The 72,089-nt window shown below is 34.6% G+C and overlaps 3 protein-coding genes and 1 long non-coding RNA gene across 8 annotated transcripts; 2 read left to right on the forward strand and 2 right to left on the reverse strand.

The window, feature by feature from the left end:
* Positions 1–13,875: 13,875 nt before the first annotated feature.
* Positions 13,876–19,401, reverse strand: LOC132067780 (protein root UVB sensitive 2, chloroplastic). 2 transcript variants are annotated; one of them, XM_059461103.1, is made up of 10 exons: positions 19,299–19,401; positions 19,090–19,201; positions 17,099–17,187; positions 16,918–17,002; positions 16,647–16,706; positions 16,443–16,536; positions 16,194–16,291; positions 15,362–15,541; positions 14,657–14,779; positions 13,876–14,579 (listed from the first exon to the last, which is right to left on the reverse strand). In XM_059461103.1, the coding sequence occupies exons 2-10, from the start codon at positions 19,168–19,170 to the stop codon at positions 14,154–14,156; spliced, it is 1,236 nt and encodes a 411-aa protein (XP_059317086.1). In that variant the 5' UTR covers positions 19,171–19,201; positions 19,299–19,401; the 3' UTR covers positions 13,876–14,153. The 2 variants fall into 2 exon arrangements, with proteins under 2 accessions (XP_059317086.1, XP_059317085.1); XM_059461102.1 differs by having other exon boundaries at positions 19,079–19,201.
* A 4,186-nt stretch (positions 19,402–23,587) lies between these two features.
* On the forward strand, positions 23,588–24,073 carry LOC132066211 (secreted RxLR effector protein 78-like). Its single transcript, XM_059459566.1, has one exon. The coding sequence runs from the start codon at positions 23,588–23,590 to the stop codon at positions 24,071–24,073; it is 486 nt and encodes a 161-aa protein (XP_059315549.1).
* A 5,803-nt stretch (positions 24,074–29,876) lies between these two features.
* LOC132067781 (transcription initiation factor TFIID subunit 11-like) lies at positions 29,877–36,299 on the reverse strand. 4 transcript variants are annotated; one of them, XR_009417230.1, is made up of 7 exons: positions 36,142–36,299; positions 34,066–34,369; positions 33,188–33,275; positions 32,032–32,131; positions 31,154–31,314; positions 30,481–30,801; positions 29,877–30,368 (listed from the first exon to the last, which is right to left on the reverse strand). XR_009417230.1 is itself a non-coding variant. In XM_059461104.1 (6 exons), the coding sequence occupies exons 2-5, from the start codon at positions 34,359–34,361 to the stop codon at positions 31,187–31,189; spliced, it is 612 nt and encodes a 203-aa protein (XP_059317087.1). In that variant the 5' UTR covers positions 34,362–34,369; positions 36,142–36,299; the 3' UTR covers positions 29,877–30,368; positions 31,154–31,186. The 4 variants fall into 4 exon arrangements, 2 of the variants coding, with proteins under 2 accessions (XP_059317087.1, XP_059317088.1); XR_009417229.1 differs by lacking the exon at positions 30,481–30,801 and adding an exon at positions 30,865–31,069; XM_059461104.1 differs by lacking the exon at positions 30,481–30,801.
* A 2,211-nt stretch (positions 36,300–38,510) lies between these two features.
* On the forward strand, positions 38,511–39,388 carry LOC132066778 (uncharacterized). Its single transcript, XR_009416937.1, has 2 exons — positions 38,511–38,661; positions 39,134–39,388. It is a non-coding gene; the product is annotated as an uncharacterized LOC132066778 (long non-coding RNA).
* The last annotated feature ends 32,701 nt before the right edge of the window (positions 39,389–72,089 follow it).

Genomic DNA, 72,089 nt, shown 5'->3' on the forward strand with positions numbered 1-72,089 from the left:
GAAAATTTTATTATCATTTGTTTCAACATGTTGCATCGACCACAGCTGTATATATCCACACCATAGATATGAAACCATGGTTAATAAAGGCGTTAAAAAGGGACAAAATAAACCTAAAATCACTTGGAACAAATTTTTCTCGAAAGACTCAAAAATTTTGAGGATCCATGTAGACTTAACAAAATATATATAGACTACAGTAGAAGTCTATATAGCAATACAAATTAGTTGAGATTCTGTTTTGGATGTTAACATTCTATTTATAGGTCATATAAGAGTGGTTTAGCCTTTCAGTGAATCGTACGATTCGAAAATGTATATAACCTTTAATACTTTCTATTTGTATTTGCATTGCTCGAGAATTGATATAGCTAATTTCAATTTGTTTGGGATAACTGAGACGTAATTATAGTTGTTAATGTTTCAAAATGATCAAGTAAACATCATTTAACATTGAGATACTCATTAGAACATACTCTTCAATTCAATTAGCCAATTACAAGGCATTGAATTTACATAAACAAACTCCAAATAGCTTTAACTAATTAGAAGACTCTTGCAAGGTCAATACTTTGCGACCAGGGTCAACACTTTCTTGACCAGCATCACATGTTAATGAAAAACAACATTTACAAACACCATTAACACATTCTCGAACTCCAATTTTGCAGGTATAAGCACTGCAAGATGGGTCGTCAACACAAGACAATCCATTCGCCATATCTGAGGATTAAAAAATTATTAGCACATTACTAAATAGCACATTTTAATAATCTGCAAAAATTTTAATAATTTGTCGCTAATTCGTTACTAACTGAATTTTTAATAAGCGAGGAATATATCACAGGTTAATTCATGAGAAATAAAAAGTTGTTGTACGATTGAGACAGATCTAGATTCAATTTGTTCAAATTAAAGACAGTGCGATTAATAATTTATACATTCTTAAAAAATCTCATTTTATGGTCCAGTTGAAAATAGTGGGTGCGACCACGTACACGCCTCCTATTAGATCCACTATGTTTTACTCCTATAAGTTATACACTACAAAATCACAACTTAATAAAATAGATCTTTTTATGGTTAAACATTCAAACCTTTCTATAACGACGTTATTTGTTAGAAACTTCGAATATTTTTTTATTTTTATAGCGAAATGTTGTTGTAAAGAACATATGATAAAACATGAAAACTTGATCAAAGTAAAAGTTGTTGTTATAATAAAAAGTTATTATTAATTATGATTGTTATGGAAAGATCTTACTGTATTAACTTATGTTACAAATATTGTGTTTGTTTTTGTGAGTGACAAAGTAAGAGAGTAGAGGGACAAAGAAATACTAACCACATGAAAAGATGAAAGAGGAGACCAGGAAAAACAAAATCATCGAAGACTTATCCATGTTTTATTGAGGGAAGTACAGTATTTTTTGACCTTAAGTGTTTGTTATTGTGACAATATATAGTACCTAGTTCATTAAGATCTTACCAATCTTGCAATTATACAGATAAGATTTGATGCATCTTTTACAGATAAGATTTGATGCATCTTTTTTTCTGAATCTCCTTAAATGTAATTTACTTTTTTACTTTCAAAAGAATATCCACTTTTAAATTATTTTCCTCTTTTTTATTTATAATTTTGGAATTATGACAATTTGGCATGTTAGCAATTTAATAGGGCATTTTGGTTGAATATAGCATGAGGTAATAATGATTTGTCATGACTGTATGCAAAGGTGTTTATGGTTTGGTTTGGGTTGATTTTTCTCTAAAAGGAAATCAAACTAATTAAGTCAATTTTTCAAATGTTGGTTACCAAACAAAACCAATTATTTTTAAATAGGTACTTGTATAGCCGGTTTGACTCGATTTTTTCGATTATTTTTTGCTTAAACTAGAATCAAATCAAGTTTGTCGGTTTCCAAACTTAATAATCAAAATCAAATTAAACAAAAAAATATCGATTTGTTTCTTCGATTTGATTCAATTTTCAGTTTTGTTCGGCTTATTGGTTTTCTGTAAACACCCCTAACTGTATGCCAAAATTTTGAAATGTACGATCCTTTCTCTTGTTTGTTTGTAACTTTGAAATTATGATTGATCCGACATAATTTGGGAGTAATCCAACTGGATGACTAGGTTAAATACAATATGAAGTCATATCAATTTATCATGACTTGCATGCCAAAGTAATGAATGCATTTTTTCCTTTCACACGCGGTACTTCATAAAATGTATTTTATAAATATATTTATTTCAGTCATGATACATGAGAAAATGATTCTTTCTAGTAAACTCATGGTACCTCATAAAATGATTCTTTAAATTTCACTATTTCATTCATGGTACTGAGAAATAGTTCTTTAAAATTAATTTATTTCATTCATCCTACCTGAAAATAATTCTTTATTACTTATTGCACTTTAATATTACAGATTATATAACCTTCCGATTGCGTTTTTCCTCTTTTTATTTAATACCTTAAAATCATAATGATCGTGTATCAAATATTGACCCATATTTTATCTTCTTACCTAGTTTAACCCATTTTGTATATAATTCGAATTTTTGTTTTCATTTCTTTCTGTAGCACCAACATTAAATTTTATCTTCTTACCTAGTTTAACACATTTTGTATATAATTTGAATTTTTGTTTTCATCTCGTAGCCCAACATTAAAGATCTACTTCTAATTTTTTTTTTTTCTCCCCCGTATAACTGTTCTAATTTTCAAAATACATTTCATCCGACCTATCATCATACTTAATTCTACTAACCAAGTATAAGAGAATTGAAGCATAGTCTCCGTCTTTATTAGTACCCCACGGGACATCAAAAATTGATTGTAATATTCTTATTCAAACTACCACCGAGCTGCCCTTTGGTGTTGTTGGATGTGGTCTTGTGATTCTTTTTTCATTTATTTCCATAAACATAGACAAGCATCAATCTTGAAAGAATTATTACATTTGATTATCGTATCATGCTGATTCGTTTGACATGAAAACACTTTGTCAATATTATCTTTAGTGTGGTTGAGTGAAACTTGAAAATAGAAGTCCACCATTGAAGACCGTTCAAAGCTTCGATTCAGAAGTTGGATTTTTCGAATTTATTAGTTGTCCGGATTGGGTGTTGATCCAATTGATTGGAAACATCAAGAAGAGTTGAAAACATAAATTTAAAGTGATTTGGAGTAAATTTGAACTAAATTATAGAAGAGACACAAAGAAGAAGACTAGGTTAGCTTTTGTATAATAGTGTATAATATTATATAATAGTGTATATGGGTGTATAAACACTTCTTATACACCTATAAATATATAATGTATATGTCTTTGTGTATAAGTGTATAACATTGTATAAAAACATATATGTATGATAAGAATCGATTTGGGGGAAAGACCAAATCAATATCTAAAATGCGAAGTTAAAGGATAACATGAAATTAGGGGATGAGAATTGAAGAAAATAGGGATAAAAGCTAGATCCTAATAATAATGAATCTATGGACAAACCTAGACTCTTCCAATTGGATTCAATCAAGAGAACCTATACTGCTTGAAATCAAGGCAAGAGGAATTCAATTGAATCCACAAATGAACAACTCTTCATGAAATCAACGGAAATGAGGTTCATAAGCCAACAATAGAATCCACCATTGTCTATCACTAAAACTATAGCTACCTAGCTAAAAAAACTATTATTCAACAAGAGTATTCATCTTCTCATAATGCATAAGCTAAGGAAGAAATGAAAAACTAAGTGTCTTATTTATACTAAAAGCTCTTACAACAAAGGCCCTAAAGTGGCTCTTTGAGAAAATAGCTCAATATGAGATCTTCATCTTCCAAACACCAATTGACTTGCAATTGTAGCCCAAATTACATCCCTAGCCTTGAATTTGGGATCTTGGCCATGATTTGCATCTTATAGCAACAATTTGCACTTTTAACCCTTTGCGCTTTTAGCCACTTGGTGTAGAAGCCTCTACAATCTCTTCCCATGCTATCATCCAAACATCCCACGTCCTTCTAAGAATCCTTATGCCATTTGTGACATTTAGGATCATATCATCCTCCCCTTCTTCAAAAGAATTCGTCCTCGAATCGGAACCTAGTAAAATCCAAGGGAAGACATACGAAGACATATTCCTCAACGCATGAGGGTTAGCACAAAAGGCAATGATCATAATCTCACTCCAAGGGAGGAAAAACTTGTGGTGCAACCATACATCAACCACTATCAAAAACAAAAGTTCCATATATGAGGCATTAAGAAGTTGATTCCTCCAAGGTAGTGTCAAGACTAAATCACACAAGGTATCACTGGGATCAAAAGGGAAGAGTATACAAGGTAGTGTCAAGACTAAATCACACAAGGTATCACTGCAATCAAAAGGGAAGAGTATACACAAATCTCAGTTAAGAGCAAAATCATCTAACCCATAAAGACCCCTTTGAACATAAGATGCACCTCTATCACACATAAGAGCGTCATCATATGCAAATAAGTAATAAAGAAAGGTGTCACGCAAGACAACTTCTTCACCTATGTCATCCTCCAATGTAGCCTCACTAGGTTCAAGAACAATATCATGCATTGGGCTAATAAGATTTTGAACACGCAATGAAGAATTAGCAATTTATAGGAAAGCATCACCTTCTTTTTCGATACTTCCCTTCTTTAAAGGGCGCTCATCACTTTCGGAGGTCTTTCCCAAATTCGACGTGGGTCCATTAAGTAGGTAACAAACCCTCAAGAAGGACTTTTCATCAACGAGGATGGTGTCAACAACTTCGTCCACCCCATGCTTTTCATCATGACCAAGCTCATCATCATCCCATAGTGACTCACAAAACACACTATAATCCCCAAAGGTGGCTACAAGCTCATCATGACAATACAATCCACTATGTACATCATCCCCACTAGTCATGTTCTCATTGAATAAGATATGGATTAAGAGAGAAGATTCTATGAACAACGGCGAATCAAAACATACAATCTCACTTTCAAAAAGACAAATGTCACCTTTCAAAGCATTTTCATTTTCATGACTATCCAAATGATCAATTATATCGACAACATCACTAAATTGAGGCTCATTAAGCACATCACAAAATTTCTCAATTAGTGGACTATCATAGCAATCAAATTGACACAAGTATCCACACTAGTTGAACGCAAATTAATCTTGCAAGAAGAATCAACTAGGTCATCGTTAGGATCAACTAGTGGGTGAACTAATAAATCATATGACGATGTATTAACCTGCAAATCATAAGGATCAACACTAGATGGACACAAATTGATCTCATAAGATGAATCAAGATGGTCATCAGCAGGATCAACTAGTGTTGGAACACCCATACCAACTACATTGTCAACAATCAATGAAGACTCACTAAGATCATCACAAGGTAAAGGCTCATTAAGCTCAAGTAAGGATAAGCTATCATTCACACTCATTTTAGCATCATGGTTACTTATATCATTTGGAGTATTAAGATTAGCTATTTTACCTTAAAGTTCGCATAGAACATTCTCTTTACTTCGATTTTCAACTTTGGAATCCATTTGCTCCTTCGGGAAGCTTTCAACTACCTCATGAACTTTCAAAGTTTGAGGTTCATCATTTGGTTTGCTTCCAAGAATACCTGCACCATCATTAAGACAACTAGAGAAGAAAACAAAGTTACATGAGTTAGAATAGGGTTGTGACAACTCCCTCACATCATTCCTCACAACCTCTCCTTTTTCCATTCTAGAGTTGTCACTTTTTACTTCCTTTACTCCTTTCAATCTTTTCTCTCTCAATGGGACCATAGAGCTCATGGGAGTTGGGACAAGTGCCAAGTACTTTTTGCAAGGGTTAACGGAACCCTCCACTTTAATCTTTTTGCTTTACAAGGCTTAGACTTCTTCATTTCATTTATGTTCAAGAACACTAAGTATGCGTTCCATCATTAGGTGAATCTCTTCTAAATTCTTTTTCTCCTATTGTGGGATTTCGGGACCACTCTCCATAGGATAGGGTTCACTTGCAATTGTTTTATCTTTTGGAAGTACGTTGGAAAGAGAGGTCTCCATTATTTGTCCACTACATACTTGTACCATTCTTGCCCATATGAAACCTTATGTTCTTGGAACCAAGGTTTCCCAAAACACAAGTAACAATTGTCTAGTGGAAGTACATCATACCAAACCTCTTCTTGGTATATGCCATGGGTAAAGAACACCCTTGCGCTCCTATTAATCAAGTACCTTCTTTGATCATAGTAAGGGTCCCATTTCATCACACACTCTATACCCAATGTCTCAACCACTGGTTAGAGGAAAGGTATTTAATATGCCGTAAAACATGGTACAATCATCCAACACAAGGACATACCCCACACTACCGGCCAGTACATGCACTTGCCGGGGGTATAAGATAGTTGTGCACAATGGATCCGTTCGGTGTAAAATTAAGGTATCGTCTTCGGGTCATTTCTCACGGTGGCCTAGACCTTGCATTTCTTTTGTGCAACTCCCGACATGAACATAATGTTTCAAGAAGCCCTCCTCCTTCCTTCGACATCTTGTAATGCGTGAGTATAACTTGTAAACATGGTTTCATGAAATAGCTTGTAAATATGGTTTCATGGAAATAAATTGTATTTTGATGTATGTATCTTGTATCATAGCATGATAAATGTATATAATACTTTACTTTTATGTAGGATATTAAGATTTAATCGTCTTATTTAAAAACGGTCGAAACTCCCGCACATTCATGGATTACGGACGGATTCTCAATAATCATAAAGAAATATTAAGAATACAAATTATAACAATGTACGTGAATGGACCATTAGAAGATGAGTATAGAAACAAGTTTTAGTAGAGAATCGTAATTTATGGGTTATGAGGCAGAAACAATGATGTTCCCACACGTAGATAGTATCTGTATACACAGTAATGCCTCGAAACTTGAATTAAAGACTTTATATTCATCTTGAACAACTGGGTTTACTCTAATTCATGCAGATTAGGGACTTGAATTCAACCAAAATCATGATAAAACTTACCTTGTAGGGTTATTGGGACTTGTTCTTAAGTTAGGTTAATTTTTCGTGAATGGGGTCTTCGAATATACCCCCGAACCTAAGTATAACTTAAAACCTCCATGTCGCGATGGTTCCGCGATGCGGGGCTCTTCATAGCTCTTGTTCTCTCACCATAGACTCTTCATTAAGCGACGGGTGTCGGTTTGCACTCTTTCGGTAAAATGAGCATAACTTCTCGTATAAGGCCCAAGACCTATAATATACCACTTATTTCAAAGGGATATTTCGTCAAGGAGGTTCTCGGAATTCCCCCTCATATCGACCATTGTCATAAGTCACATCATCTCCCCATAGCAGAATTGCCTTTTCACTATCATAGATGATCATGTCTCCTTCACCTTCCACTATATCGTTAGAAAGGTATTTCTACGTACTCCTTTCATTGAGGGTACTTTTCCCAAATTCATCATTATCCTATTGCCCGTGGGCTATGGATGAAAAACGCTCGAACGCCGTTTATCTACTCTCCTTATGAGTCTAACCTTAGTTCTAAGATACGGGGTGTTACAATATCTACCAAACGAATGATGGGTCAAACAAAATTAGTAGTAAAATTCCTGATTACATGAAAACATGGTCATGGATCATCGTATTACATTTAGACATGTACATGGGAACATGAACTTACCATGAAACATTTGTCCTCGATTTATCTAAAGCTTCTTCCAAAAAATTTATGGTCGTGATTCCATTTTTCTTTATCCAAAAAGTCAATTCACAAGGTTGCTAATCTTTGTGGAAGAGCTAACATAAATGCGGAACACGCGGTCTTGTTAATTGAAAGACGGATGACTCGATTAAACTAAAATAGGACTTGAGCTAAAGAAAAATTTGACGAGGTTAAAATGAGAAAAGCTTGAAAAAGAATTAGCACAAAAAGATATCGCGATGGGATACTCAAGAAACCATGATCAACAACTGAAATACTAAGGTCAATTACTAGTGACTTAATTAGCTTGGAAGATCGAGATAAAGGAAGGATGAACAAATACCTAATGAAGCTTTGAACTAAAAATATAAACATAGTGAAATCTCTAGCGTAGGCATGAAAGAACAAAAATCGAGTAGAATACTTTTGAGATAAGTACCGTATGGTATTTAGGGTAATGCCACGCATATCTTAGGTCTTTATGGCTTTCAAGATTATGAATACGGTTGCTAATGGCGTAATATGACTATTCACATGAGATACTTTGCTTTAGAGCCCACAAGTGGAATGGTGCATTGTAAATGCATTTGGAACGTCGTACTTTACGGTCGTATTTGTGACCATAAATAGCATGGGACCGTAAACAAGTTTTTGGGTCAATTTCATGAGTATTGATTTGACATAAGCGTGATTTGCGTCTTTGATGTGGACTCGTAAGTACAAATGGGGATGGATAAGAATCGAAGAAAGCATAAACTGCATTTGAAGGGACATGGTTCAACATTTTAAGGTTTGTATTTTGTGACACGTAAAACTCGTAATAGTGATCACTCAAATTTTGGAACCAATTAAGTGCCTCATTTGGTCCATAAATTACGGAAAAGAAAATCCTTTAGTGATGACATATTGTATTTCGTACCTCGATCTTTGGGCTGAATATTCCTTGTATTTGAGGTATCTTGTGCCACTTCACGCCCCCGAGAACCGGAAAGAGCGTGCACGACACCCGATGCTGCCGGAACAAATACGGAAACGAATGCGGGTCGACGGACGGGGAATTTAGTGAAGTGACTACTTTTGTGCCAATGCCACCATCCAATTAATTAACATCAATATTAGTGAGTAAGCCGAACGAATAATATCTAATCAACATGCTCGTTAACCAAGTCCTAAAATAAAAATATTATTTGTGAGTCCATACGGGTACCCATAATCCAAAAATAATACAAGTATATCTATGGAGCCTCTATGAAATTACGAACGAAATAATGATGTTGCGAGACTAGCTCGTGTTATACCTAAAATGAAAATACAACTATGTGAATTCCACGACCTCAAATATGGGCTCACTAAAAGTATGAAGTCACGGGAATCCCAGCAAACGCTACGACGACCACTCGGCTGACTTGCACCGCTGTTGTCATAATACCTAACACCGAAGCGTTTAAACAAATGATGCGCGAGTATTGAAATACTCAGATATGCGTCATAGCCACAACCCATGATCGAGCAATAGTTATACAGATATGTAAAAAAATATCAAGTGCATGAGAGATGGATCATATACACAGTTTAATTTATCAAAGCATATAATGTGGACAAAATTTATAAATACATGAGTGGTAAACCAAGTACAAAATTTAATTTATCAAAACAAGGAAGAAGCACCAGTTACTTAGAAAATGCCTAGGATCTTCCTGAAACTTCTCAGTTGTCATATTATTCCCTGATTTCAATGTTGATATCTCAAGTATCGTATTCACGTATATGACTATACATGCCAAATGAAGGAAAAGTAAGCTTTACATCCTTACGGACGTCTTATGCTCTCCCCGCCGTATAGGTCTATGGTACACCATGCCTTTAGGGTTATTCGAGATCGTCTATAAGAATTTGGCGGCACATCTCCCTTATAAATCCGATGAGCAATGGTACAGGTGTAGAACCCGCTGGATTAAATAGTCTTTCTTTCTGACAAATCATATCAAAGTTTTGTGAAAATCTTGTTCAATTCATTTTCTCAAGTCATGGCCTTCAGCCAAATCCATTTCACTAAATCAAGTTTACATTTTCACTTATATAATACAAATCAAGAGAGTGATTTCAACAATTTCATCACAAAGTATGATGTGAACTCGTAACAACAAGTCACAAGAAATCAAGTACATAATATAATGTGCATTTTCTCCTCAATAAAACCACGAGAATCATGTAAGCGCGTTAAGTAATTTTATAACTCTAATCAAACTTAGTCGTTATAACGCAAAAGAATAAATATTACCTGCTAATCCCAATTAAAGGATAAATACCATGTCAGAGCTTGTCCAAGAAGAACAAGATTTTTGGATTGAGATCTCATTAACATTATCATTCAAGCTCAAAAATAAATGTGAAAGCACACCGGTAATTAAAAAAGCTCGGCATACCTCAATGTAGCCAACATTACCAACCGTTAGCTCCAACATCCAATTGACAACCAAACATCTCCAACACAACCAAACTACATAACACGATATATATTCATTAATAACAACCAATAAGTTCATCAACCGAACCATTATAGTGTTAATTCGCAAATATTTGTTTAGGGTGAATTCTTTATTAATCACATTCGATCTACATTCCAGAATTCCTTTCCATCAATACCCACCTATAGCAACTTCAATTACGTCATTCTTGTATTCCATTTTCACTTAAACTCATATTCCTCCAACAATCCAAAATATCCAATTTGGGTGGATCCTTAGTTGTTCACCTCTAAATTAGCTAACAAACAACTTAATAGGTTATTAGGATCATAATTATGTTTCAATATTTAAATACCAAGAGCACTATTCATCGTCTTCCCCGATTTCTCGAAACACTATTCATGCCATATCCTAGGATTTATGAAATCGACTGACGATCCATCACAACTTGAAATACGTGCTACAAATACTTTCAACTACTCGTAATAAAGGAGTTTGAGTGATTTGAATTACCTCTAAGAGACCAATCTTGAAAATCGCCATTTTAGGAATTCTCAAGTTTCTTGAAATAAAAGTTAATGGTGATGATTTACAATCTTGTGGCTGTTATCATATCAAACCAACGAACCCTTTGTAGCTTTAGCTAGAAACTAGCACATATTAACTCACCAATGATCTACATAGACTTTGCTGCCATCGTCGAGAAGTTGAAACAATATTCCTTTGATGTTCTATGAAATAATATTCCTTTGATGTTCTATGAAAGACAAGGCATTGAGTTATTCTTTTATCTCCAAAATATTCCTTGTTGGGGCTGATTTATCAAACAAGAATACCAACTATGTTCCTCACGTTGCAAAATGGAGGAGAGGAAGCAGTTGAATTTTGGGTCCAATTCATGAGAAACCAAAACTAAACTTAGATAAGCAATTATCTACACGTCATGGCTTGACTTTTCAACTTATTTGTCCAATGAAAACGTGGCTGCCATCTTAGACATAGATGATAAGTTTCACCTTTTTTTTTTTTTTTTTTTTTTTCATGCTTCAGTTTAAACATCATTCGATATTCGTACTCTGTTCATGTATTCCGAATCATATTATATAAGTATTAACACGTCCAAAAATATTTTTCTTAATCTGTTGTCGTTGCTGGTATAATAGCAAATATTTTCTATATTCGTTTGCGCGCTTAAAGTTTAGACTTAAATCAAAATTTTCGTGAGCCCATTACATACTATATCATATGTTTTCCTGTCATGGTCACATTTGGCCCAATAACACACAAGGCCCACAGGTTTTAGATGCACTAATTAAAATAAAGAGTTGACTAAACCTGAAATTTTGAATCAAATGGTTTTTTGGGTTAGGTATAGATACACGTCGTGAAATGCGAGGGCCCGTAAGAATTTGTGCCATTGAATGTCTTTCCTAAAGCAAAAAAATAACACCCAAAATTCAATGTATTCCGTGAATTTTATATAATATAAAGCATGAGTAAAACATGGTAGGTGGGGATTTCTAACGAGCTATAATATCACCACGTGAGAACAACGCCCATTCCAAAAGATGGAATGGATCCGTTCGGTTAAACCTCCAATTAACCAACCCCTACGGTTGTGTTCTTCAAAGTTTGAAGGTCCTCCAATGGTGATTTCTAAGAAGCCCGTGATTTTTCGTGAAAACTTGTACTTGTCAAAATTTCGCGAAATAACTTGTAAACATGGTTTCAAATTCAAAATCTAAATAAATTATGCTAGATTTGATATCAAAACTAATTATATAATCGAACCTTGTTATGTAGGATATTCCACACAAAACAAACCACAACAACAATTTTTTTTACGGGATTTTTGAATTTTGAATTCAATGATTTATTTTTAAATAAGACATGAACCTAGGATTATCGACGTAGGTAGAAACCACAGAGTAGAGAATCATAATTTTTTATGAGGCAAGAAACAATGATGTTCTCGATATCTAACATGATAAGAATCGATTTGGGGAAAGACCAAATCAATACCTAAAATACGGAATTAAAGAATAACAAGAAATTAGGGGATGAGAATTGAAGAAAAGGGGATGAGAAAAGAAGGATAAAATTTAGACCCTAATAATAATGAATCTATGGACAAACCTAGATATATCAATCCTAGACCCTTCCAATTGAATTCAATCAAGAGAACCTATACTACTTGAAATCAAGGCAAGAGAAATTCAATTGAATCCGCAAATAAACAACTCTTCATGAAATCAATGAGAATGAGGTTCATAAGCCAACAATGGAATCCACCATTGTCTATCACTAAAACTATAGCAACCTAGCTAAACAAATTATTACTCAACAAGAGTATTCATCTTCTCACAATGCATAAGCTAAGGAAGAAATGAGAGACTAAGTGTCTTATTTATACTAAAAGCTCTTACAACAAAGGCCCTAAATTGGCTCTTTGCGAAAACAACCCAACATGAGATCTTCATCTTCCAAACACCAACTGTCTTGCAATTGTAGCCCAAATTACATCCCTAGCCTTATATTTGGGATCTTGGCCATGATTTGCATCTTATAGCCACAATTTACACTTTTATCGCTTTGCGCTTTTAGCCACTTGGTGTAGAAGCCTCCACAATCTCTTCTCATGCTATCATCCAAACGTCTCACGTCCTTCTAAGCATCCTTGTTTCATTTGTGCCATTTAGGATCATATCAATGTATCTGTAGCTTGTCCAAGGTCAATCCAAATCTCCATTAAATGATTTCAAATTTTGTAAACAACCTCCTTTTATATATTTCTAACAAGTCTAAATAACATCCACTCCAAATTTCTCACAAAATCATATTCGAAATTTAAATCCACTTGTTTAAGTTTATTCAACATTAATGATGGATTATCTTAAAATCTAATCTTCACCAGTCTAATGGATTTGATTTGTTGAAATGAAATTGAATATGATATGTCTTTTGTTCTTCTTAATTTTTTTCCTGCTTGCTAGTAGTCAACTCCCCCCGTTTTCTCTTTCTACTATTTCGATTTTATATTGTTTTCTTTTTCAACTCCTTTTGAATTTGAGAGTGATATTTAATGGAGGTTCGAAATTTGTGAGAAGAAGATCAACACCATGTTCTACAGCTTTAAGCCTATTATTTTTTACCAAAGCTTTGCAATGTAAATTATGGGCAATATTTTTACAATATAAGTGAGTGAATTCTATTTTCCTGAAATTTCCCCCCTTTTTTGGGCAAAGTTGAAGGAACATTTATACTAGTATAGAAATGCCCAACAATAAGCTTTTACCTATGATTTGTTTAAGTTTTCTATACCGCCGGTGTAAACAATTTTTTACACTATCAAATTATCCAAAAACTATCGACATAGAAACCTCCTTTTGTGGAAACACGACCAAAAGAGTGTTCAGTAAGAAATGCAAAAGTATATTACGAATCCATTTGCTATTACAGTTGGCAATGAATTTCTTTCATAGGAAAAAACCCTTTGGCGGATCGAGAGAATAACTCTTCAACGTTCAATGGCAAATAAGGCACAATGCTACTAGAGGGAGTCTTATCACCAAATACAAAGAAATTAAAGTGTATTAAATCTCTTGAAACAAACGCAATGGAAGAGCTTGTATAACTTCATAGATCAAACAGAATGCAATGAACATGAAATATCTTCAATAAAAACCATCGAAACATCTTTCAGGATCTTAAACCAATTATGTGACATCTCATTAACAAAGTGAGGGAGACACCTTGCCCATCTTCAATCAACCTCCTCCTAGTTTTGTATAGGGTGGAATTGCTATTCTCAAAAAGTACCTGTTGAGGATGAAAGGTTTTTGTCCTACTCCTACATGTATCCTGTGTAATCTACTGAAGGGGAAGGATAACAAAGTACAAAGAATTCGATATCTTAAAGAACTAAAATGCAAAACGATTTCCAGTACCATCAAGAAACCGATCTGTATGCCACCCTTTGGCCTGCAACTCAGCTAAAAACGGGGAGAATGAACCATTCATCTTGTCATAAGCCTCTAGCAAGATATTCGCACTTGGTTCATGAACCAATCGTTCCATATCTGAAGCATAAGCAGCAACCAGCCAACCCCTCAATGCATCTTCACCGGTTGCATTGTGTTCCAGTATCATATCAGTCCATCTACTTCCATGGTTTAAAATGAACTTCTCCTCTGGAAATGTTTCTTTAAATTGTTGCAGCTTTGAAGGCCTGACTACTTCATGCAGAGACCTTCCCACCTTTACCTTTCCAGCATCCTCTATCAGCCTTCCGGGAAATAAGAGATCTTCTCGATATCTTAGGTCAGCAGGACTTGAGATTTTTCCAGTCTAAATATGATAACACAGAACTTAGTTAAATGAGTTGTGAATAGATCTGTCTCACGTTTGCAACTTTAGATATGCACCTTCACAAAGTCAGCCACGATCATTGCAGTTCTCTGCGGATTTAATGTGTTGACGGGAGCAGCTCGCATTTCTTCAACGACACTGTAAACGTGTATAACAGACAGCAGCGGGGCAACAACCAACTGCAGGCATTCAATAGTGTCAGAATCACCAAGGACCCTATAATCTGCTACAAGCAACGTCCTTGCATTCTCTACAAGTGCTTGGGCTAAATAGTCCACATGGTCTTATTATCTTGCTTTTATAAAAAGTGATCTCAACAAGGGAGTAGAATTGAGTACCCATGGAACAAAAGTTCCTCTTATTTCATTTTACCATCTTTTAAGGCGTGGAAAACAGATATACCAAGAATGCCTAGTGACTTCTTCCAAGTGGAAATGATCTTGGACATCTTACAATACATGATCTCCTTGTACTTTTACCAGTTTAAGGTTTTATAAGCACAACAAACGAAAACAAATAGCGACAGAGAGAAACATACATCAACATACCATAGGGCATACATTACGCTGATGTAAGACCGACATCTCTGCATAGTGGATTTTATTTTATTTTACTTTTCAATCAGGTTCGGCACAGTGGATTTTATAGTAGCATAAAAATTTAATTCTCCTAGTTTATACATGATTCAGCAGCCCTACGAATGGATCGAATGAGAATAGAACGAATTCAATAATATACCTTGAATGGTAATAAAATAATACCTTTCCCTGCATTGATGAACAAATAGTGGATGCTAAGTGAATTCCTGTTCCAAGCCCTAGAACATTAAAAACAGTGGAAATAGCCTCGCCTTTAGCAAACAGATCACTAAGATTGCCTTCTTTGGCAAATGAAGAATATATTGGCAATCTTGTTGCTCTAGCTGCAACAACCGCCATTCCCTGATAACTCCAAACAAAAATAACGTCGTTAACACTGCTGCCTACAAATTTCTCACAAATCACATCACTGAAGATTAGATTATACACAATTTTAAAATGTACCAAAATTTTTTACTCAATTAGACTAATAAAATATATCTTCCACAGATAGAACAATTGAGTGTCCACTAGTGCTCCAAAAGGAGAAACCACAAATCACTCTCTCGAGGGAGAATATCATAAAAGAAACTGAAACCTTAAAGCGACTGGTTAACCATTCCCTCTTTCAGTAGTTTAAAAACTGTACGCAGCTTTCTGGAAAATCCAGTTCCCTTTTTACTAATGTTTCAATTCCATTATACTTCAAGATAAAAGTGATTAAAAAAGGGGAGTGGTCCAAAGTGCAGATAAATTTAACTCCTCGACATATATGAATTTCTCGTATTTTCTCCTGCGGTATGAAAAGAAATACAAAAGCTGCAAGAAGAATCCTATATATTAAATCAGAAAAACGGGGAGAATTTGGGAATCAAAAAATGGTATATCATGTCCGCCAGAGGAATAGAGGGAGAAACAAGAAATACATAATTCGAACTACATTGAATCAGAGTCATTCATAAGTCTCCCAAAATACTCAGTGAGCCTCTATAATCAGTAAGCAGAGAAAACTTACCTTTGCGAAATTGCCAAGGCCAGCTACTTCAAGAAACAAATGCGGGCATAAAGGAGACAAAACTTCTAAACCAGTCCCCATGTCATACAGAACATCAGCTGCAGCATAAAAAGTATATATAATTTAAAACTACTCTACAATTTAACAAAGCAATGCAATTAATAGAATTAAATTACGCAGAAACAACTCTGATAAAGAAATAAAGAAGAATCACAGCATAGACCAATGCTCCAGGGACATTGCACAAACCTAAAATTCTCCAACGTTTAGGCTCAGAATCCATCCTTGCACCTAAGTTGCTACATATGAGCTTTCCGACATGTTGCATACCATCTCTCAATATCTGTAAATAAACAGAACAATCATGAAATAACTCCCTTAAGAAGGAAAGGGAACTGGACGTAATACTTGAGGAGTTCATCTGTTTAATCTGTCCGCTAGACAAAGGCTTACCCAACTCACTGCAGTTGCCTGAGCAGGGGTAGGACGCAAGCCTGCAGCAAATAGCAGTGACTGCAAAGGAGTAATATTCAGAAGTATAACAATTTTAATGTATCATGTATTTAGGTCTTAAGAACAAAAGCCAATGTCAACCATGAATATATACATACATGTAGTGTGTGTCCGTGTGTGTGCGTGCTCTTGTTTGAAAATAGTATACTCTAAAAAGTTTTAGTGTCGAATAAAGTTTAGCAGGCAGTGAGATGCTTCATAGTTAGAAGACCTGAGTCGACAAAACCGACAATGCTGCACTCGTGAAGTGTTGGAGTGCTCGAAATTGTGTGTATCTCAGATACCCCTCATTCACACTGCAGAAGCAATCAAGAGCAGATATTTACATTACATATTCATGAAGCTTGCGACCAACTAGAACTGTTGAGAAATGATTTCTAAGAATTTCACACCTATATGGATAGCCAGATGGGAAAAATTTATTCAGAAAGGGTTCAACTATTCTCTGTGCAGCTGGTCTAGAGTCATCAACCATCTTGACCTGTAAAGAGAGACAGATGTAAGTCTCTATTTGGAAACAAGTAGTTTTGATATATTAACATGACACGGAAAATGTAGTACAGAGTGGCAAGATATACTACATGTAGTGACATATTTAGGCATCGAGAAAAAATAACAGTAGTATAGAATATCAATCACTGGGATGTAATATATACTATTAATATGCTCAAGATGTTTATAACCTCTCAAAAATATTACTTCCGCCTACAGAAATGGCAAGGGGAAAGCTAAACAACAGAGGAGAAGTTAATGCCAATATACGAAATTATTGTGCACATTCAAACATATATGAAGTTATTACCTACATTATTGAACTACATCTGCCACAACTGTCATAAAGGAGAGAACAGGAAATACGAGCCATATTCGAAGCTTACGAGCAGTAAAATTAGCTTAGATAGTTATCAGAGTGCAATGGTTTCTAATTAACAAGTAGTTTAATTTACCTAGTACTTCTTCTTTATTTTTTCTTTGAGAATGGTAACAATAATTACTTGATACCTATTAAAGAAGTAAAAAGGTTCAATTTCCAAACTTTTTTGCATGAGTCCAACCCAATCCCATCAGATATCCAGGATTTAAGTTTTATGGATTTAACATTTAAGGTTCTTAGCATTAAATCCACTATATCTTTAAAGTTATAGGTTCATATGTTACTATTTATTGCAATTTTAGTGCATTTTTACATATAAAGTTATACACTGCACCTAAAGTACTCGGTTCAGATGAACCTGTATCGATATGCTACTCCGCCTCGGAATCCCATTAACTGCTTTCCTGTGCAGCCAAATTTGGAAATGGGCGTTTACTAAAATACCACTAATCGCATTACTAGCTTGTTTGGCCTAGCTTCTAAAACCTGATTATTTTGAAAATTGTTCTTTGTTAGAAGTTCTTTCCAAAAAAGGTACTTTTGGAGAATAACAATTCACTTTTGGCTAATTAATTTCAAAAGCACTTTTGCCAATATTAGAGCAGTAATTTGTGCTTGGTCAAGTTTCCACGGAAAAACTGTTTTTAAAGCTTTTGAAAAGCACTTATTTTGTTCCTAAAGCTAGGCCAAACACCTCAACTCTCTATAAAATAGGCACTTTTTTGACTATATGTATGCAATTTCCAAACTGGATCCCTCTTTTTCTGTCCTCTCATTGCTGCTAAGCTAATTAAAACTACAAACAACTTAATGAAAACTGAAACAGATTATGACTGGTGCACAACATATTCTTTTAGCTTCTGAAAAATTAATTTTGTTCCTAAACGCTAGGCCAAACACTTCGACTCTCTAAAATAAGCACTATTGGCTATACCTAGTGCCATTTGCTAACTGGATCAATCTTTTTCTGTCATTTTATTGCTCCTAAGCTAATTAAAACGACAAACAAGGTAACAAAAACTGAAATGGAGTATGACTTGTACACTACAACAAGCAATTGAAGATAGAATTAGGAAAATCTTTAGCATAAAAAAAATAAAAAAAAATAAAAAAAGAGAGAGAGAATTTACCGATAGCTTACCCTAGAGCAGTAATTTGTGCTCGGTCAAGTTTCCAAAAGTCTTTATGGGAAAAAGCTATTGTCTTTAGCTGCTGAAAAACAGTTTCTGCTACTATTCAAAAGCACTTAATTTGTTCCTAAAAACTAGGCGAAACACCTCAATTCTCTAAACTAACCAACTTTAAATTTTTTTTTTAAAAAAAAAAAACACTTTTGGTTATATATAGTGCAATTTCCTAACTTGGGTCCATCTATTTCTGTAATTTGATTGCTCCTAAGCAAATTAAAACTACAAACAATGTACTAAAAACTTAAAAGGAATATGACAGGTATACAATAACAAGAAATCTTTAAACAAAAGAAAAGAGAAAAACTTACCGATAGCTTACCATCAGTTTCAAATAGGTATTGACAAGAAACTGAATTAGATATTTCAATCCAAGAAATTGGCACCTGAGGTGGCCTGTCATCTGCTTCTTTTCTTTGCATTTTTATCTTATCCTACATTTACACATACATAAATATATTCATTCACAAATTTTAAATTAAAACATTGCCCCTAAATAACTTAAGAAGAATAAGGGGGAGAGTTACTTACCAGTATTTGCATTTTGGAACAAAAGATATTCTAATTCTAAGCACAGAGAAAAGAGAAGAGTTCTGCTGGGGAAGTTTTGGGGGATATGAGTATAGCTAAACTATGAGTTACGCATTTGGCCAATAGGGACAACATAACTACATTCTCTAGCTAAATATATTTAAAAAAAAAAAAAAAAAAAAAGAAGGGCAAAGGGGCAAATATACTCCTCAACTTTACGATTTAGGGCAGATATATCCCTCATTATAAAAGTAGTGTATATATACTTCTGCCATTACAAAATGATGTAAATATACCATTTTTGCTGACGGGATTTAAAAAAAAATCATTTAGGTTATTTTTTAATTAAAAAATGCCACCTGACTTTAAAAAAAGTCTAACCATTTTTTTTAGTAGACATTCTTTTCTAAAGCCACATAGTAATTTTTTGTCTAGTGGGTCGGGTCTGGTTCATTTTTTTAAAATGGATAGACTTATTTTTTTAAAGTCGGAGATATTTTTTTAAAACTAGCCAGACCCGACCCATCGGGAAAAAAAATTACTATGTGGCTTTAAAAAAGTATGTCTACTACAAAAAATGTTTAGACTTTTTTTTTAAAGTCACGTGGCATTTTTTTAATTAAAAAATAATCTAAATGATTTTAAAAAAATCCCGTTAGTGAAAAGGATATATTTGCATCATTTTGTAACGACAGGGGTATATGTACACCACTTTTGTAACAAGGGATATATCTGCTATAAATAGCAAAGTTGAGGGGTATATTTGCACCTTTGCCCTTAAAAAAATATACATTATTATGTACTAAAAATATATGTTTTATGTATAATGTACATTAATATATAAAAATAAACATTTGCTGGCTAGGAGTATTATTTTAGTACGTCTATTTATGTCAATTTGTCCTTATATGTTTGGGATGAAGTAAAAATGTTTTCACGAATAATAAGTATTTTTTAAAATTTATCTCTGATATTTATAATAATAACAACAACAACAATAACTCTCTCTCTCTCTCCTCTCTCTCCTCATCGGCGTATGTTAGTCTAACTTCCATCACCGTGTCGGGCGATGGCCAAAGGGCAAAGAAGAGGGCGAGGACGCCCAAGGAAGGATCAACCTGAAGTGGGTAGCTCAGGTCCGATTGAAGTGGAGAATCGAAGACAGGTGAAACCCCACCTCCTCCACTAATACAAAATCATTCGGTGGATCTTGGGTCTTTAAGTGGTACGAAGGCGGCGTTGAGTGAAATAGCAAAATCGCTTAGTGTCGCTGGTGTTGCGAGGACACTCCAGCTAGCGGCAACAACTCTATCGAACCCAATAGTTATCATGGCGACTTCAACATCTATTTCTGTGCAAGGAACGGGTCAGAGACAAGAGAATTCTACTGTTCCAGAGCCAAGAGCAGTATATAAGGTAACAGAACCAAAACCCCGGGCTAAACTCTTTGCTGGAAATCAAAGTGCTGCTAATGGTATGACTCTTGAATATATTCCACCGTAAATTATCAATGGAGCGGTGGTATGCACTTAAAAGATGATTATGATAGAGAAACTGAGAAATTGAGTAGTACACTGATTGTATATGTGATAGGAGAAACACCAGGTTATAACTATATACGTCGATTTATCACTCAAACATGATCCTCTGTTGCTGACCCTGCTATATTCTATCACGAAGAGGGTTACAATGTTGTTAAATTTCAAGACAAAGATGATATCAAACAATAGACCCCTGTTTTGAAACCATGGACCCCTTTTTTTTTTTAGTTGAACACTGAATTTTTTACTGAGATACCTCTATGGGTCACTTTTCCCAATCTCCCTATGAGCTGTTGGAGTAGTAATGCCTTGAGTAGGATTGGAAGTGCTATAGGCACCCCATTATATGCTGATGGATGTACTACTAAGCAGACAAGGATATCCTATGCTAGGATGTTAATTCAAGCAAATATCACAAAACCTTTGCCATCAGTGATCAATGTTGGAGCCCCTGATGGTAGAACTTTTGAACAGGACATTGCCTATGATTGGAAGCCTGAATTCTATGAAAGTTACCAGAGAATTGGCCACATTTGCCAGCCTCAGCCTGTTATAACTGAATAACATTATGAACAACCTAGAAGGAGGAGGAGAGCTAGAAGAGCCTTTCAAGCTAACCAGCAAGCCCCTCAAGCTAACAAACAGGTCCAACATGTGTGGAAAGCTAAGGAACCTGAAGGTGTGCAACAACCAGTGGAGATATTAGGAGATAATATAAAAACAGGGGATTCTACTTCTACTGATTCAGCAGTTATTCCCTCAGCTAATAGTACTGAGATTAGTACTTTAGGTTCACAGAAATCTCCATTGAAGGGCCAGGATGGAGTTCAACCTGGGCTAACTAAAGCTAGTTGTAGTGCTAGTCCCCTAAGTCCGGATTATCTAATAGAGTTCCCAGAACTTGTTGTTGGATCTGGAAGGCAAAAGAGTACTTCAGTGAATTTAGTGAATTTGAGACCACAAAGACCAACTGGACCATCCCCTCTAGCTAAAGAGGTGCCAATTTCCCACTCTCTATGACTTGGTTGGTGTGGAATATTAAGGGGATCAACAAGAGGTATAAACAAAAGGAGTTGAAAACTTATGTTCAACTGAAGCATATTAAATTAGTTGGTCTCCTAGAAACAAGAGTTAAAGAGTTTAAAGCTATCAAAGTGATGAAGTTGATTGCTCCTAAGTGGGAAGTGCATTATAACTACCTTAATGCCCAATGGTAGCGTATAGCTGATGTGGTATCCTGAAGCTTACAATGTTACTGTTATTCAAACTGAGGCTCAGTTTACTCATGCTAAGGTTCATCAGAGAGGTCAAAGTTTTGAGTGCTTACTGACTATAGTGTATGGATACAACATTGCTGCTCAAAGGAAATCCTTATGGGATGATTTAGCAATCTTAGCCCAGAATGCAAACATCCCATGACTTGTTTGTGGAGATTTTAATGCAATGTTATACACCCAAGATAGGTTGTTTGGTAGTCCTTTAGCCCTAGGGGAAGTTAAGGATTTTGCTGATTGTGTTCACAACTTACTTCTTAATGAACTAGGGGGACTACTATACATGGACCAATAGACAACATGGAGTAGATAGAATTAAAGCAGACTGGATAGGGCTTTTGGCAATGATCTATATATGCTACAATGGGGATATTTGTATACAGAGTATGATCTTCCTGCAATTTCTGATCATTCTCCTATGTTATTCAAGATTAACGAGTCTAGATGGGTTCCTAAAGTTCCATTTAGGTTCTTCAATGTCTGGGCTGATCATGAAGGTTTTGTTCCTCTTGTAAAATCTATTTGGAAGAAGAACCAGGATGGTGACATCATGAGATCTATTTGGGCCAAACTCAAGAGCCTCAGACTACTATTCAAGAAGCTGAATGTTGAAGAGTTCAAAGGAGTTAGCCAGAAAATTGAAAAGGCTAGGTATGAACTAAAGGTGGTACAAGAATCTATAGCTATGCAGTCCTCTGACCAACTACTGAATTAGGAGAAAATACATTAATGCAACTTGAGAAGTGGTCACTCATTGAAAAAAGTATTATGAAACAGAAGTCTAGCGTAACAGGGATGAAATTAGAGGATTCTAATACCAAGTATTTCACTGCTGTAATGAAAGAAAGGAGTCACAAAAAATGCATCCAAGAACTCATCACATCGATGGGGTTAAGCTTACTAACCCTAATGAGATCAAGATGAAATTTTCAAATTTTATAAGGGTCTGATGGGTTCTGCTGCTACATCACTTCCTGCAGTTAGTAGAGTGGTTATGGCCAAGGGTCCTCAACTGACCTATGATCAAAAATTGGCTCTATGTGCTGAAATCACAAAAAAGGAGGTTACTGAAGGTTTATGGGCTATTGGAGAGGATAAGGCGCCTGGGGTTGATGGCTACAATGCACGCTTCTTTAAGAGAGCCTGGCCTTTCATCAAGAAAGATGTAGTTGAGGCTGTTAAAAATTTCTTTTATACTGGCAAGCTTTACAAAGCTATCAACTGCACAGCCATCACCTTGATACCAAAGACTTCAAATCCTACTACCATCAGAGAATACAGACCTATTGCATGTTGTTCAGTCTTCTATAAGATCATTTCAAAGATTTTGGCAGCAAGGCTACAAGCTGTTATTCCTACTATCATATGTGATACTTAAGCTGGTTTTGTACCTGGTAGGAAAATAGCTGATAATGTTATACTGGCACATGAACTGGTCAAGGGGTATATAAGGAAACATATTTCTCCCAAATGCATGATTAAAGTAGATTTACAGAAGGCCTATGATTCTGTTGAATGGGTCTTTCTTGAGCAAGTAATGGAGGGTATTGGTTTCCCAGCTAAGTTCTCCAAGTGGATCATGACTTGTGTTAAAATAGCCAACTACTCAATACTGGTTAATAGAGAACCATGCCAAGAACCATTTGATGCTGCTAAAGGGCTCAGGCAAGGAGACCCTATATCTCCTTTCCTATTTGTACTGGCCATGGAATATTTAAGTAGAAGCTTGAACTTGTTAAAAGAGAAGAAAGAGTTTAAATACCATCCTAAATGTGCCAAACTTGGTATTACCCACCTTAGATTTACAGATGATTTGCTCTTGTTTGCTAGAGGTGACCTAAATGCAGTATCTTGCCTTCAAAACAATTTCCTTCAATTTTCTACTGCCTCTGCTTTGCAAGCTAATATGGACAAGAGCTCAGTTATTTTGGAGGGGTCACATTGCAGAATAGAGTGGTGATATCAAGTTAGTTGGGGTTTGGACAGGGAGAATTGCCTTTCAAATATTTAGGTGTCCCTTTGGCCACCAAAAAACTGTCCATCATCCAATGGCAACCTCTGATTGATAAAATGGTGGCCAGAATTTCATCTTGGACTGCTAAACAGTTGTCTTATGCTGGTAGAACACAATTAGTCCAGTCTGTCCTCTTTGGTATACAAGCTTATTGGTCACACCTTTTCCAGATACCTGCTAAGGTAATAAAGCTAATTGAAGCTCATTGCAGGAAGTACATTTGGTCTGGCACAAACTCTATAACAAAGAAGGCTTTGGTTGCTTGGGACAGGGTTTGTTCCCCTAAGTGTGTTGGTGGGTTGAACCTAATAAATTTGAAAATTTAGAATAGAGCTGCATTAACTAAATCCTATTGGGACTGCCGCCGAGAAGCAGATACATATTGTGGATTAAATTGGTATATATATTACATAAAAGGCGGCATTGACCAATTTCTATTCATTCTCAAGGCTAGTTGGTATTGAAAAAACATTAAGCGGAACATAACTTTAGTGCATATCAATGAAATAATGTACAAGGCAAGAGTTTCATCGTACATATGTATTTACAGCTTAACGAACCACAAAGGAGAGTTCCTTGAAGTGTTTTATGTTCAAGAATGATCTTTGCTAGAGCTAAAGCTATGTTCACCGTAACAGCTTCACTTGTAGGAAGGTTACTTACCGATGTGACAAAGCCTTCTAGGTTGGGGCATTAAGTTAAAGCGAATGTGTGTTACGTAAATGCACCATTAGAAACCAAAGATCATCTACTTGTGTATTGTGGGTTTGCTAGAAGGTTATGGGATAGGGTGTTGCTTTGGCTCTAAAGACAAAGAATATTCAGCAAGTAGTTAGGATCAACATCTGGCCTGGGCAATACAACGAGCTAAAGAAAGATCTCAAGCTGCTGCTATCTTTAAACTTGTTTATGTTGAAGTGATACATGCTATTTGGATAGAGCGAAATTAGAGAATTTTCTAGCACAAAGAGAGAACAGTGGAGGGGATCGCAAAGGAGGTGGCTTTCATATGTAATGTCAGGGCATCACCTGGTATTAGATCCTTGATACAGGGATTGACTTTCTAAGTTGTAGTTTGGAGTTTGTATTAGTTTTCTTGTTTACTACCTGTGGTGAAGAAACATGACTCCCTTTTCATAAGGTGACTAGTTTTCTTCACCTCGTAAAGTTAGGAGTCACTTTGGTGTTTTTTTTTTTTGAGATAGCCGGGTGTGTTTCCTGGTTGTGTGGCTATGTAAATGCTTACTTTGGTGATTAATAAAATCATGTTAGTTACAAAAAAAAAAAAAAATAATAATAACAACAAGGTAAAGAGGTTGTCTCCAGTAGACCCTCGGCTTACGAGAAAATGTAGCAAAAAAGGTCAGATAATGACAAGCGATTCAAAGTTGTATGAAAATTAAAATAACGAAAGCGAAAAAGCCATGATAAAACAGTCTGAAAAAAAAAGGAGCAGTAGCTACCACAGATAAATTAGCTAAGTGAAGTACAAGAAACAACAGATAGTAGCACAAATCATAAGACAGGAAACTAAAGAGCAAAACTGCGACTAATAGTACAAAAGGATAAGCGGGACTACCTACTAACTACTGCCACAATGTGAGCCCTCCAGCCTTTCCTGTCGAAGGTCATGTCCTCGGTAAGCGAAAGCTGCGCCATGTCCTGTCTAATCACCTCTCCCCAATACTTCTTCGGCCTACCTCTGCCTCTCCTGAGCATGCAGTCAACCTGTCTCACACCTCGCACTTTCGGGGTAACGATGCCTCATTCCGTATAGAACCATCTCGGCCTCGCCTGCGCATCTTATACTCTCGGGGGTCACTTACGCCTTATCTTGGATATCTCTGATATTTATAAATAAGTAGAAAATATATTCTAAAAATATTTGTATATAATTTATTTTAGAAACTATGGAAGTAAGGATGTGGATAGTAAGGCCTTCAATTCACCCCAGTACTATTAGAGTTGCATTCGGAATCTGACGTTGTTGCTGGGAATATCATTAAGGAGCCGTTTGGACATGATTTCATCTCATGAGATGAAATCATGTTTGGACATACAATTTAGATTTCTTAAGTTGCAGTTTTTTTTTTATAAACATAAAAACCCCACAAGTTGTGAAAATCATCAAAATTTTCCCAATTCTTATACAATTTTATCAAATGAGTAAATCATAGTTCATAATAAAATTAATACGCTACTAGAAGGCCTTTCTAAAAAATACAACATCAATTGATCAAACTTTAACTCAATAAAAAGGAAAATTTAACATGAATAGTAATGTAACTACTCTTTAATATAATCCTCCCAAATGGTAAACATGATTGGTAAATATATTTTACCAACTTGCAGATTAATATTTAATACAAATGGCTGGTAAACATGATTGGTAAATATATCTACCAACTTATGAGTCTTTTTTTACAAAATATGTAAACGTATGGGTCAAATTTTTACATTTATATTTTTTGAAATCATGATTTCAAATCCCAAATCATGCCTTTTTGGATGATTTGGGATTTCATCTCATGAGATGAAATCAGAGAAATCCGAGATGAAATCGCATGTCTAAACGCTGATTTCCTCTCATGAGATAAAATCGCACATCCAAACGCCTATTAAATATGATAGTATGAAAGATGAAGCCTTCTTAATATAATCTCACAAGTCTCCACATTTTGACATTTTAGAATGTCAGTTGGGACGAGGTTGAAATTATATCTACTCTCTAGTCATCGGCGATAACCGAAAATCTTTCATTCATGTGGAAGTGCTTTTTCTTTCTTGTTTCTTTTAATTATAATGTTTTGTTAATTTTTCGAGTTTGGAGTATAGATTATGATAATGTCAAATTTTTAAATAAAAAAATTCTTACGTGACAAGTACACAGTGAAGAAATGATGATATGATAATGGCATATCATTTTTCGGCATCCAAAATTTGACATCCCATTAATTTGTGTTTTTGGACAACTAACACATAATTTAGTAACTTTATTGTCACAAAAACTTATAACTTTAATGTTACAAATAATTAGTTTAATAACTATGCTATTATAGAAAATAATTTTATAACGTTCATATTATAAAGAGGAAATTTAGTGAACCATTAGAAAGGTAATTTTTCTGCAGAGCCAAAATAAGCAGCAATTTCTCATACCTGCAATTTAATTGGAGATTTGGAGTAATTCACGGCATATGTGTAGTTGTGTACTCGAATTGAATTTCTTTTAGGTGTCGTTTGGTTCAAGGGATGAGGACAAATTTGGGATTCGTTTACTTCATATATTTAATTGGTGGTATTAGCAATAGCTAAAATTAAGATTAAAGTTATACTAAAATCATGGGATTGTCTATCCTATATAAAAGGTAAATTATTTATCTCAATTTTAATCTTAATCATAATTGATTATAATCTACGAATATTTTGTTTTAGACAAACTTAGGAATGCCAACTTATCCATCGCTCGGTATTTAGAAAGAATCATGTCTTTGTTGATATTTATCATTTAATTATGGCTAAGTGATGATAGTTTTTATTTTAATGTTAACTTCCTGATGTTTGAATATTTAAAAATTGAATATAGTATATCTGATTATTACTCTAAATCCCATTAGACTAGTTGTTTTATTTCCTCGGGATCGTATACTTTAACTTTATTTATTTATAAGTATAAAATTAGAATGAAATCATAATCCGATATGATAATCCTTAAAACAAAGTAATAATTTTCATAAGCCAATAATTAGGCATTAGATTCACATGAACAAACTCCAATAGCTTTAACAACGAGGAAAAATCCTACAAGTTAATTTTGCGACCAAGGTCACTGCCTTGTTGATCAGCAGAGTATGTTTTGGCATCACTACATACACATTCGCCATGACGACAAAACAAAAGCGGAAGATCACACTTGTTAGGATCGCAATCTTCATCAGTCTTACACTTGTGAGGATTAAAAACTTGTTAGCATCGATCGAAAGCATAAATCTGAATAATTAATTAAATATGATAATTCATAAGAGATTGAAAATTGTTGTATGATCGAGACATATATATATCTAGAATCAATATTCGGAATCGATTGAAAAATATTTTTTACGATCCGGTTGAAAACAAATAACAACTTAATTAAACCTTCTTAAAAATATAACCAATGTTTCAAATATTTTATGTTTTGGGGTGAAATAGCGAACTGCATCTTCGTTCACTCCGGTCACTGTGAGTCCATCGATCCATTGGATTTTGACATCCCGGAAAGAGTTTGGACCGGCTAAGCGCAACTCGCATATGAAAGTGTTCGGTTGCGTAGCTTTTGCACGTACTGCTGAGAACAAAGCTGGATGACAAATATGTTCCCCGATATTCATCGGATATGGAGATAAAGAGTTCGGTCTGGACTTGTGATCTTGTAAAGAAGAAGGTCATCAGAAGTAGAGACGTAGTCTTCCGAGAAAGTGAAGTTGGAACTGCAGATGATATGTCAGAGAAGGCCAAGAATGGTATGGTCCCTAACTTTGTTACCATTCCTTCTAACCATCCCAGGAGCGCAGATAGTACGACTGGCGAGGTTGCTGCAAGGGGGAGCAACCTGGTGAGACTATCGAGCAGGGGGAGCAACTTGATAATTATGCCGAGCAAGTTGAGTGCCCCTACTCAAGAGGAGGACGAGGAAGAAGAAGAAGAAGAAGAAGAAGAAGAAGAAGGCCAGTGGATGAAAGCCATGCAAGAAGAGATGGAATCTCTACAGAAAAATGACACATACAAGCTGGTTAAACTTCCAAAGGGTAAAAGACTACTTAAATGCAAGTGGGTCTTCAAACTCAAAAAAGATGAAAATGGCAAGCTGGTCAGATATAAAGCTCGATTGGTAGTAAAAGGCTTTGAACAGAAGAAAGGTATTGATTTTGACGAAATTTTCTCACTTGTCAAAATGACTGCTATTCGAACCATTTTGAGCTTAGCAGCTAGCCTGGATCTTGAAATGGAGCAATTGGACGTGAAACTACATTTCTTATGGAGATTTGGAAGAGGAGATTTATATGGAGCAGCTAGAAGGATTTAAGTATCAGAAAAGAAACACATGGTGTGCAAATTGAATAAAAGTCTTTATGGATTAAAGCAGGTACTAAGACAGTGGTACAAGAAGTTTGACGCATCCATGAAAAGTCAAACTTACACAAAGACATATCATGATTCATGTGTATACTTCAAAAGATTTGTCTTGTCAGTTGCCACAAGCTTCAAAAGATCGTCAGGACTTTAGTTCAAGTTTGTGTCATAACTTTGGAAGTAATTGTACATAAGTTGACTTATCATCAAAAGTTCTTGAAAATTTTATGGGTGCCTTACCACTAAGTCGTGACGCATCGTCAGGTATCTAATATAAGTTGTATCATAACTTTAGTATAATTGTTTGCAAATCCTGACAAATCAAAACTTGCTTCGATATTACACCAACACATTTTTGCTTTAAAACTGATCTAAATTGATCCAAATCAAGAGATAAATTCATTAGGCCCATTATATCATAGCGGATAATACGTGTCATGGATTTTTTATAAAAATCCATTGAAGTATACACTTTTCAAATGATTGAACTTTACCATACCTATTGGAAAGATCTAAAAGTATTTATTCTCTTATCAGCTCTCATAATCCTCATTACTGTAAGAATAATTTCAGCCACCCCCATATCATATCATAGCTATTTGATAGAAAATATTTGATTTCTGTGACTTGTTCCAAGTTAATACCAAACAGTTACTCAAACAATCTGATTTATATACTACCAAATTGATGCATCAGACCGATTGAACTTTATATTTGTCCAATTGGTTAAAGATTTGGCCATTAACCATCTCTTCTTGACATTCTATCATTTTCTACTATTTTTGATAATTTCATGTATGCTATGTATGCTCCCCTTCAGAAAAGGGAAAAATGAAAGCAACAGCTGATACTCAATATACAACACTATATATAAACTATACAACTAAGTTGGTTGCACTTGTTCCGGGTCTTCATCCTGCCAATCGTCAAGTCAAGGTGAGAACTCTCTTCTCATGGCGGCTGAATGCTCTAAAATTTAACTTCTCCGAACGAAACCCAGCATCTCAAAGAAGAGCCAAAACTTCACCTTGTAAAGGTAAATATTGGGCTGAAGAAAACCTAAAAACTTCATCGATTTACAAGTGCATCGTACGCCTTTCTGCTAAGGAAGTGGCTGGCTGCTACAAATCTGAGATAACGGGAAACACAGGATGAGAAACATTATAAAACCTTGGAGCATGTGAATAATGATTTGAAAATGAAAGCCAATTCCCACAGTGAAAATCAGAGAGAAGAACAACCAAACTGCTCTAAATTGTCTTTTGAATTCCTTTTCTACTCTACAAAGTTTTGGTCCATTTTGCCGCCTCCACACATCATGGTGGATGAAGGAGTATTGTTGTCCGTCACTCCATATTTTCTCTTTCGTCCAGAGTGCATTGAAAAATTCACTATTGGTCAACAAACTCAACCATGGATGATACCAAGTCTCACACGTTGCAAGTATTAGTAGTAGTTTATACAGAAACTAATTTACTAGACAGTGACTAAATAGACATGTGGTTCTTCCAGACCTCCAATCATCTCTTACATGCACACATGACACAACCATCAAGCTCTGCCTACAAAAACAATGATGCTGTAATTAAATATCCAAGATGTTGCGAGCTTTTTATTCTCCTTACCACATTTTTTTTCTTTTGAGAAGGTAACATTCTCCTTCCCACATTTTCAGTTCCAGGTTAGGGGAAGTACGGATATTTTCACAAATGTTAAACACTTTCCTCTGATTAGGTGATTAAATAAACAAGCTAACCCTACATATAATAGGGCAGTGCAAAAGTGTCAGCAGCACCGTGACAACTTTGTGACTACCAATGTTTACTTGACCTGAAAGTGCAAAAAAATTAAAGATTTGTGACAATTCAACACAGGCACATCAAAGGACTTGTAAGCAAAAGGAGGACAATGAACCTGAAATAAAACTACAGGTTGCTTTCACGTCCGCTATTGGAAAAGCCTTGGCACTGTTTTTTTCGGAATCTTGCCTTCAAGTTTTAGCCTTCTATATGCTTCTCTTATGTGACATGGCCTGATTGGTCCTGTATCTTTTCTCTCTGCCATCACCATTTTAGCTGCAAAATGAATGGTAAGATGATTGAGCACATGATTGATTAGACAAAATCAATGCAGTATAGGCCCTTCAACTTTCCTTAACTGAGGACATTTCCATCTAGAAACACTAAAGATTGGCACCAAGTACCCTTTCTGTTAACTCAACTCCCACGTAGTAAAAGCATTATTTCAGGTATTAACAACTATGCACTGTATAATTAGACTGGAAATTGGTTAAACATAGTTCATCAAAACATTCAGTCTATCGATCTTTTGAAGAAGGGAGAGGAGAGCCATTTTATTTTAATTGCTTAAAAGTCCTCGTTTTCCCTAGTTGTAGTTCCAAGCTTCCTAAACCAGTCAGACACATCAAGTGTGATTTCAGACATGTCGGCAGGTGCTTAATTGGCATATCACTCTTCCATTACCATGCGATGTGTGAGTACATAGAAGACATTTTAGTGCCATTCTTTGTAATTTTAAGGGGGTAAAACGTTCCAAACGAATTTTAACCAACACGCTCAATAATGGACAGTATTCCTCTTAGGCTTTTAATTCCTAATTGATCAGAAACTGATGACAGAGTTTGGCAAAGTATTTCGAAGCTGTGCACTAGTGTCTAAGAAAAGAAGCTGATTAAAATCATTCCAAAAACAATTCATCTGCATTATTTCCAAATAAAGGATAAAACTTTTGCTTCATCAATTATCTTATATAAAGTTGATATGTCTATGGACCTGTTTCAATAAGCTCGCCAACAAACATTTTTGATATCCCAGACACCACAATTGTCATAGGAATAGATATCTTTGCACTTCCTGTGATGCTGGACAGCAACTGCATCGACAACACAGAAGAAGAGTCATGACAGAAACTAACTTATGCACAACAAATTATCAAACTGAAAAAGCAAACATCTCAATGGCCCTGAGGCTTGAACAAGGTCCATATATTTCCCAAATATATTCACAAAGATTTGGCTTCATTCTCAATTATCTGACAATTGCATGTTTATTGAGAAGATCAATTCTGACATTACATGTGTGTAATGGAAGACGAAAGACTGCTCCAATGGGCTAAATGTTAGGGATTGGTCAATATCATGTAACAAGGTCATCAACTCAAGCAAATGATATTAAATGATGCATGGAAAGTATAAGATATGACAACTAAACATCTCAATGTCCACAAGGTCATAATAAGAGAACAAAGATTATTCTGCCCACATGTATTTTCAACAATTTGCTATCATGTTCTTGTTCTGACATTATGTTCTTACTGAAAGACAACACTATTTGGTTAAATGGGCAAAATGTTAGAGACAGAAAAAATCCCAGATAAAAAGTCCTATTAACTATAAGCAAACCAAACCAAAACTAGCATGAGACTGCATGTGAGACAATTTTCAAAATATGTCTTCATAGCAGGAAAGTGGGAGAAACTTACTATATTAGGAAATTTGCGAGTGTCAGACGCAAATATTTTGCGAGTATCGTAGATGAATATAAAGAAATTGATGTGGCTTACATAGTATGAGGTTCTACCTCAAACACTAGTCTGTTCTCTATATTCCGTTTCTTGAAAAGGACAGCCAGTTCACTAAGATCCGACTATGCACAGGGCACAGTCAAGGGCCGGACCATATTGATTAGAAGGCCACAGGATCACTTCATATCTCAGTATAACTCTTTTAGTCCAACTCCCTTCCCCAGCTCAAACAAACAAAAGGCAACACACATGATAAGGCAACCAACACACAGACAAGCTACAGGAGAGGAGAAAACAACTCTGACATCATCTATCGTGGTTTCTGTAGAATAATACAGATCATTTGCAGAGCATGCAAAAAGAGGGAAAAAGGGACGATAAAATGGGGAGGATGGCAAAACATACCCGCTTCATGTTGGATTTCTGAAATCCAGATCTCCGAAAAGATTCATATCTACTCATTTGCTCCTCTGTAAATTGGGATAAGATGGACCTGAAAGAAAAAAGATACCAAATTGAACCTAATAGTTATTGAGTGTGGCAATAAATAACCGATTTACACAGCAACACACTAATGGGACTGAGGTAGCTATGGTGTAGGCCGCTGCCTCTGCAGAGAGCATCTAATTAGATCTAGAAAGCAACCATGAGCTCAGAACTGCTACTGAACAAGATACATTTCGGGTTTGCACAACAAGGAATATTTTGAAAATGTCTTTTGAAGCAGAGAAAAAACAAATAATATGGTCTCCGGTTTTGCTTTCACTTATTTGAAAGGAACAGAAAATAGCTAGCAAACAAAGTTTGACAACAAAGAGCCACAAACACAAGACTTTCTGAAGCCAAATGTCTACCTCCTTTCTTGAAGTGTCATAGAAACACTATTATTACCAGGTAGAGAACTGCTGTGCATAGGAGAGCAAATCATATAAATTGGAGCTTACATAACAAGGAGGTGCAGATGAAAAACTTTAACATAACACCTATATATATAACTGCGATGTACTATTCCATTTTTATTGGCCTGACCACTATATGGTTTCTCCAATACCAGCTAAATTAGTTACTTCCCCTAATTGCCCTCACTTAACAATGCTCATACAAAATGTCAATTTATTATTTATTATTATTGTAGGCAAAGTGATTAGTAGGCAGGTCCAACCACCAACAAAAGCTATCACAGAACAGGATAATACCATACAATCTTGACAATTCTCTATGAATAAAATCTTTAAAACAAAAAAGAGTTCAAGGAATTTGAAACTTAAATTGCCAAAACTTACTGCATCTTTGCCAGTTTGTCAGGATCACTACTTGATGAGAGTTTTCCTAACTGCACATCCATGTTTTCTTCCTCTTCTTCTTCATCTTCCTCTTTGGGCTTGCTAATTGGGCCAGCAGTACCAACAGAGACTGATGCAGCTTTAGATGTTGAAGGCTTTTCACGAGAACCGGTATTAACATCATCACCTGCAGCTTGGTCTTGGCCTTCATTCTCGTCAGTGCCAACAGGGGATTCAGGGGGTGAGGCATCCTGCTCCTCAAAAGCAGCTTCAAAAGGATCCTTAGATCGCTTCATAGAATTCTCTGCATCAGAATGTGAGATTCAAGTGAACTACACACCATGCTTATCATTCATCCATTTTCATTGAGATGTACCCACTTCCAACACAGATGTTGGTGTGTTATGTTTAAGAAACCTTATTGGGGCTGCAGGGTAGAAGTATATTGACTAGACTGATTTGGACCTCCTAAGATAAGAGTTCTCCTGGCCCTCCAACCAGATTGATTGATACATTAATGGAGATGAATAAAGCTCAGTATTCTCAAGTCAAATGATCAATTGCAAGGATGAAAAACACTACTAAAGCGTTCAGAAGGAAAGTAAAGAAAAGGATGAAGCAACAAAAATTGTTGCAATTTGGATGAGAAGAGACCATCCCTTACAATTTCTAGATTAAGAAGAAAATGAATTGGAGTAGAAAACAAAATCAGGCAGTCAACTAACCATAGAAACACAAGAAATGCTGCACTATTGCAAGCGATCCCAAAAGGTAAAGTAGTTGCCTACTTGCCCTGTAAGATTTTTGGTTATATAACTGCAGTTTTTTCCCTGTTAGATTTTTGTTGACTAAGCAATGGATCTTAATAGTAACACTGATTAAGATATCCTGTCTCTTTTTTTTATTTTTTTATATAGCCGATATATTCCTGAGGCCTGTAAGCGGTGGATAACAGCCTCCCTCCCCCACTTAACACTACCAGGCAAAGCCTGGGGAAGGGTTTGAACACGTGATGTACGCCTAACCCACACATTACTAGCTGCTCTTACCACTAGACCAAGTTCCTGGGGGCGATAAAAAGATATCCTCTCAATACTTCCTACATCACAAAACTAAGACTATAAGGGTCATTTGGTAGTTGGTTAGGAGCTAAGTTATTCATGTATTCTTGTTTGGTAGCATTCTTTTGCTACGTATAAAATTCAACACGCCTAAACTATGTTGCTCGGACTCTTCAAAATGTCTTTTTACTAGTGCATTTTTGGAGAATAAAATTCAACACACCTAATACGGTGTTTGGTTTGCAATTTCTAACCTGTATAACTAATACTCCCTCCATCCCAATTAATGTGATACACTTTCCTTTTTAGTGTCCCAAAAAGAATGATATATTTCGATATTTAGAAATAATTTTAACTTAAAACTTCCCCTTTTACGATTAATGAAATGATTTACAGCCACACAAATATTTACGGCTTGTTTCAGACCATAAGTTTCAAAAGTGTTCCCTTTTTTCTTAAACTCCGTGCCTAGTCAAACTACATCACATAAATTGGGACGGAGGGAGTACATGTACAAGTTAAGAGGGATCTATGTACCACTATTTTATGAAGTATAGAAGATGAAATAACTAATACACGAATAACTAAACCCTACGTAACTAATATATCACTGCATAAAATAATACATAGATTCCATCATAACTAATCCGATCCCTGTATTACTAATACCTGCATAACTCTAACCAACTACCAAACAACCCCTAAAGGTTCAGGCTTTGCATGTGGGTCAATCTGAATACATTTGCAAAACTATGGTGAACATATTTAGCATGAAACAGGCCATAAAGGGAAAGATTTGCATCTCATTTCAATCATAGAATCACACAAATAACTCAAGCAGGTCTATACTAATCAAGAATATGGTAAGGAAAAACATCAATACTCAACTAATCAATATAATATTACATGCACAGTTACTAATCAAGAATGAACAAAATCATAAATCCAAATAGATAGAAAACCAAAGAAATTCTATGAGCATCAAGAAAGATCAAGAAAGGATAAAAAAAAATACCTGATGTGGGTTTGGTTCGTGGGTTTGAATTCGGTCTATTTCGGGTCGGGTCTTCCGGCTAGATTCATGAATCATGAACCCTTTTGGGCTCTATTTGACCCTCGGTCAATGGTCTCTCTGCCTTTTATTTATCAAAAAAAATTGCGCAGATTGGCCTTCTTTTGGGGTGGTCTTTAAATATTGTCCCTCGTATTTGTGGTCTTTAAATTTTACCTTTCGCTTGAAAAATGGCCTTATACCTGAGGTTCTGAGTTCGAATCCTCTCTCAGGCATAAATTTAAAAAAAAAAAAAAAAATCGCAAGGCAAGGCTTGGGTCGCGTGCAGTGGTGAGCCAGGATTTCCGTCGAGGGGGTTCAAAATATAAAAAAGTAAACATACGAAAAAGCCTAAGGGGGTTCAACATCTACTATATATACATAAAAAATAATTTTAACTTTGTAAAAATAGTATTTTTTTCGGCCGAGGGGGTTCGGATGAACTCCCTCGGCTCTATGTGGCTCTGCCACTGGTCGCGTGTATGCCGGACCCGACATACACTTGTTAAGGAATAACCAAAGTTATGCCGGACCCGACATACTTATGCCTTATGAGCAAACTTTTACTTAAGCCTTAACTAAAATCTGCCCATACGGCAGAACTTTTTCTTAAGATAGAGTTTAGTTATGCCTTATAGGGCAGACTTTTAGTTAAGGCATAACTAAAAGTATGCCCCATAAGACATAACTTTTCCTTAAGACATAGACTTTGCCTTATAAGACAAACTTTTAGCCATGCGCCTACAAAAAGTTTCGCAATTTACGGGGCATACTTTTAGTTATGCCTATATAGGTAGACTTTTAGTTAAGACATAATTAAAAGTATGCCCCTAAGGCGGAACTTTTCCTTAAGCGCATATAAACTTTGCCTTATAACTTATAGCGGAACTTATAGTTATGTCGGGTCCGGCATAACTTTAGTTATTCGTTAAGAAGTATATGCCGGGTCCGGCATACATGCGACCCAATCCTTGCTTTGCGATTTTTTTTTAATTTATGCCTGAGCGGTGGTTCAAACCCAGAACCTCATGATTTCTACGCGAAGCTCAGGATTGCAACGCAAAGGGCAAAAATTAAAGACCAACATTTTGAGGGGCAAAAACTAAAGACCATCCCAAAGGAAGGACAATCCTGCGAATTGCCCTTTATTTATTTCTTTTTTTTCTGATCTAAGCAGGCAAGTTAGGATTCAAGTTTATGAATTCTGAATTTGTCGTCAAATTATATAATTCGTTTTAAGTTTTTGAGTTCATAATTAATGGGTCATTCGCACTTTTGCCCTTATTTTGTGCTAGTCTTTAACTTTTTGCCTCCCAAGGAAAATATTTTTTTTGCGGGACATAGGTATACATTTTCGTATTTACAATAACAAATAAGTTATGTCTGGCGCCTTTAAACAACTTATGTTCTGCTAGGCATAAGTTTGATTTGAAGGGAAAAAATTAAAGATCGTGCAATTTTTTTAATTAAGGTAGAACGTTAATAGATAGTCGAGTGTTGTTTAGTTTCACTTATCAATATTGTTATTACTATTCTCCTACTATCTTATTCTTTGATTTTATTATTACATGTTTTTTTTTTTTTTTTTTTTTTATTATCGTATTATTTGTTGTTGCTACTGTTCTATTCATTATTTTCAGCATGTTTTTTTTCGCTACTATATTTTCTTTCAGTACTTCATTTTGTTATGTTTTACTTGAGCCGAGGATATATTGGAACAACCTTTCTACTTTTACAAGGTAGGGATAAGACTGCGTACGCACTCTCTTTAGTCCCCACTTATGAAATTACACAAGGTATATTGTTGTTGTATAATTAAATATTTGTATATATTAATAGATTTTTAATTATAAATACTGCGTTTAAACAAAAATTGTTGAGTTCGTTCGAGTCCATATCAAATATGTGTGCTCCCCGCCCACCCCCCGGCTCTAAGTATCCATACTTGGTATCAATGGGGAATTTGCACAAATAGGATCATTTAGTATTGTTTCAATTTTGTCCCCATTAATCAAGTTATTAAACTATTTTGTGTAACCAAAAAGTTTCAATTTTGTATTTCTCTTTTCCAACAATATTTGAGGTAAGGTTGAAGGTACATGTCTCAAAAAAGAACAAAAGATATATGACCCTATAAACAACTAACTTATTCAGTCAAACTAATAATTAATGGGTCTCATAAGAAGATCCATCAAATCTTCTAAAATTATAATGTAGACATATTTCTTTGACTAACCTTACATAGACCAAAAATATTTCATTGACTCAGTAAACAAATTTAATTATTTGGAAAAACATTTACTATTTTGAGATAAGATTATAGTAATATTTAGCTAGTTCTTAATGAACTAAATACTATATAAGGATGTATACATTAAGAACTAAGAATCACTCTTAACCTTCTTAAAGATTTTCTTTTACACAAGATGAACAAGGCTTCGATTACTATGTTTTTGGTAGTTGCTTTCTTGGTCGTTTCATGCGGTCAGTCTATTTTTCTTTTCCTTTTTTTATTTATTTATTTATTAATCTTAGTTCTAACATCAGTTAAATCTGTGGTGGAGTGATAAGTATTGCTCCATTTTAACTAGAGATTTCAAGTTCATGCCCTATAAAATGAAGTCCTCTTGGCGCGGAATACTTTACCCTCAAAGTGACAGTTTCAGAATCACTATTACAAAAATTAGGAATTAGCGGCAAATAAGTTATGTAGCTAAAGAACATAAACCGTAGCTAATCCTATATAATTAATGATGGATTAAAGACAAATTAACGAAAAAATAGTTTAGCTACGAGCTATTTAACGATATATTTCAAATCGCAAGTGAACTCACATTTGATAAATGGTTGTTTTAGCATGGAACACCTTTTACTTGTTACATGCCGGCAATTTATATATTTAGGTCCTTCAAAAATTATGTTTGCATAAAATGCTAACCAGTTTTGTAATTTTCAGATATGGCGGAAAGCCGAAGGTCGTGTAAGACGACAAAACAGTGTCAATCCATGGAAGGTGTAAATATGTATCCACATTGTGTTTGTGTTGATGGGACATGTGTATGTTCTTCTATCGATCATGAAGATAATGGTTTAGGTGGCAAGTTTTAACCTTGCAAGAATGTTAAAAATGTCTCATTTGATGATGAAGACTATATATGTGATAATGTTTACTTGATGAAATAAATTGGAATAAAATTAGTTGGTTGCATCATGATTTGATATTTTTGTTTCTTTTATAAAATTATTTTTAATTTATGTTTCTTTCGTAAAAGATTTTTACTTTTATGCATAAGAGATATGAAAATAACACAAAATGTATTTTTTTTTATAATCATTTCTTTTATTCAATTATAAAAGTCTGTATTCACCCATTTTTTAAAATTAAATGATACGATCGTAATTAGAAGAGTAACCTTGCATTCTAAAGCGCAAAATCCTCATCTCTCTATTTCCCAACCTGAAACGTTGCCCCCTCAACAACATAATATTCACAAATGACTCAAGATCCAAATTTTTTAAAATAAAAAAAAAAAAATGGAGAAATGGATGAATATAACATTTAATAATTGAGTCAATGCTAGTGTATTTATTTAGTTATTCTATGGTCAAACCTCTCCATAATTATCATTCTTTTATAACAACATTATCATTCTTTTATAACAACATTTCTCTATAACGGTCTAATTTTTTTCGGAACCAATTTTTCATGTTATATTTTACTTCTCTATAACAACATTCTCTCTATAACAGCAGTGGCATTTATTATAGCGGTACACTCTTTGTAAAATTACCTCTCTATAACAGCCATATTCAAATATTATGTAATAATATTTTGTAAGAAATATATCATCTATAAAAATAAAATATTAATGGTAATCATCATTAATGTCATGTACATAGTATATTTCAAGTAAGAATATCTAAAGATCTTTAATTTTACTATTAAACTCTTAGACAATCTTCAAAGGTAAGCTATTGAATTCCCCTTTGCCTTTGAAAGTTTGGACAAAAATCTTCATCCATTCAAGCGTTTTCAAAACATACAAGCAAATGGAAATTTTAAAAATATTCTATCTTAAAGAGCCCAAAACCCCGATAGGGGTTTTTCCTACGTTTTCCCCGAGGGAATGTAGTTTTCATTACATAGAAAAAATTTAAAAACTTTTTACATATAAAAAAAATTTAAAGGCCCCCTAATGGATTCTTGACGGCATCCGAGATAGTTTTTCGCCCCACTTCCCCATCCTTTTCCCAAAATTAGGTTCCCCCAGTTAGTACTCGGTAAAACCGTGAAAGGGCCCTTTTGCCGTTGGGGGCCAAAAATTTTTCCCCTTTAGCTTCATTTTGGGGGGGAATATGCGTTTAACCCCAAATTTCCCCCGGGTTTGAATTGTCTCGGCCTTCCCTTCTTTTAAAGTTTGGGCCATTCGTTCCGAAAAAGGGCCGTCCATGACAAACCGCATTCACCCTTTTTTCGTCAATGAGCATCTTGTTAATATCGATTTTGAAACCCCTTGGCATCCCAACCCGGCCTTGGATAATTTTTGGGAGGTATCTCCCTTTGGCAAAAAACCCCCTTTTCCATAGCCCAAAAGATAAGGCGTTTTTTCCAAAAGGGAAGCCCAAGGTGGTGCGAAAACCCGAGAAGGGCCAATGGAAATTTTTTGGCCAATGTTTGAAACCCCATCTTGGGGCAAACTTTAAGTTTTTTTTGGGCCGTTGTTTTAAATTTCACCCGGGTCGAAAAAGGGTAAAATTTGGGGTGGGAATCTTAAATGTTAAATCCCCCATGGGACCATTTTATTAAGATTGGGCTCCTTTTCCTTTAATTTGGGGTTTTCTGAATTCGAATCACAAATGATGTTATTCAAACAAAGTCTACCCTAAACCCTTCGTCCGACTTGTACGAGGATGTTCTCCCTTTTGGAAGAAGTCGATGGCTCCCAAAAAAACCCTTGTCCATTTGGTGGCTCGAAAAGGGCCTATGACATCCTGCCCCAAGCCGAAAAGGCCCAAAGGGAAAAATTTTCCCCATTTAACTCTTTGGGGGACTCGAATCAAATTTCCCCTGAACCCGACTTTGGGTGACATTTTTGCAAAAAACGAAGGGGGCAATTTTCCTAGTCATCCGGAAAATAGCCGGCTCAGAGAATTTTCTTAGCTAGAGTGAAACCATTCTAGAGGTCCCCCGTTTTATCCCCAATTTTCTTAATCAATTTGGGCCGCTTTTTTGGCATCAAATTTTTACAACCTAAATCGAGTTTTTAAAAAGGATTTCTCCTTTTAGGAAAAATGGTTTGCTAATCTTCGAAGTGTTCTCTTTTGAACAGGTTGCCCTTCGGATAGTTTTCCCCCCTTTGGGAGATATTTTTTAATGTCATAGTACCAAGGTTCTCCATCGGGTTCAAAAATCACGGGAAAACAGTTTGGGAGCGCACGTTCCCAAAGGGATCAGTAATTCTTGCCCGGGGCTAAATAAAGGGGGGAAAAGGTTCCCAAAACCCCGGGAACTCTTTTTGAGCCCTTGGGACATGTTTGAATTCCCCGAGGGAATCTTTTACACAATCTTTCACCAATCAGGGAAGTATTTTCCCACGTTCTTTGGCCCTTCCCCTTTGTACTTAAAACAATAAATCGGAATCCCCTATAACCAATAATTTTGTATGTTCATACCAACGGCCTTTTCCGGGGCCCCAAGAATACAAGCCTCACTCGCCATTTATTGGTGCACAAACCCCAGTTTTTTAAATTGGAAAATTTTCCCCCGCCCTTAAAAAAAAAAGTCAAGCCAACCTTTTGGAATTTTGGGCAAATAAAGAACATTCTCCCCCCGGAATTTTCCCTTCCCGGATACTTCCGGAAAAAAACCCTCTTCTGGGGGAAATAAGTCTTAAGAGGTATGCTCTTCATCTACGGGATGTTTGGGCAAGATGATGTTTGCCTCCCCTTTGAAAAACCCTTTTGGGGGTTAAAATATATAAAAATTCCAAGGACTTGAAAATTTGCCTTTGTTTTTGATAGGGCCGAAAGATATATTTGGGAGTGATCCACCCCGGAGATGAGATAAGTAGTATTTTGCGAGGGGTAATGTCTTAACTTTTGTGCCCCAAGTAAATTTGACGGGTGCGTTCAAAAAAAGATTTTGGGCCTCTAAGGGGGCCTTCTTGCTCAAATAGTATTTTGTTTGCTCCCCTTCTTTCTTTTTTCACCATGTTGTCCCAACACGCTTCCAAATGCATTCGCTAAAAGACAAAATAATAAAAAACCTTTCCCCCCGGAGGCCCCAAAAACCCGGGGACTAGACAAATCTTTTGGTTCATCAAAAGCTCGTTGCAATCTTGCCCTTTGTTTAAAAAATTTTTTCTTAATAACTTGATTATTGGCTCACATTTTGTCGATTGTGCTATGAACCGGCTAATGTAGTTGAGACCCCGGGAAACTCATCCGCCCTTTTAAACCCCTTTTTGGGGCGAAGGCCCCCGAATAGCCTTTTCTTTGGGAAGGATCCGCCTAGCCTCCACTCCAATAAAGCCTAGTACCCCCAAACACAAATGCCACTTTGCGGGATTTAATTTCAAATTATATCCCCTAAATTTTTGTCAAAGAACTTTTTCAAATCCGTCAAGGATCAAACTCTTTCGTGATCTTTTATGATATCGTTTTTAGATTTCCCAATCCCCAATGGGGGAGGGAAAAATGGTAGTCATGGCCTTTTATAGGTGGCCCGCACGGGGCCCAAAAGGCTTTTTTCGAAAAAGTATCCCCCAAAAGGTGTGACTGCGTTTTTGATTTTTTAACCCCCCGTAAATTTTGGTGGTACCCTCACAAAACCAATAAGGGCCGGTTAAACCCCCGACGTTTATCAAATAAGTATGTGAATTTTTGGGAAAGGGAAAAAGGGTAATTTTTTCGGGCTACCTTGTTGAGACCCCAAATAACCCAAGGATACCCTAACTTTGCCGTCCTTTTTTGGGACAGACATTTAAGGTGGGGGATACCAGTAAATTTTAATTTTCTCAAATTGTTTGGAGACCTTCCTTGACTTTTAAACTCAAAATTTTTTATTTTTTTTCTTTTGTTTCTTTGGGAGGACAAGATGGATCAATAGGCAACTTTTTAAAACAATTCCTGCTTAGCCCACATTTTATCATAAGACCAAGCGAACACTTTTCTATATTTGCCTCAAAAGGTTGATCAATTCTTCCCCACGGAGTTAAATGGACCCCTAATTCTTTTTTCCCCAAAAACCTTTTCAAATTTCCCCCCAAGTTTATGGTCCCCGTTTCATAAAAATTTTGGGTTTTGGTTTTATTCTCAAAATGTTCAAAATTTTTAGTTAACTCTTTTGAAAGGGCCCTTCTTCTATTCTTCAATCTTTTTTGGATTTAGGATTGGTTCGCTTGTTTCTTCCCCGTTCATTTTCCCGAGCTATTTACTAGTTTGACTTTGAAAAAAAAAAAAAAATTTAAATTTAAAAAGAAGAGAAATTAAAATAGAAAATTATAGTTTGGATTTGGCATTTAAGCTTTAAAAAGGTGGAAAAAAAACAACAAAAGCATAAACACAAATTTGGGCCTCAAAATTTTAATTTTGGTTTTTCTAAATACTAAACCCAAAAAATTACTAAACCTTCCAGAATCGGGGGGGGTAAAAAGTCCAATTTTTTAAAACATCTCCCAGTTTAAGCCCAAAAAGTTGGGGTTTCGGGCAATCCTTCCCGGGAAACACATTGCATTCAACTTCTTCCCCCGGTTTAATAGATTCAAGGGTTCCCAAAAGGTTGTCTTCGGAGCTTTCCCTCTTGGGACGAAACCCCTTTAAAAATACCCTTCGGGGAGAGGGGCAAAGCTTTAAGGGAATATACCTTTTTTTTTTGAGACTGCCAAAGAGATTTTTCAAGAATGGGGGGTTTTCCCGGGGCCAAAGATCCTTTCCCCCGGAATTGAATTGGGTTCCCACTATTCCATCCAAGTTCCCCCCCAGACCTTTTGACCCCGGGGGTTAAAACCATTTTACTTTCCCAAGCCCCAAAATAAGCACATGGCAACTTTACCCTTTTCCCAGTAGCAATGGTTTTTTTAAATGGAAAAAAATCCGTCTAGCCTTTCACACCCTTTTTAACAGGGAATTTTAGTTTTCGGGGTAGATCGAATCGTTGCCTTCTCCCGAATCACAATTTCCCCGAGATTCCCCAAAATTTCAAATTTTGGGGCGGGGGGGGGACCCACCATAGGATTCCCTGGCCTTCCTATCGGCAAGTTGAACAGCGGATATATCCATCATTTGAAAATTCCCCAAACTCCAAAGGCCCAAAATTTTAAGTCAATTTTCCCCAACCCAAAAATTTTCTTGAAAAGGTTTTTATTCCTTATGTGGGTCTTTAGTTGGATAACTAAAGTATGCCAAGACATACTTTCCTTAAGAATGGGCTGCGCTTGTAAGCAACTTTTAGTTATCCCGGGAAAAGTTTCCAAGCAGTAGCTTTTAGTTATGCCTTATGCAGTAGACTTTTAGTTAAGACATAATTAAAAGTATGTCTTGTTATGGAATCTTTTCCCAAGACATAAACTTGCCTTATAAGGCGAATCCTATAGTTATGTTCTGGCCCCAAGATAACTTTAGTTATTCCTTAAGAAGTGTATGCTGGGTCCAGCATACATGCGACCCAAGCCGTACTTTCATGATTTTTTGTTAATTTATGCCTCGAGCGGTGGTTCAAACCCGGTAACCTCATGATTATGTACGTCAAGCTCGTGGATTGCAACGCTAAGGGCAAAATTAAAGACCAACATTTTGAGGGGCAAAAACTAAAGACCATCCTTCAAAGGAAGGACAATCCCCGGCGAATTTCCCTTTTTATTTTTTCTTTTTTTTTACGATCTAAGCGAGGGCAAGTTAGGATTCAAGTTTATGAATTACGAATTTGTCGTCAAATTATATAATTCGTTTTAAGTTTTTGAGTTCATAATTAAATCATTCGCACTTTTGCCCTTATTTGTGCTAGTCTTCCTAACTTTTTGCCTCCCAAGGAAAATATTTTTTTTGCGTGGCCTAGAGTAAATTTCGTATCTACAATAACAAATAAGTGGCTATTGGACTTTAAACAACATAACGTAATAGGCATAATAGTTTGATTTGAAGGAAAAAAATTAAAGATAGTGCAATTTTTAATTAAGGTAGAACGATAATAGATAGTCGAGTATTGTTTAGTTTCACTTATCAATATTGTTATTACTATTCTCCGTAATTAAGATTTTATTATTACATGCTTTTTTTTTTTTTTTTTTAGTTATCATTATTTGTTGTTGCTATATATATAATTATTTTGATGTTTTTTTGAGAATTATTTTTCTTTGTTACTTCATTTTGTTATGTTTACTGTGCCGAGGAATATAGGAAAACCCCTACTTTTAAAGAAAAAAGATACGCACTCTCTTTTAGTCCCCATATGAAATGTCATTGCTAATAATATATTGTTGTTGTATATTAATATAGATTTGTATAAAAAAATATTAATAGATTTTTAATTATAAATATTTATCTTTTAAACAAAAAATTGTTGAGTTATTTGACAAAGAATTTTTATCAAATATGTGTATGAAAATCTCCCATACTTGAACCCACATCCCCAGGATCTAAGTATCCATACTTGGTATCAAACAAAGGTAATGCACAAATAGGATCATTTGATTATTGTTTCAATTTTGTCCCCATTAATCAAGTTATTAAACTATTTTGTGTAACCAAAAGGTTTCAATTTTGTATTTCTCTTTTCCAACAATATTTGGCGTATCATTATATGTTGAAGGTACAACTTTATTTTCAAAAAGAACCAAATCTCATATATGAAGACACCTATAAACAACTAACTTATTCAGTCAAACTAATATATTAATGAATTTAGTCTCATAAGAAGATCCATCAAATCTTCTCAACATAAAATATAATGTGACATATTTCTTTGACTAACCTTACATAGACCAAAAATATTTCATTGACTCAGTAAACAAATTTAATTATTTGGAAAAACATTTACTATTTTTTAGATAAGATTATAGTAATATTTAGCTAGTTCTTAATGAACTAAATACTATATAAGGATGTATACATTAAGAACTAAGAATCACTCTTAACCTTATTAAAGATTTTCTTTTACACAAGATGAACAAGGCTTCGATTACTATGTTTTTGGTAGTTGCTTTCTTGGTCGTTTCATGCGGTCAGTCTATTTTTCTTTTCCTTTATTTATTTATTTATTTATTAACCTTAGTTCTAACATCGATTCAATCGTAAAAAAAATGGAGTGATAAGTATTGCTCCATTTTAACTAGAGATTTCAAGTTCATGTTGTCCTATAAATGAAGTCCTTTTGGCGGAATACTTTACCCTCAAAGTGAAAGGTTCAATCACTATTACAAAAATTAGGAATTAGCGGCATATAAGTTATGTAGCTGAAGAACATAAAAATATAATCCTATATAATTAATGATGGATTAAAGACAAATTAATCGAAAAAATAGTTTAGCTACGAGCTATTTAACGATATATTTCAAATCGCATGAGTGAACTCACATTTGATAAATGGTTGTTTTAGCATGGAACACCTATATATATATATATATATGCTGGCAATTTATATATTTAGGTCCTTCAAAATTATGTTTGCAACAAAATGCTAACCAGTTTTGTAATTTTCAGATATGGCAGAAAGCCATTTCAGTCGTGTAAGACGACAAAACAGTGTCAAACCATGGAAGGTGTAAATATGTATCCACATTGTGTTTGTGTTGATGGGACATGTGTATGTTCTTCTATCGATCATGAAGATAATGGTTTAGGTGGCAAGTTTAACCCTTGCAAGAATGTTAAAAATATCTCATTTGATGATGAAGACTATATATGTGATAATGTTTACTTGATGAAATAAATTGGAATAAAATTAGTTGGTTGCATCATGATTTGATATTTTTGTTTCTTTTATAAAATTATTTTTAATCTATGTTTCTTTCGTAAAAGATTTTTACTTTTATGCATAAGAGATATGAAAATAACACAAAATGTATTTTTTTTTTTTTACAATCATTTCTTTTATTCAATTATAAAAGTCTGTATTCACCCATTTTTTAAAATTAAATGATACGATCGTAATTAGAAGAGTAACCTTGCATTCTAAAGTGCAAAATCCTCATCTCTCTATTTCCCCAACCTGAAACGTTGCCCCCTCAACAACATAATATTCACAAATGACTCAAGATCCAAAAAAATTTTTTTAAAAAAAAACAATGGAGAAATGGATGAATATAACATTTAATAATTGAGTCAATGCTAGTGTATTTATTCAGTTATTCTATGGTCAAACCTCTCCATAATTATCATTCTTTTATAACAACATTTCTCTATAACGGCCTAATTTTTTCCGGAATCAATTTTTCATGTTATATTTGACTTCTCTATAACAACATTCTATCTATAACAGCAGTGACATTTATTATAACGGTACACTCTTTGTAAAATTACCTCTCTATAGCAGCCATATTCAAATATTATGTAATAATATTTTGTAAGAAATATATCATCTATAAAAATAAAATATTAATGGTAATCATCATTAATGTCATGCACATAGTATATTTCAAGTACGAATATCTAAAGATCTTTAATTGTACTATTAAACTCTTAGACAATCTTCAAAGGTAAGCTATTGAATTCCCTTTTGCTGAAAGTTTGGACAAAAATCTTCATCCATTCAAGCGTTATACTATCACAAAGAGGCTGGAATTTATAAAACAACCTACAATTGTAGAATTCTTACGTCAAACTTGAAATATTTAAATTTTTAATTAATTTTAAATGCATAATGGTATGGTACAACTAGTTATGGATTTCTTCATAATTTACAGTCAAACCTCTTTATAACAGCATTGTTGGGTCCGAAATTTTTTGGCTGTTATAGAGAATTGTTGTTATACACCTATAACAGCATTGACATTTAATTAATATTTAGCTGTTATAGGCAAAAATGTTGCATAAAATTTAATTTTTCATTTTTAATTGCCAAATTCTAAGTTTAATCACATTTGTATAACCAAGGAAAATCTTTTACGAGCTAAATATGCACAAAAAACAAAAAACTAATTATTCTCTTTTATGATAAGGCAATGTAGTCTCAAGACATAATTTTGGACAGAATCAATCCAAGATTAAATGTATATATATTCTAGTATTGTAGTGGATTTATATCAAAGTCGAATGTGCAATGAATCTATTATTTGAGATTCCAGTATAGTCTAATTAAACCAACAACGCTAATTCTATACGTCGTAATAGTCGAGAGACGTCATATAGAGCTTATAGCCAAGTGTACAATCGTAAACCAAGACCAAATTTAAAGCAAGACATAGTTATATGAGACAATTAAGTATTAGTTATGTAATTATTATTGCTTTTTTCATTTAAGGTTCATATATACTAAATTTGGCTGAGCCATACGAGAAATAAATTATCGACGGAAAAACAAAAAATCACCCAAATTTCCTATATAGCTACGAATAGCTATTCACATATGAAGCGTTGGATCTTGTTTCATTGCATTGAATGAATCTCCGATCCTATTGTTGCATCTAAAGGGATAAATGTTAATTAATCTAGCTAAAATTAAATTATGATAAAATGAAATGGTTGAGTGTAGAGAAATATAGCAGAAGAAAAGTAAACTGGAGAAACCTTCTGCTAGCCCAAGATCGTTACTAAGATTGGAAGATTCAACTAAAGAAGAGGAAGCTTTGGAAAGGAGAAGGAAAATTTTAGATAGGAGAACTTGGTTATGGAAGAAAGGCTTTCTTGAATTTTCTTGTATTACTTGGTTACAAATGGTCAAGGCCACCCCTATTTATACTTTTCTAGGGATGGTTCTAGACATTCTTCTAGATACATCTATAAGAAAAAATCTAACAAACCTTATCTTCTTGCAATACTCTAGAATATCTAGACTTTTCTTTAAGATAATTATCCAAGATCCTAAACTAGACTATTCTAGATCCCTTACTAAATATCTAGGATTTTTTGTACCTCCAAAAAATCAACTTTATTTCTTCACACTCCCTTAAAAGTGATTTTGGAAACTAACCCGAGCTTGTTGTAGAACTCGACGAAGCTTTTGGGTGTGCCTCGGTGAAGATCTCGAGACATACTTTCCTATCTCCTCTTGCTTCTTCAAATGACGAAGGTTTTCCGCCATTAATTGGGCACAAAGAAGTGAATACGTCTTGATAAAATTTTCATCTCTTGTTACTACGTACTTGACAATATTTCTCTTTGGCCTTTACGAACCACGTGAATTATCTTCATGCCGATTTTCACATTCTTGAGTTTCCGTACTCCCCTTTCTTTAGGTCCTTGACAATTGTGTTATTTGGATAAACACCTGAGTCAGTGGCGATCTGACCATTAATTTCCTGCGAAGACTCAGCACCATCATAGGATCCACCACCAGATTCCCTTTTCATCTCCTCAATGAACTGTTTGTCAGCTTCAGAGCATCCGAGAAACATATTATGTGTCTCTCCATATGAAATTGAGCCTTCAAGGTCAACCTCTTCATTTATTTGACCGTCGGCTTCTCCATCTGCTTCCAGTGTTTGATCTAAGGTAGTGATTGACTCTGATATGGCAGATGATTGACCAGACACTTCAACTTCCACTACAACTCCTTCAATGCTTTCTCCTAATGATCCTCGCCATATATAGTTTTAGACACTTCATGCCGAGACTTCAATACCCTTTACGTCCATACTTTTATTACCAGCTTTAGGATCGCGTTGATTTCCTCGGTAGCGGTGTCACTAGTACGAACGTCTTTGGAATCTTCTTTTTTTGTTGATGACACCAACGCCTTCCTTCTCCACGTGATGGACCGTATTATCTCTTGAATGCATAATCCGCTCTTTTCGAAATTGAAGGAACCCAGGCATCTACTACTCGAGCCTCGAGTTCCCGCCCTCCTCTTCTTGACCTCAACTTGAGCCATGTTGCTCTCTTTTGTTTGGCAATATCTTTTTATGTGTCCTATTTTACCACACCTGTAACACTTCAGAGTCTTCTTATAGTTATTAGTAGACTCTCCCTCCTTTTCTGACAAGTTGGAAACACTTTGAAATAGGGAGTGTGGCGTATCTATGAATGTTTTTCCTTTGAAGTTCTTCTTCTTGGGCTACAAGATCATTTCCTTCCCCTTCTTTAACATATACACTAGCCATCTATTTGGCTAGTAGCTCCCGTGATGACAACAAATTCTCAAACTCCTCCAAGGATGGTAGTTGAGCCCATCCTTGAATTAATGTACCAAAAGGAATATATTCAAAACCACGAATGATAATTCTTCTCATTCGTGCTTCGAGATAGCCTCGTTGGGTTTAATAAAGAGATCTCTCGAGCATAAATTCTTAGTCTTCAAAAAGTACTCAACAATAGATAGATTACCTTGAGTGGTGTTCGCCAATTCATTCTCCAATATCTGTAGTCGGGCTTCATCCTTCTTGTTGAACAACCGATCGAGGGTCCTCCATATCTCATGAGATGATTTGCACCTAATAATATGATCAAACAAATTGTGAGAAATGGACCTCTTTAGGATGAACTCCGCTTTCGCATTAATCTGCTTCCACTTCTTGTATACGCTGCTATTTTCCGGTCATTCAGAAGGAGGACTTGTATAACTTCCATTGACAACATCCCACAAATCCTCACCCACAAGGTATGACTCCATACATGTCTTCCATACCTTGTAATTGGACTGGTTCAACAATTCCATCCCCAGTCCATTAACTCGACCGCTCAAATCCATTTAGAGAAACCAGTTGAATCTACCACTGACCCGATCTTGAAACAAAATCCAGAAGCCAACGTATGGTTATGGCTCTGATACCATGTAGAGAAATATAGCAGAAGAAAAGTAAACTGGAGAAACCTTCTGCTAGCCCAAGATCGTTACTAAGATTGGAAGATTCAACTAAAGAAGAGGAAGCTTTGGAAAGGAGAAGAAAAATTTTAGATAGGAGAACTTGGTTATGGAAGAAAGGCTTTCTTGAATTTTCTTGTATTACTTGGTTACAAATGGTCAAGGCCACCCCTATTTATACTTGTCTAAGGATGGTTCTAGACATTCTTCTAGATACATCTATAAGAAAAAATCTAACAAACCTTATCTTCTTGCAATACTCTAGAATATCTAGACTTTTTTTTAAAGATAATTATCCAAGATCCTAAACTAGACTATTCTAGATCCCTTACTAAATATCTAGGATTTTTTGTACCTCCAAAAAATCAACTTTATTTCTTCACATTGAGTAATAGTCAAGAATATTCATTGAATGCTAAGCTTACACATTGAATTTTTGATAATACATTTATAATATACCAAGCTAAATGTTCTTTTTAGAACCACAACCCAATAAATTAGCCGACAATTGCTTTTAAGATCTGTGTTAAGGCATTGACTCTCTAAAAAAAGAAATTCCATAAAATATTTTACGATTAATGTGGTCCAAGTCAATTTACTCAAGAGATGTAGCAAATATCTACACAAAGTAATGTATTTATGCACTAGACATTTTTCTTTGACCAACTTTCCATAGACCAAAGAATTGTTTTGACCCGCTAACAAAATTTCAAGATTTGGAATGAAAACAATTCCTAATTGGGAATAGTATTATATTAATTAATTTTCTCTCTAGAAAGAAAATTAGCAGGTTCTTGATGAACTGGATATTATATAATGTGGTGGTCAGAAGCATTCTAAAGTCATTTTAAGTCAAAAATCATTCTTTTACACAACATGGCCAGGACTTTGATGTGTGTGTTTTTGGTAGTCACCTTCTTGATTATTTCACATGGTAAGTCTATATAATTAATTAGGTCCTCTGAAACTTATGCATGTGTAAAATGCTAACGAGTTTTGTGATTTTCAGATGTGGTGACAGGCTTAAGGACGTGTAAGACAACACAAGATTGTCGAAGTGAAGATATGTTTCCAACTTGTTTTTGTGTTGATGGGGTATGTGTATGCCGTCCACTTAACACATACTCTATAGATCATGAAGATAGTGGTTCAAGTGGAAAGTATTGACGTTGCAAGAATCTTCATATAGTTGTATTGACTATGTGGAGTTTGTGCATATGAATCTAAAAATGTCTCATTTGTTGATGGAGACTAAATATGTCATTTATGTTTACTTGATGAAATAATTGCAATAAAATTAGGTGGTTGCATCTTGATCTGAAAATTTTATTTCTCTTCTATGAATCGGTTTTGTAGTCCTTTATAAATTATTTGTTAGCTTGTTTTATGTTCTCTTATATGAGATCATTATCGTTACGCATAAGAGACATGAAAGTAACACAAGATATTTTTGTAAACTATTTTATTTTATTCAATTATAAGAGTTAATAAAGAGATATGAACTCAGCTCTGGCCAAAAAGTCAATAGGGAGAAGAGTTTCTTCCTAACAGCTCCCAGAACAGTAGCATCAAGAATCAACAGAATAAGAAATAGTAAAGGATTCATGGATAAAGAATTTCCCTTCACCTAGCTAGGCTGCCCTGTATATGTTGGTAGGAAAAAGAATGAATATTTTGATAATATGGTAAGCAAGGTTATCAACAAACTAGGTGGTTGGCAAGGCAAGATGCTGTCATACGGGGGAAAGATTGTCCTCCTCAAGCATGTTTTGCAAGCACTTCCCACATATAAGTATACCCTCACAGCCCTTACCCCTCCAAAAGCCATTTTCAAACTGCTAGAGAAACACTTTGCCAATTTCTTTTGGGGTTTTGAATAAGGGCAAAAGAAATATCATTGGAGTTCATGGAGGAATCTATGCTATCTAGAGGTTGAAGGAGGAAGAGTCCGAAATCAAAATGGCCCCAAAAAAATCACTTTGAACCAAAATACCCCAACAAAAAAAATGTTACAAAACTACCTTTAGCGCAGTAATTTACTGCACTAAAGCAGTTCATGGAGACGGAGCCGAGGCCTTTAGCGTAGTATTTTACTTTGCGTTATAGAACGATTAAAAAAAAAAAAATTCTATAACGCATATATTCTGCGTTATAGAAAACTTTTATAAAAAAAAAATTGGCCAACTTTATTTTTTGCAACACTTAGTGTTTTTTTCCATACTTTGACCAATGATTAGTCGTGTGTTAAGACTCAAAACGTCAATATTTTATATAGAACATGATATTTTTTTTTCGTACAATAATGTAGGCTTAATACATCAAGCATATGTAAACGTTTGGATCGTCATTTTAGGGGTTGAAAAGGTGCCCGAAGTAAGTTTTGTTTGTAAACTTTAGGTTTAAGTGTTCTATATACATAGACGTCCATTTTTGTTTGAAGACTTGTTGTCATTAGCTTAAAGTTTTTTTATTTTTAGGGTTTAAATTTAAGTGTGTTATTTTTTAAAGCGTAACTTTATTTCGAATATGCGCGGTTTTTTGGGCTCGGACGTCCGATTTACGCGATTTTTTTTTTTTTTTTTGCAACATATTCGAAAGAAAGTTACGCATTAAAAAATAACACACTTAAGGAACTTAGTGTTTTTTTCCATAAAAAGATCGCAACATCTTATTTTAATAAATCTTTTCTTTGCAGCGCTTAGTGTTTTTTCCATACTTTAACCAACGATTAGTCGTGTGTCAAGACTCCGAAACGTCAATATTTTATATAGAACATGATATTTTTTTTTGCGTACTATAATGTAGGCTCAATACATCAAGGATACGTAAACGTTCGGATCGTCATTTTAAGGGTTGAAAAAGTACCCAAAGTAAGTTTTGTTTAAGGTTTAAGTGTTTTATTTTTTAAGGTTTTGATTTAAGCGTGTTATTTTTTAATCAAGACATAACTTTATTTTGAATATAAATATAATTCTAAAAAAAAAGTAGTTGTAAAGTGGTCAAACTTTAGATGGTCATAACTTCGCGCTCGGATGTCCGTTTTAAACGTTTTTTTTCCCGAACTTGTGTATTTTTTTGAGATCTATGCGGACAAACCGCCGCAAGGCTGAGACGATTTAAAAAAAACATCTTTTATCCCATTCAATTTCAATTTTCCCCCAAATTGGCCTGAAATTTTCAGTTTTATTTACTTATAAGATGATGATACGCAATAGATTTCAACGTAAAAATCCGGGTAATGTAGGCGTAGCCGTGAATGTCAATTTCACTTCTGCGGTTTCAATTTTTGAAAATAAAGTAACTATATAATTTTCTCGATATATATAAAGTTGACTAAAATAACCTTACGGTCAAACACTAAGTTTTTTATATATATGTATAAACAAAACTTACTTCGGGCACCTTTTCAACCCCTAAAATGACGATCCGAACGTATACGTATCCGTTGATGTATCGAGCCACATTATTGTACGATATATGAATAAATATCGGGTTCTATATAAGATATTGACGTTTTATGTCTTGACACGCGACTAATCGTTGGTCAAAGTATGAAAAAACACACTAAGTGTTGCAAAAAAAAAAAAATTTGCCAAATTTTTTTTTTTTTTTAGTGCTCGCTACTTTGTTCGCTATACAAAAAAAAAAAAAATCTTTAGCGCAAGAAAAATCTTGCGCTAAGCGAAAAACCTTTTGGCAACGGCTTTATTTTCAATAAATCTAAACCCTAAAAATAAAAAAACCTTAAGCTAGTGACAACAAGTTTTCAAACAAAAATGGACGTCTATGTATGTAGAACACTTAAACCTAAAGTTTACAAATAAAACTTACTTGGGACACCTTTTCAACCACTAAAATGACGATCCGAACGTTTACGTATCCTTGATGTATTGAGCCTACATTATTGTACGTGGGTAAAATATCGGGTTCTATATAAAGTATTGACGTTTGAAGTCTTGACACACGACTAATCGTTGATCAAAGTATGGAAAAAAAATACGAAGTGTTGCAAAAATAAGTTGGCCAATTTTTTTTTTTTACGTTAATCGATAACGTAGTATTTTGGTGCTTATAGAATTTTTTTTTTTTTTTAATCCCTTCTATAACGCCACTAAAAATGCGCTAAAGCTTAACGGCTCCATCTTTGTTTAAGCGCTTTAAGAAACACTTTGCACTAAAGGTAGTTTTGTAACATTTTTTTTGTTGGGGTATTTTGGTTCAAAGTGATTTTTTTGGGAGCATTTTGGTTCCGGACTCAAGGAGGAATAGGTACAAGGAGCATGGAGGAACAAAGTGTGGTCCTAGCTACAAAAGGATGGTAGAGGTTCAGATCAATTCCATCCCTTTGGGCCACTTTCTTGAAGCACAAATACTGTATTAGAGCTCATTGTACCACTAAATAGTGGGCCTCTGGCAACTCTCACTTATGGAAGATGATGACCCAAGTTAGAGGCAGGGCAGAAGAGCATATTCTCTGGCATATCAACTCAGGTTGAAGCAGTTTCTAATGGGATAATTGAAGTGGGAAAGGAGCCCTTGCTAATTTTTATCCAGATACAAAGAAGAGTGTTAAGACTTTGGTTAAAAATTTCATCACTGGAGGTGCTTGGGACACAAACAAGCTAGGGGAAGTTCTGGATTCTCACATGGTGCAGCACATTCTGACCATTAACATTGGCAATCAGAACAAGCAAGACCAGGCCTATTGGGATCTCACTAATGATGGAAAATACACCAACAAATCAGCTTGGCAACTGATTAGGCACAAGAAAACTCAGAACCAGTTTCTGAGCAATGTTTGGAGTTCTAACACACCTTTTAAAATTTCTTTTCTAACTTGGAGACTATAGCAAGGTAAATTACCTTTTGTTGAATTTCTTTCCAGGTTTGGAAGAGGCAGGGACTCTAATTGCAAATGTTGTTCCACACTTGTAACAGAGAGTATGCAACATGTTTTCATCCTAGGAGAAGCAGCTAAAAAAAATATGGAAGCACCTTAGACAACCCCTTGGCATCAGACCTCATCAAGGCACAATCAGACATTTGATCAACTTATGGTGGACTCAGCCTACTTCAAATGCAGTACACAAAAGAGTTGCTCAGATAGTCCCATTGTTTATTTGTTGGGAGATCTGGAAGCAACATTGCGAATGCACTTATGGGGACAGAAAGAAGTTTAGTGTGTACCAAATGATCCAACAAGCCGGGAGAAACATCTTAAATTCTATCATTCAAGCTTACCCTACTGTCAACTTAAATTTACCTTGGATATGTTGCTGTGATATCCTACTCAGACTGAAACCTTATCCCAAGACTACTTTGGTTTGCTGGAACTTTCCTCCTTCGGGTTTTTTGAAACTTAACACAGACGGGAGTTTTATCTCATCTAGTGTCAAAGCTGGTATAGGAGGAGTTTTGAGAGATGACAAAGGTGAATTTATCATAGCCTTCTCTTCTCCTATACATTGTGACAGTAACTTAGAAGCTGAAGCCTTGGCAGCAAGTTTTGGGTTGAGGAAGTGTTTATAGTTAAACTACAGGAACTTCACGTTGGAAGTGGATTCCCTCTCTATTGTTCAGATGGTTAATGACAACAAGTGTTTCCGCTACAAATTGAGAGTGATCATTGAGGAGATTCAACAAATGAAAAAACAAGCTAATGTCAAGGTTGAACATTGTTTCAAAGAGGCTAATAAGGTCACAGATCATCTAGCCAAACTAGCTTTAAGCAGTCAGAATATGACAAGTATACGACTCAAATATGACAAGGCAAACTTTTTTGTTAGTTAGCTGTATAGGTAGATTTTTGCGAGGGTTGGAATGTCAATGTTAGCTTCACCTTCCCTCTTTTTGCGAAGGACAATAATTTTATCCTAGTGTTGTAATCGGAGGTAAGGCCAAGTCCACCTTCTTGTATTTGCCTTTTGATATATAACACCCCAGTTCACCTGGGAAATCTTATAAAAAATTGTAAGAGTTTGTCGGTCAACCATTTTTTTCAACATAAATAACACAATCATAATTAAATTAACGGAAAAGGATCAAATATGCCATCGAACTACCGGAAATGACTCATTTAATTTATACCACTTGTCAATAGTTTGACTCATTTATGTCATTAGTTTGACTCATTTATGTCATCGCCGTTACCAAGATGGCTCATCCATGCCATTTTTCATTAATGCCGGTTTTACGATACTAGATATTACACGTGACCTTCAATTAGAGGTTCACGTCATTTAATTAAACCAATACAAATTAAATCCTAAATTAAACTAAAACCCAGCGCATTGGAGAAAGGAGATTGACTTGTATAGTAATAAAAATTGTATGTAAGCAAACAACTTTAATGGCACTAATTTCAATAACCCAAGTCGACAATCACATGGGTCCTTTGTATATTAAAACAAAAAGAAAAAGTTTCACGGAAATTAAAATTAGTACTCCCTCCGTTCACTTTTTATCTGTCCAGTATTCTAAAAATAGATTTTCATTTTTACTCGTCACTTTTAGCATATCAAGACAGAACAATTTCTATTTTCCTGTTTAGTAACGTTTATCCTTTCATATTAGTAGTCACATTTGTGCTTTGGTTTATTATTTGTTATCTATTTACTTTGATTATCTTATTTTATACGTGATAAAAACTTCTTCCTTTACAAAGTGCTTCATCATGGCTTAGTCGCTTTAGTTATTTGCATTTCCATATCGCTTCGAATCTCTTGGCCTTATTTGACCTCTTGTTATGCTTTTATGCTTTCTATTGAGCCGGGTCTTTCGGAATATACCTTGGTAGTCGATCATTTCTACCCTCCCGGATACGTTGTGGGATTTCAACAATGGTTGTTGTTGTTGTTGTTGTATTAAATACTCACTTCAAATCATTTTTCAAATTCAATAAAAATGTGCACCAATTAATATGGTTACCTTTGGTAAATTATGTACTTCATTTATTATTTCTTAAGGAGTATGCATATAATATAGTTAAAAACGGACAAGTAAAAGTGAACTGAGGGAGAACTAGTATCGGAAGACCCAACTTTTCTTTAACCTCTTCCACCCCTAAGTACTAAATTGCTACTGCTATTAGTTTGCTGTACAAATTATGGGGCCAAGGATTACTATAAGATTAGAATTTTGGGTTTTTAATTCAGATATAGTTACAATATCAGCCATAAAAAGAGATACAATTAGTGTCTCTTGTTTCATCACAATGGTACTTGTTGCTCTCTTAATCTGTACTGTTTTCAGGCAGATGATATTTCCGAAAAATATCACTTTGGTTAATATGTCACAAGGACCTATTAACTGTGTTAAGCATTTAAATAATTAGCAAGTTGTCTGGGTTGTTGAATCTATAAACAAAATCCTTCTACTTTACTATACTACTCTTCCTCTTTTATATCTATTTAGCACCAGGCACAAGTAATACCAACCTAAGAAACAGTTAATGGATATATCTATTTCCCTTCCTGATTTTGTTTTCGATAAGGAATTTAATGGATATATTAATTGATTAGCTATGAACAAAAAAGAGAAACATATCTGGTAGATCCAAAACAATACCGGAACTGGAAAACCCACATTGCAATAGACTGGGAAGAACAGAAGATTGAGAAGAAATGGTAATACACATGTTATAACGTTGAAGTTAAAAATAGTCTTCTTAATTTTTAACGTTCATTGGTAAATTTACTGCAGCTAGTTATTGTTACTATGTAACCATTTTTACTTTGAGTAAGTAATTTATAAGAGTGTATGACTTGCATCCGTTCAGTCATTCAATGATCATCAAGATGGTTGGTGGACTAAGAATGCAATAATTCTCAATTTCTCATCCTCAAAGATTTCACAAATAATTTTATTGAAACTATTTTAATTTGTGATTTAGATATTTAATCAATTATAGTATTCAGTTCATATGAATACCGTGAAAATATATTTTTTCTAAATAAATTTATAAAAGCATCATTTCATTAGTTTACTCAAGTCTTTCACTATCGCGTGAAGCGCGGATCACTTCACTAGTGTAGATATAAGTTTAGGATATCTGTGTGTTTACCTGTATACACCGCCATTGAATCCACCAATTTTGAATGTCTCAATCACTCGTAGAGTCACATGTGATATATATGGTCATTTTAGCATTATGCACCTTTTACTTGTTATATGTCAGTGATTTATTATAACTATATCCTCTCAGAGTTATGCCCTCTTAAGATGCCAAGGAGTTTTGTGATCCTCAGATGCGTTGCCAGGTGAAATCAAGTGTAAGACTAATTCAGACTGTACTGAATTGAAATGTGGTGTTCAACAGCCTGCAGTCTGTCAAGATGGGGTATGCATATGTTTGGAATACTCAAAACAATACTCCATTGATCATGAAGGTGGCGGTTTAAGTGGTAAGTATTAACCTTGCAAGAGTCTTCTTAGTTTTTTTAAAATATATAGAGTACTTTATTGGCTTAATTCGTTGATGTTTACTTGAAGAAATAAATGGCATTACTTTAATTTGTTGCATCATGAAAAAATATTTTGTTTCTTTTCTATTTTACATCTTAAGTATTCATTACGACGTTCGTTCAAATAATATAGTGAATCTAGGATAGAATAGCACGTGTGGGTCAGTCATACCATATATTTTAGTATATGTGAGTGTATAAAATAAATACACCGCCATTGAACTCACTAACTTTTTTATGTGTCTCAATCAGTCGTAAACTAACATGTCATATATATGGTCTACTTTAGGCTTTGCACTTTTTACTTGTCACATGTCAGCAATTTACAATTTTAATATAACTAAATTCTCTCGGAATTTTTCCCTTTTAAGATGCTACCGAGTTTTGTAATCCTTAGATGCGTTGGAAGAAAAAATCAAGTGCAAGCCTGGATCAGACTGTGATGCTTTGCAATGTGCTGACGAGGCTGTGTGTGTAGATGGGGTATGCGTGTGTATAGATTAACTCAAGACAATACTCAATTGATCATGAAAATGGCGGTTTAGTTGTTAAATACATAGAGTACTTTATTGGCTAGAGAATATTATGTTTAATTCGATGATGTTTACTTGAAGAAATAAAAGGCATTACTTTGTGGCATCATGAACAAAATATTTTGTTTCTTTTCTATTTTACATCATAACTGTTCTGTATGTATACCGTATATGTTTATGTATAAATTCAGAAGGATCATTGGCACAAATGCCCTTATTCGAGGGAGGTCTTTACTTTTTGCCCCTCAAATTGATGGTCTTTAATTTTTGCCCTTCGGCACTTTAAGTGGCCAAAAATACTCATGAGATTCTGGGTTCGAACCCCGGCAGAGTATAATAAAAAATTTGCAAGGAAGAATTTGGTAGCAAATTAGGCCTATTCGGTTATGCCTAATGGATCTAGTAGCTCAGTTGGTTGGCTACCTAAACTTTCACCTTGTTGGTGAGGGTTCAAATCTCCACGTTGTAATCTCCTCCTCATTTCTTCTTCCCCTACCTAAGGCATAACTTTTGCCCTAGGTATAACTTAGAACTACAGAAGTTATGCCTTATAAGATCTAACTTGGAACTACAGCATAGCGAAACCTAGCCTTGCGATTTTTCTTTTCTAAGCCGATGTTCGAATCCAGAACTTCAGAGTATTTTCGACCACTTTTTAGGCGAAAGGCAAAAATTAAAGACCAGCGCGTTTTGAAGGGATATCAGCGCAAAAATATGAATTCAGAATATGTGTGTCTGTAACGAAATACACTACCATTGAACCACCAAGTTTGAATGTCACAATCACTCGTAAAGTCACATGCGATATCTATGGTCAAATTAGCATTGTGCACCTTTTACTTGTTATATCTCAGTGATTATTACAACTAAATCCTCTTAGAATTATGTCCTCTCAAGATGCTAATGAGTTTTGTAATTCTCAGATGTGTTGGCAGAAAAAATCAAGTGTAAAACTGATTCGCACTGTAGTGCTTTGAAATGTAAAATTCAGAGCCAATTTGTGTTGAAGGGGTATGCTAATGTATGAATTAACTCAAGACAATATTCCATTGATCATAAACAGTATTAACCTTGTAAGAGTAGTCGTAGTTTAAATATATAAAGTGTCTCACTGGCTGATGAATTTTATGTTTAATTTGATGATGTTTACTTGAAGACATAAATGGCATTACTTGGTCGCATCATGATCAGAAAATCTTATTTCTTTTCTGTTTTAGATCTTAAGTGTTGTTTATGAATATTATTACTATACTTTTTTTGAGGGACCAATATTCAGGGTTGGGGAAATGAAGAGTACGAATTTTGGGCCTATAGAGTGCAAGATTAGTGCTTTAACATTGAATTATTGTTGTCTATAGTCTTCAAAACTGAAAATATAAATAGTAATCTAAATGAGTAGAATCTTTTATTCGAAGCTCACAACCTTCGAATGCAAGACCGAAGCAAATGACACGGCTCATTTCTTTCCTAAAATAATGCAAAACAGAGGAAAGAAAGAGGATGTCTAAAGTCGATTTTCAATTTTTAGGAAAGCCCTCAATATATATAGCCAACGAATAGGTGGATCCATAGTCTTTTCAAAGAAATGGTTGTACATTTACGAGAAAAGGCAGGTGCCTTTTTGAAGAAAACTCACGAATAAAATTACAAAAGAAAAAGAATTTCTTGATCCAGATATTATTCAATCAATCATTTATCTAAACCTGAGCCAAGTGACGTTGGAGAGATTACCTTCTTCCCAACTCTTTAAGCTAGTGTAAAAGTGTTTTTCTATATGTACCCAACAAATTCTTCTCTTTTCTCCTATATCCCTTTATTTCCTATGCACAATTCATCTTGAAGGTCATAGAATTCGAATCTCATTCACATAAAACGTCCACCAATTATCACGCAATTCAAACATTTTCATATGATTAGTAAGATTTATTTAAAATTTTGTATTTATTACCGTTTTTGACGGAATTTCCACCAGTAAGTGAACCAATCAATCAAAGTTGATGAGTTATCCCAATTACACTCCAAGACCTTTTGATGGATCTCCATCTAAAAGTTAGATAAGTATTTCATATTAGCATTTACTGACATATATCTTCTTTTTTGCTCCCATTCAGCGCACGATATTTATTTTGGGGCTTGGTAAATTCGAATTCATATAGAGAAGTCTTATTTTATGGTAAAAGCTCCTCTATAAAAAAAATTATGAGTGATTTGAACATATAGGATATTTAAGTATCATCGTTTAAACGCAATATCATCCACAATGTAGTCATTAAAGAGTCTTATTTAGGGCAAAATTATTTTTAAACGCAATATCATCCAATTGGCAAATCATAATAAAATATTATGCTTCTTTTCATATAAATGTCATCGTTTAAATTTTGATCTCATTAAAAAACAGTGCAAAAATAATTATTTTGTCAGAATCTGGAGCAAAACCCTGGCGGGTCTCCAAATTAAAAATTATTTGATAGTAGTAATTAATTTGATCGTTAGATTTTGGTCATAAACCCTAATGAATCGCCAAGATCTTTTCAGTCACACTGCTTGCCTTAACCTCTATGATAGTGGCTGCAAAATCAAATGCAAGATAAAATCTGTGAAGTGCCTGACGAAACATATTTTTTTTAATGTAATTCTAATATAGGAGTAAAATTAAATTTAAAAAGGAGCATCTCAATGTGGAAGTTCCAAGTTGGCAAAAACAATTAATTATCATTTTTTTTGTAGAAAGACATGCAGCCAACAGGAATAAACTCAATTAAAGAACAATTAATTATGGGTTTTATTGTATATGACGAGAAACTAAGAATAAGATATATGATTTGGTGTAAGAACAATACTCCCCTCCATTCTCTTATACCAAAAATAGAATTTTCATTTTATTTATCTATTTTAGCAAATTAGAAAATAATAATTATTTTCTTTGAATATTATTCTTACTATTAAATAACTACATAATAAAGTAAGTATGAGGGAAAATTTGGGTTGACAAATGATAATGGACCAAGACAGCGCACCAAGTGGAGGCATGGGGCCTGTTGAGAAAAAAGCCCAGTTGCTTCTCAAGGACGCCCTTGTAACCTTAGAAAATTTTTATGCTCTCAAGCTATGAATGTAACAAGGAACCACTTTACATTTTCTCTAGCGTTTTACTGTTTTCCTTGCTATTTACATTCCAGTTTTTCCATCAGTTGTTCCAAGTTTCTCATGAACGCCTGAGTTTAGATCGATCACGATCCCCTTGTCTTTAACCCCATTTTCAACAAATTTAATTGATTATCCTAAAATCATTTTTAGCGGTAAATAACAGTGAAACCTCTCCGTTAACATCATTTGTCCCCATCTATTTTGACTGGTATAGCGAAATGTTATTATAAAGTACATTTATAATATAACATAACATAAAAGATCGGTTCCACAAAAAACATAACTGTTATAGTGAAGAATATTGTTATAAAGGATGATTGTTATAAAGAGATCTAATTGTAATCAAAGTAAAATTTTCAGGGCACAATTAATATAAGTATTTTGTTAAACAAACGCTTAAACTATTCTTTTAAGGGAAATGCAAGTCCATAGGAACAAGTAAAATGGGACGTTGGGAGTAATATATTGGTTCCACTAATCTCCAAAAAATATTTACCACTTTATTCGGTTACACCAATTCCGAACAATACACCGAATACCGAACAATAGGGGTGTACAATATTCCCAACTTTTGGTTTGTAAAACGTATGTTTGTAAAACGTGGAGGGATCCACGTTTTGCAAACATAATTTGCAAAACGTGGATCCCTCCACGTTTTATTAAAAATTTTTTTTTTTTTTTTTTTTGCGGCTTCATCCTTAAAAAAAAAAATTTGGGGTATGCGTGGATCGGCACGTTATACCCCTTTTGGTATGTAAATTTTTGGCCGCCCTTTTGGTTTATACATGTATTTTTATCCCTTTTTGGCTCTCCGACTTTCGGTTGTTCTAGCATGATTTACGTTTTACTTGTCACGTGCCGATAATTTATGTAATTAGGTCCTTAAAACTTAATTTGTGTCTATACTATATGCTAATGAATTTTGTGATCTTCAGGAAGAATGATGGAAGAATGCAAAGATTGTCAGACTAGAGATGATTGTGGTGATATAAAATGTGAAAGGGACTGCAACTTGTATATTAATGGGAATTATGTCTATGATTAATTCGATGTTGTTTCATATTGAAGAATTAGTTAAATGCAATAAAATTGCATTACTTGGTTGTAAGATGACCAGACAATTTCTTTTCTATTTTTAGAAGATCTAAGTTTTTAGTTTTGAAGGGACCAATATTCAGTTTCTTAATTATATAATGTTGCAATGAGAAGGGCCCTTTTTTTTTCTGTTTTTTTTTATTCTTTCCCCTCTTTGAATGATAACTTTTCTCATGCTCTCTATGTCACTCTTGCAAAATCATTTAGACACAACATGCAAACATAATTTATGACCTTAGTAAAGTTTAATAAGCTATGATTTGATTAACCATTTACTCAAAAAAAATGGTGGATCTTGATCCAACTGCTTTGGCTTTGATCATATGATGATTAATTTGCAATCACTCGTAAACTCATATCACATGTGATATGCATGGTTGTTTTACACAGTAATCATAATTTATATAACTATGTCTCCAAAAATCTATGTATGTGAAATACACTAACGAATTTGTGATCTTCAGTCTTCGGATGTTGTGACAAGACAGACTTATAAGAATAGTGCAAATGGGTTTTTAATCGTGTTAATGTTAATCCTTGAGGGAGATTAAAATTTAAGGGATAATCATATTATAAAACGTTTAGTTGACAACACAAATTGGCAAGATAATTAGCTGGTTCTTATTTAAAAAAATAATTGTTTCGTTTCTACTTTGATTTATCGTTACCCGATTTGAATGGTTAATTAGGAGATGTTTCGAAAAATAACGTAAAATATTATAATTGAATTACAAATATTAGTGATTAAAAAAAAAAAAAAACTAAGAAAAAATTACTTGACATAGCTACCTCTAAGAGGTAATTATTGATAATAACTACATTTATTTTATTTATATTTCATAGCTTTATTATTTTTCTAGATTACATATCGTAATTAGTGAAAGATATCCCAAGACGGCGGATTGAATGCTAGGACTTCTAGTATCAGCTGATCGGTGAGCCCCAATTCTTTCGGGGCATTATCATTAGTTATAGTCTTTACAACACTTTTAAGTACGGTGATTTGCCGGGATTTTTGCTCGTTGGGTTTCAATACTTCACTAGAGGCTTTATAGACTAGAATAACAGTTAGACAGAATCGCGGGCTTTTCATGTTAAGCCATGTTGGCCACAGTTTATGCTTCACACTTATATCAACGTTTCCGCATTTTTGATTATATCATTTAGACCTTCGGTATATCAGCATGTGTTAGTTTATTTTCCGCATTCGGTATGTTATGATATCACATGTTCATTCAGTCGGCTACATGTAGTCAGGTATCGGGTGTCGTGTTACGTCCAGGCCCAAGTTCGGGGCGTGACAATAGATCCTGAATGGATTAACAAAAATGTACAAAATAAGTATGGTGTCGTCTTTCCTTTGGCAAGATCCACTAATTCGAAAATTAATTTGAATGTCATACTTCAACCCAAGACAATTTCGGGATGTCACTAAAATTACCTGATAAATTGAGTTGTCTGCGTTTCCAGCCCACCAAGTAAAACCAGTGGTTTCTTTGTCACGACCACAGCTAAAGTTCATGACTATAAGGTTTTCATGTAGTTGAACCTCGTAATGAATATAAGGTTTTCATGAGACCGGTCTTAAACCGCCATTCTAGCAAGCGTGAATACATTGGTTTAAGAGCATATTTCGGTATAGAAAGCCACAAATTCAAAATCATGGCAAGTGCTTTTCCTATCTTAATGATCATGAAATGAAATGAAGCACCTTTCACTTGTTACATATTAGCAATTTATGTAACTAGGTCCTAAAAAAATTTATTGTTCTTTTGGGTGTGGGGGAACGGAGAGCTACGAATATTGCAGCTAAAAGATTGCAACTTTACCATTAAGTATATATTAACCATTCAACTGGTCTACCAGTATTTGTTATAGGAAACTCTATAAGAACTGAGGAACAGGATTATAGCTCAAAAAATGCAATTGATGTATTTCTTATTCTCAAAACATCCTTAGCCACTGACCAACGATGAAAAATCAAGTGACAATAGATAAATAAGAAAATCTTAATGTAGCCCCATGCTCGTAAAGTCTGAGGATAAGTATAAGACGGATGACTATGAATTTTGGTGCTCAAATCCTTCACATTAGTCGAGTTAAGCAATCAATCATCAAAGAATCTATATATATATATATATAAAAGAGAGGCATAGACTCGGTGACGTGGCGCTCTCTATGATCAAGAAATCTATTTATCTATTTTCTCATTTTTTTTGGTTTTCCTCTCTCATTCTTTTCATCATTTACTAAAAATTCATTTTAAAAAAAAAAAAAAATCAGAAGACACAACCTTACAGAAATAACCGTTTCTACAGTTATCCCTCATTTAGTATTATTATAGATTATAGATTCATTTCTCCTGAAAGGTCAAAAGACACACGATTACAGTTGCAACCGTTTCTTCAACCACGAACAAAACGTCTCATTGACAATATTGCTATGAGGCAGTAAATTAGTGCTCTACTTGGTTTTATTAGCATTGCAATGATTACCATCGACTACCAACTGTAGACCCATATATGTTGTTACAAAATTATGTTACATCCTCTGCGCAGTCTAAAAAGTAATTTTTTTCAATGTGCATGACATCAAGATTATGGCGTAGAAGATTATCCTTCCAATATGACAACTCCCAAAATATGCTCTGCTTTGTCCAGTTATGGTAAACCCCATACCGATCGAATCTGTATGGTTCTTCTTCGGTAACTTTTGGGAGGTGTTGAACCCTCTCCCAAATATTCTCACCAGACAGTATTGGAGGTGGACAATCTTGTTCAATTGTATTATTCTTGAATGCATTTTTCATTCTCCTAAAGGGATGATCCATCGGCAAGAACCGACGGTGACAATCAAACCATGAATTTTTTTTGCCGTTTTTTAAAGTGAAGGACTTAGTATTTTCCATGCAAAGTGATACACGCTATATATATATATCCATATATATACATATATATATAATCATTATATAGTCCATATATAAAGCGGCCCTCAAATTAAAATTATTACGCGAAATGTCATATGTCTCAACCCCTTCAACCCACAATTTTTAATCAACCAAAGGTTGCAAGTACACATCAATCAAGACTTTTGGATTACACGTTAATAATATATATATATATAGATATATATATATATATTATATGTTATAAACACGCCAACAAGAATATGGAGCGACGAGCCGAATGGGGAGTGAATCGTCGAACATAAACCCAACCTAACGTTACGTGGTTCAAAAGTCCGATAGGTTCTATCAAAATGCTTCCGTGCCTCACCATCCGATGGATGACACATAACACCCGGTGGCCTTCTATTTTCACTGTGCCATCTCATATGAGGAGCAGAGCTATTAGATGCATACAACCTCTTTAACCTTGGTATTAGAGGTAAATAATGCATTGCCTTAACAGCCACTCTCTTCCCGCTACGTGTATCCCTAAACTGTTCACTACCACAAAACTTACAACATTCTAGATCGACGTCATCATTATAGTATAACATGCGACCATTTTCACGGCAATCAATCATCTCACCGAGAGTCCCAACTTAGATACCAATCTCTTTGCCTTATAGTAATTATCGGGTATCTCTAGAGTCGGGTCAGTTCATGCATGAGGTCAATCACGAATCCATTGCCCCTTAACATTGTTATCTGCATTGATACTCGATAATCTAACGACGACATAATTGAGAGTGGGTAGAACCATCATTTTTAGAAGACTAGCTTTTTTTAACTTTTTATAAAAACGGACCTCTTCATTCAGGTTCTTCAACATGGCCACTTGATTCAAAGCCCCAATGCATGCCATAACCATCCCGAACCATGTCGTGCATTCTAAAATTTTGGGGTTCTACCATCCTACTACTTTCACCCACAACAAAGTTGAAATCCACCCAAATTGTTACGCGTTTCTCATGACTAGTCCAAAGCCGTATAATTACTTTTAAAACCTTTTTCCATTAGATGTCGCCTAACAATCTTTGGGGTCTTGAATTTCATACATTCACATTTAGAACAAGGACACCTAACCACACCATGAATTGTAAAATCCTCATGTTTTAGCATAGTCAACAAAATCATAAACGCCGGCTACAAATTCATTCTTCAATCCAAATCGACCAGGATTAGTTCTATCGTACATCCAACTACGAGATTCCATATACACAGATTGCAGAAAGTTTGAACTTGTTAAACCATATTTAATTTATATGATTAGTAAAAGAATTTTATTTCAAAGTATAACCTTCCTAAATGGCGAATTGAAACTAGATAGATAAAGTACCTAAATCTTTTTAACTTTAATTAATAACTACATAATAACCACCCATGTATTAACAACTAGAAAAAACAGTACAAAAAAATGACCAAAAACAGTCAACAAAAACGATCATAAAAAACGGAAAAACGAAAAAAAACATCCCAAAAAATAGTCCACAAAACTCCCCAAAAAGTCCAAAAAAAAAAAAACAGTCCCAAAAAAACAAAAAATGACCAAAAAATAACAAAAACCAAAAATCGAACCAAAACAGTACCAAAAAATGAACCAAAATACTCCCAAAAAAATGGACCAAAAACAGCCCAAAACTTTGCTAATTGACAACTTTGAAGCGCCCAAAAAGAATGACAACTTAAACTTTACCTCGAAATATACTTCTATTTTTTTCCATTGACATACGGATGATGATAATACGTATAACCAACTAGGGGAAAAACAATTAGTAAAGAAGAGCTAATTAATTGTGTCTAAATCTACATAACCAAAGTAAACCAACAAAATAATGGTTGATCATGATTAGCACTATGTGGTTCATATAAGCTATCTTGCCTTATTAAGGACTTAAACTATTGATATTACTTCAAAAAAATATAATATTGGGCGGAAAAAAATAAATAAAGAGCACATAAAATAAATAAAGAGCACATAAATAAAGAATCAAAATAATCCCAAAAAAAGGACCAAAACAGCCCAAAAAATAACATTCAATTTCAACTCAAAATCCAAAAAAAAAAACCTAAAATAAACCCTAAAACAAATATTGGACACTAAATAAAGTTATCAAATCTACTAAATATAGAAGGTAATGTAGCTAATAACATGAGATTATTATGCATTGGTAAGTGTTCATGACATTGGGAAAAAAAAAAAGAAGAGAAAAAACGTACACCGAAAATGTTTAGCCGACGTGGATCGCGGTGGTCGGAAGGCGGGGTTGAGGGTCACGGGCGGGGGCGGTGGGGTGGTGTGGGTAGAGAGGAGAGGGAGAGAGGTGGTGTGTGTTGGTAGAGAGAGGAGAGGGAGAGAGGAAAGAGAAAGAGAGAGAGAGAAATTAAAAGAAAGGACCAAAGTAAAGACCGGCCGGTTGTAGAATATCGATGTACATGTGGTCATATAAATGTTTTCGATTTTCGTGTGGTCGAAAATTGGTTTTTATTATTTTTTTTTAATTTAAACGTTTCCCATTTATTATTTATACAAAATTTAATTTCGACCACACGTGGTCGAAATTATATTTTCATTTTAAAAAATCGACCCGGGTGGTCGAAATTCTCCTTCAATAAAATAAAAATTAAATTGTTGATTTTTCGACCGCGTGTGGTCGATTTTTTTTGGACCAAAAATGTGGTCGAAATTGCCCTTTTTTTAGTAGTGTGCAAATATTGGAACCGAGTATTTTTTGATTCTAAAAAGAAATTGACACAATAGAGTCGGTGAAATCTCCGTTATTGAGATGCCGGTGAAAGCGTGCGACTCCTTCCAATGGAAGTAGCAGAGAAGGTTGAAATCGATTCTTTAGGGACCTTTTAGCGGCTTAATTGGTAACCATGATACCATTTTATGCTCTAACAAATTGTTCTTTTTACTATTTATGTTTAATCCCTAATATAGATGACACAACGATATAGCCCTACTATGATATTTCGTTCCATGATTTTGGTGGGATTACACTGGGTATGTTATTATTGTTGTTTTTTGTTAATTTTTATAGGCACCTACCATGGAAGAAGTTGAAAGAAATGTTCTACGTACTGCTTTTTAGTTTGCAGTAAAATATTTCTTTTGAATGGGGTGTGGTCTTTTTAAAAAGACTTACTATTTGAGAAAGAGTTACTAAAGTTACTAAAGAATGTTAAAAATGACAGAACTCTCATGCTTTGTTAAAAATGACAAAACTCTCATGCTTTAAGAGGAAGATGCACTTCAATGGACAACAATACTAAAGAAGGAACAAGAAAGGGAAGAAGAAAAATAGATACGAGAAAGCTCCTCAAAAGCGGATTTAGAGGATGAGGAGAAGAGATCTCAGAATGACAAAAATATCGGCGACTTTAACGCATACAAAGACAGTCCGAATCTCACAGGTCAATCTTTCCTTTTTAGTATGATCTTCTACACTTTCTCTTTATTTGTTACTATAAATAGCAGCATGTTCCTTTTTCCTACTTTTCAAATATACTACTACGTATACTAATTATTAGCCTCATATAATTATTTGTCTAAAGTCTAGCAATAAGCTAGGGATGAGATATTAATGAAGAAGACTAAACAAATACCCAAAAAAAAAAAAAGTGTTACTAACGTCCCAAAATACTTTAAGGATCTTGCATCCTAAAATCATTAATTACATTGTACAATTAGTGTGTAATATTGGTTCTGTAAGACTATATGCCATAGTTACGAATACCCATAGTTAAAAATAAAAATAAAAAAATCGTATGCCATTTAAAATTCTTATACGCGAAACTCTTTGGTTGTTTGTCCACATTTATTTCGTTCTTTTACATAAGTCAATTGCTTATTTTCTTTTATCATTTTTTCGCATATTAACAAAGTCATATAATATCAATAATTCGGCATAATCCAGAGACTTTAGGCACATGTTCACTTTTAATGTTATTTTGTGTCAGTTTATCCCATTTCAATTTAAGATTTTCGATGTTAAAGTTCTTGCGGATCTATATATTAGCAAGTCACTTTTCACATTATATTTAATTTTATTTGTCATATGATTATTAAATTGAGGCTATAATTAAATATGGAAGAGTAGAATGACTTGCTTATGTCTTTTCAAACTGCGCGAAGCGCGGAAAATTTCTCAAGTTAGATAATATAAGTCAATGTAAATTAGGTAAATGCAACAGCACGGACAATAATAGCACATAGAACAGAAGAACATGACTGGAGTTTTAAAAAGTGACTGATGTATTTCTTACAGTCAAAACATCTTTGCTAATGTAGCATTGAAGAGTCAAGTAGCAACAGATATTAAGAAACGGAAAAAGGCAAAAATACCCCTAACGTATGAAAAATGGCTCACAAATACCCTTCTTCCACCTTTTGCTCTAATAATACCCCCAACCTTTGTTAGCTTCTCTAAAACAATGTCTGGTGATATACCATGTCTAGCTACAATCAGGGGCGATTTTAGGTGCCAAAAATGGGGCACGTGAACACATGGTCTCCCAATAAAACTAAGTATTTTATGTATATATTTTCTAAAATTATTATAATAGTATCTGCTGGAACACATGCTACAAAAAAGTTAAATGATGTACTTTGTTGAAGGTTGAATTGTTTACCTAGAGATCTAGGGATCAAGCCCCACTTAATACATTTGTTCCTTCTTTTTTATTTTATTTTTTTATTTTTTTTATTTTTTGTGGTGAACCCATGATTTAGAAATCACAAATTCGCTTGTCTTGGTGATATCCTTAATGGT

Source organism: Lycium ferocissimum, chromosome 8 (assembly GCF_029784015.1).
Source record: "Lycium ferocissimum isolate CSIRO_LF1 chromosome 8, AGI_CSIRO_Lferr_CH_V1, whole genome shotgun sequence".
Lineage (NCBI taxonomy): Eukaryota > Viridiplantae > Streptophyta > Magnoliopsida > Solanales > Solanaceae > Lycium > Lycium ferocissimum.

Excerpts from the sequence above, each read along its gene's own strand:
- LOC132067781 (XM_059461104.1), bottom strand. The coding sequence starts at position 34,361 with ATGAAGCGATCTAAGGATCCTTTTGAAGCTGCTTTTGAGGAGCAGGAT. Across the intron at positions 33,276-34,065 it reads GACAAACTGGCAAAGATGCA|GTCCATCTTATCCCAATTTA; the intron begins GTAAGTTTTGGC and ends TTTTTCTTTCAG. Across the intron at positions 31,315-32,031 it reads TGGCGAGCTTATTGAAACAG|CTAAAATGGTGATGGCAGAG; the intron begins GTCCATAGACAT and ends TTCATTTTGCAG.
- LOC132067780 (XM_059461102.1), bottom strand. Across the intron at positions 17,188-19,078 it reads AAACTGATGGTAAGCTATCG|GTCAAGATGGTTGATGACTC; the intron begins GTAAGTTTTTCT and ends CTCTCTTTACAG. Across the intron at positions 14,580-14,656 it reads TCGTGGCTGACTTTGTGAAG|ACTGGAAAAATCTCAAGTCC; the intron begins GTGCATATCTAA and ends TATCATATTTAG.
- LOC132066211 (XM_059459566.1), top strand. The coding sequence starts at position 23,588 with ATGATTAAAGTAGATTTACAGAAGGCCTATGATTCTGTTGAATGGGTC.